Source organism: Macadamia integrifolia, chromosome 9 (assembly GCF_013358625.1).
Source record: "Macadamia integrifolia cultivar HAES 741 chromosome 9, SCU_Mint_v3, whole genome shotgun sequence".
Classification (NCBI taxonomy): Eukaryota; Viridiplantae; Streptophyta; class Magnoliopsida; order Proteales; family Proteaceae; genus Macadamia; species Macadamia integrifolia.
Window position 1 is genome coordinate 36543309 of NC_056565.1, and position 72089 is coordinate 36615397.

Consider the following 72089-nt stretch of genomic DNA (forward strand, 5'->3'; position numbering starts at 1 on the left):
GAGGGGTGGGGTCAAGCACATCCAAGCAAGACAATAGCAATAATAATTTATGATGCATGATTGTGAAAATTAAACACATAGTCTATGATGCTCGTGGTACAGTTCATTTATTTATTATCCACCTAACAATACAAACTAAGTCTGGTAAATGCTACTATGGCACATTAGGCTGTATCCTTCATCTCAGAACTAACATCGACTACGTAAGGATACAAACCTTAGCCGTGAATAGAAGTCTGTTGGTCCCCATATGCATTCATGGGTCACTTAGTAAACCCCTGATAATCCCCTCCTGGCAGTCATGACACTGGTACATCATCGGCCACACCGGACAGGTTCCTACCTCTGGCTACAATCACATCGTACCGCAGGTGTGGCATTTCGAAAAGGCACATCGAACATACTGCAATAGGTTATCTAACACCTCAACCCCTGTTGACAAGGGTTTGTAGCATAGGGAGTGATACCTAACCACATATATTCTACATGCCTTCATAGTGATACAGTTAATATGAATACTGACAAGACCTCGGCCACAAAGTGTAATCCATCTCTAAATACGGTCCCGGGTACACGATACCACAGAGACCTTGGTCACAAAGTGTAACCCGAGACCGTTTACCTAATCTTGCATGCATATCATAGTTAAGTATGGACTACGCGACACTGGTACCAAGCATCGGCCACGAAGCGCATCCATTTTCAAATGTAGTCTTGGGGTACACGATATCAGTGAGACCTTGGCCACAAAGTGTAACCCGCGACTACAACTAACTCTAATGCACATAATCAATGCACGAATGCAACGTAGATATGGCAATCACATAACCGGTATCACCTCAACCACGTCGGATTTTGTCTCACACACACACACAACCAAACACACGATGATCATGATACCGGTACCATCTCGGCCATACCGGATCCCATCATACATCTCCATACAATTCATATCATAATCGTAAATGAAAAATATAACATATCATCATCGCATTTAAGCAATTACAATTGGATATATAATTCTAAGCATGTGAGTAATTTAATAATAATAAATATTCTAAAAATAAACACAATCTATCCCTCACCTGATTTATGATCGGATGTGTTCGGGTTCAAGTACGGCCACCAATTGATCAATTCAATTCTGGCTTCAGGGCACGTGCGTGTCACTGTCCTAGACACAAGGGAATCATACATCAGTACATGTCAAAAATGCCAAGAGTGACCCACACAGGTCACGCACTGTTCCTAAGTGATAGTACTATCATTGGAAACACCCACCAGAAAAAAGGCATTTCTACCGAAAATATCAGTCATGTTTCTGGTGGAGGTGACAGAGAGCGCATAAGGCTCATATTTCCACCGGAAACAACTATAGTGTTTCTTGTGCCATATTTTTAGTGGTAGTATAGAAAGGTCCAACTGGAATTTGGGCTTTTCAGCTCGGGCCTGATCGCTGGGATTTATTCTATGGAGTTTGTAGGGGATGTTCCTAGCATCATTCTAAGCGAAGAAAATTCCAATTCCACCAAGCCATTTGGGAGATACATGGATCGAACGATTGAAACCCTAGTTAGTCTTTTGGCAATACATGTTACCGGAGCTCACTGGGCTTAGTTCGAGCTCGACAACAACACCGGGAGGTAAAACACGCATCCTACAAACTCAACATGGCTTTTATATCAAGATTCCATCCATACCTAACTTTTTCTAGTTCAAAATGAAGAGAGAGAGTGGTATAGGAGGTTGTACTTACCTCTGACAACGATTCCGGCAACAAAGCGACAGTCGGCACCAAGGTAGGCCTCCAACCTTCTTCTTCCTTGCTCTCCTCTTGCTCTCCTCTCCTACGTTGGGCATAATGGAAATGATGAAATGAATCCTCATTTCCCAACTTATAACTTAAGTGGGCCTTAGGGTCTGTTTGGTTTGGACCTGTAATACCCTACTTCTTAAACCCGGTCTGATTACGCGGTTGACCCGGTTAAACCATGCAGGAACCGAACCAGAGGGAGTTAGAGCGGGTTCCTTATGGGCTATGATGGCAAGGGTGACCTTAAACACCGGCTGGCCCGACAAGTCCGAGCCAGTGCCAGAAGAGACGGGAGTGCCCAAGCCGTGTACATGCACCTACCATAAGGCCATGTACGGATAAAGCAGGTATTGTAACCGTATATTAAGGTATATACGTATACTACATCGTATGCTAGGGTGGGGTTCATGCCAGGCCCGAACTCTGTCAAAATCCCAAGTTTTGACCCTCAGGTGGGCGGACAGGTGGGCGCACCCACCCACCTGAGTGATCCATCTATGTGCACTATTTAGTTATTTAGGAAGTATATATATAGCATTTATGATTTTCTTTTCTTTTCATTTATGACACCCGTACGTTGGTGAGAATAGTAAAGAGGAGAGAGAAAAGAAAGGGAAGAAGAAGGGAAGAGAAGGAAGAGGAAGAAGGGAAGGATTTCAGTGGCGGCGAAGCTTGATCTTCCCATTCCGGCACCGGGAGAGTGATCTTCAACTCTAGGTCTACATTTAGAGGTAAGCAAAGTTGGGTTCCTTGAACATTCACTATACCCAAGCTTAAACCCTTGATTCGAGTAGGGTTTCTTGAGATCTTGTAAATCCCCTTTGAAATGATGAATCTAAGGTTTAATAGATGATTTATGTGTTGATCTTGAAGGATTTGAAGAGGTATTGACAAGGTGGAAGAAGCATTGTGGGTTTGAAGTGATTTGGAGGGTTTGAAGTTGTTCTTGAGCAAAGAAGGTAAGATGGTTTCCCATCACTTGAATCTAACCTAGATCTAGGTTAGAGCCATCCTATAAGACTTGAAAGTGTGAAGAATGGGTTGGGAAAAGCCCCCATTTGAATCCCCAAAGAATGGAGGAAGTGGAAAGAAAAAGCAGGTTTCCCGCCAAGACCGGTGGGTGCAACCGGTGGGCCCCTACCAACCTGTGGGCACCCACCTAAGAGGGCAGGGGGGCTTCGGGCACAACCGGTGGGCCCAATCGACAGCCCACCCTACCCACCGGTCCTAGCAAGGGCCCCTGGCCCAATCGGCAGGTGGAACCGGCGGGCCCCTACCCACCGATCCAAACCGGTGGGTAGGACCGGTGGGCCAGACAGCCCACCTGTCGGACCCCACTTGTGTGGCTCCGAAGGTGATCCTTATGTCCGATTGAACCCAAATCGGACGTGTGACCTTCTTTTAACGTTCCAAACACGATTTTGTCATCGAATCTCGTTAATTTTGATTCTAAATGGTGAAGTACTAACCCCGCTAAATTATGTTAGGTTCACCAAATCCTACCCGATTTGCACCGGATCTCACCCGTACTGAACGGGAATCGTTGTAAGCTACAAGTAAGTGGGGAGAGGATGTTTGGCCCGTGGAATGGGACACGGTGGCACTGTGCAATCGTACTATTGTCATATAGGAGCATGCGGTATTAGGATTTTCACCATCCCATGCTACGACCCTTCCCAACAGGGGTTAAGGTGTTAGGTTATCATTTGGGGGGAAGCAGTGGTCGTGGTTGTCGGGTCACTGTGGCGGTTAGACATAACGCCCGGCGGGTCAATAGGACAGTCGACAACCCCGGTGGTACATTTAAGAAGGCCAATCGTACTGCTTTTAAATTGCTGGAGTCAGCACCTTTATTTTCAGTCATTTACATTTCTGTTGAGAGCCGGTGGACAGCATTGTCTTTACTTTTTTGAGTACTCACGGTGGGCCTTCTCCGACAGCCCTATGGGCGTATCGCGGGAGGGAGTTCGCGGCTCGTACCCGGAGTATACGCGCACTGTGGTTGTAGTAGCACTAAAACCAAAGACTTAGTGATGTTGCTTAGGTGGATGTGATTTAAAATGTATAGCATGGCATGTAGTGCATATGATTGTGGTTTGATGTGTGGACTGTTGTGTGGTCCATCTTACCACTTACTGAGCTAGTGAGCTCATCCCACGTGTACACCCCCTTTTTAGATGATTTTGCAGGTCATACATCTGAGGAGCATAGGGTGGGTCCCACAGTCGAGTTTCCTGAAGAGGACTGGTGGACCCCTGAGGAGTTAGAGCACGACGCTGATTGATCGTGTGAGAGTTGTGCTGCGGGACCGCAGTTCTGAGGCCGTTCTGAGCTCCACTTCAGAGGCCGAGCTGAGCTCTACTATGTGATGCCGAGCTAGGCTCAACCCTTGATGCCGAGCTGAGCTCTAGCCTTTGTTGCCGAGCCGAGCTGTGTACTTTGATTATTTTGATGATTTCCTTTATATACTTGATATATGAATTGTACTTTTATTGTGTAATTATCATACCTTCGGGCCCACATGTATATAATTATTGTATCACAATTCTGGTATCAAGTATTATGGGATTATTCACAGGTAAAACTTAGTCTTCCGCTGATCTGATGAGCTTATATTAGTTGTGTGTATGCTGTGGTGGAATACAGTATCTGATGATCCTGGTAGGTTTGGGTTAACCGGTGTTAACCCGGTCACTGGCCCGGTTCAGTGAGAACGGGGTGTGACAATATCTCTTTCTGGTATGATTGCTGGTTATCTGAGAAGTTGATTATAGAAGAGTTAAATATCTCTATAAAGTCTTGGTTAGAAGTGAAGGTGGCTGATTTCATTGCAAATGGGAGGTGGAATCTTCCTCTTGTGTCCTCTCCGAGGCTTCAAAACATCTGCTTTGCGATTCACCAATTTCCTATTGCTTCAGTGATAGTAAACGATAAGAGGGTTTGGTCTTCTACACAGTCGGGGAAGTTCAGTGTTTTCAGCATGGGAAGACTTATGTTCTAAAGTGGAGAAAGTTCCTTGGGGGAAGTTGATCTGGATGAAGGAATTTCCCCTAGAGCTTCCACTCTGGGTTGGCAAGTGATGCATGGCAGGTTACCTACAGATGATAATGTCGCAAAGTGCTCAATCACTTTGGCGTCATGGTGCTCTCTTTGTTATGCCGAGGCTGAACCCTTGGAGCGTATTTTTTTGCATTGTAGGTTTTCTGCTATGGTGTGATCTGAGATGATGAAATTTTTTGATCTACATTGGTTGGGTTTCCCCTTCATCTAGGAACTGTTCTCTTAGTGGAAGAGGAAGTCTAATGGGATTCATTTGAAGCAATTTTGGTGTGTATCTCTGATATATATTTTATATCAAATATGGACAGAAAGAAACCACAGGAGGTATGATAATAATAGTAGATTTGCTGAATTGGTTGTGAAAGCTGTTGTTAGGGATCTGCAGCGAGTAGCTTGTGTTGTTCCAGTGGTTATTAAATCTATGAAGGAGCTGCTTCTTTCAGCATCTTTGAAGATAGCAAGAGCTCATCCAACGGCAAGGGGTATTATTGAGGTACATTGGGAAGCTCCTCTAATCGGCTGCAGCAAAATAAATATTGATGGGTGCTCCCTTGGGAAATGCCGCAGCTGGGGAAATTGTTCGAAATGATGTAGGGGTGGTAGCAGTATGCTTTGCCTCTTTTTTTGGTATAGCTTCTAATTTTGATGCGGAGTTTGCAGCCTTTTTTATGCCCTGTGGGTTGCAAAGAATTTGAAGTTACAATGGATTCAGATTGAGTGTGATTCAATTGCTGTCGTTTCGTGTGTAAAAATTGATCGATTCCTTGGAAGTTTAAGCAGATATGGCTTAGCTTTCTAGAGTTTTTAAATTCGATTAGATGGAGTATTCATTATTGCTTTCGAGAAATTAAATAGTAGCAGATAGGCTGGCAAAGCATGCGACGGCGACTAGCTTATCATATAATTGGGAGACTCCTCCAAGGTTCTCTTTTGTTGACATGGAGAGGGATGTTATGGGTAAACCTAGGTTTAGGTTCTCTTGAAATCTGAGGTGGTTGTTTTCTCAATCTCATCTTTGCTGATGCCAATGCCAATGCCGAAGGTGGAGTGGGTTTTGAGAATTGGTGTTCTTTTCCTTTCGGGTATTTGTAATCTTTTTATCATGATATCGTTTTAATGTATTCTTTTGCTGACCTTAAGTAAGAGAAAAAAAGATAAATGATAAGACTGCTCACCCCCTATAGGGATGGATGAATCAGTTATTATCTAATGCGAGATGAGAAAGTCTTCTTAAATCTAAAGCTCTCTTTATGTCGACATTTGCCTCATCCCATTATAAATTGTCAACAACTCACCATCAAAAACTAAGCAAGGAAGCAACTTTTTTCTTTTGGGGAAAGAAATGAAAGCACCCAAAAATTCAATGGATTTCTTGGAAGCACCTGTGCCAACCAAAATTCAATGGGATCTGGAATTCAGAGACCTGAAGCTTCATAAATTTAGCATTATTTGGCCAAGGTTGAATGCATGTTATGGAGTGAGTCGAATACTTCCATAGGCATAATTCTTAAAATCGATTTACTTCCTTCATATGGATTTCCTCCAAGATAAATGCCAACAACAACCTTCATGGGCATTGCGTAGACTCATTGTTGGTCGGATTGCACTTTTCTAGGATCTTGTTTGAAGAGTGGAAACAAGGGAATGTATTAAAATTTTGGAAGATAGATGGGTGGCAGGCCTTTCTAGATTTTAGGTTCAATATCCAGATAGATGTCCCCTGACTCATGTCTCTGAATTAACTAAACTCTCACTAATGTATTGTTCATCGAGTTCCAATCTAAATCACGATGTAATTTTCTTGTTCCTGAATGGGCCTCTTCAAGTCTTTTTGGTTTATGCACTACTCTGGGTAAAAGGTCTGCCCGATGTCTATTTGCACATATAGGACAAATGATCCTAATACCACTTCATTTTGTCACGACTTCTGTTTTTCTTTTTTCAATTCATTTCATGCATCGGCATCATATCGGCCGCTTTAGATCGGTATCCTATATCATTTCAGGGATAAAATAGTAAAAAAAATTATATATTTTGAAAAAGCAAGGGCAAAAATGACCCATCATCTGCTCGGTGTGGTGCAACAATTAAGGGCCCGTTTGATTTTGTTTCCAGAAATGTGTTTTTCCCTTTTTTTGTTCTCAAAAACAGAAAAACACCCCAAAAGTCGTTTGACTATTCTATTTTGTTTCACTATTTTTTGAAATAGAAATAGAAATTTATGTCTATTTCTTTGTCTAGAAATAGGAATGGAGAAACAAGTCAGAGTTATTTTTCTGTTTCTAGAAACAAGTGGGAGGGACAAATTGTGAAAAACTTGATACTTCACTCGACCTACCCCAACCCAATCCATTATTGAAACTTCTTGCTATTCAGAAGCAGTAACTCTAACCTAGTTGTGCGAAGCTCATATTTTCGGACTGCCTTCATCCTTTTGAAGCTCATCTTCACGAAGCATACATGCAACTCCAACATCATTCATTCACTTGTGTCTTGAACCCGGCTACACTGTTGAAAATGTTTCGCGAAGCAAAAAAATCAAACACCTTTTTGCAATTCCAAAAGCAGTTTCTTAGGACAAAAATGGAAAAAAAGCGTTTTGGTTGTTTCTAGACACAGAAACAACAAAAACAAAATCAAACAGGCCGTAAGACCATCCAATTTATGTTCTGTGGCTTCCACACGTTCTCATCAATAAATATTCTTTTACGAAGAAAAACTTCTTAGCTTACATGATGGGCGATCCTTGTTAGACCTTTAAAACTTGTAACAGCCATGGATGAAAGTGTGAGACAACAGTGGCCACCATTCCTCCATACATACCACCACGATTCCGATTATCACTTGGAACCGGGTAGAATTGATTGAAAGCCTAGAAACTTGAATCAAGAAGAAGAAGCAAAGATTTTCTAAAAAGTCTATATTTTTATTGAAATTTATTGATTTTTTGATTGAAAAATGAAAATCTAACATGAAACCAGGCAATTCAAAAGATGATTGTAGAAATCGGTTGGAATTGTTTCAATTCAAATTGGGTGATTCACCTGATTGGATTCTGATTCCTCAAATTTTGATAGAATTAGATTTAGCCAATCCAATTGACAAAGACATGATATAAAAAAAAATTTAATAAATTCAACTCACAAAGACATGCAGTATAATTAATTTAGCTATACAATTGAAAACGACATCTTTAATCACATTTTTAGACTGTAATATAAGAAAATGGATCAGCTGCTTGTACGATCACCTGTTCGTACGAGTCAGCATCCAACACCTGTCCTTTTTGTTCTCAAATATACCCCTCTTTATCCTTGTAATGGCAGAAAGTGGGACAGGTGTTGGACGCTGACTCGTAGACCAGGTGGCCGTACGAGCAGCGGATCCTATCTTGTAATGAAAATGGATCAGCTGCTGGTACGATCACCTGGTTGTACTAGTTAGTGTCCAACACCTGTCATTTTTGTTCTTAAATATACCCCCTCTTTATTCTTGTAAAGGAAGAAAGTGAGTCACTGATGCTGATTAGTTTTATAAGATCATTATTGGGTAGGTTCTTGTCAACTCAAGGAATTAGTAACACAATTTTTTCACACTAAAACGTGAGTAACAGGCGGTCATTTGTTTTATAAGATCATTATTGGGTAGGTTCAAGGAATTATTAACACAATTTTTTCACACTAAAAGGTGAGTCACAGGGGGTCATTTGTTTTATAAGATCATTATTGGGTACGTTCTTGTCAACTCAAGGAATTTGTAACACAATTTTTTCACACTAAAACGTGAGTCACAGGCGTTCATTTGTTTTATACAGATCGCGTCGCCCGACGAACCAAATCGCAATAGCCATGGTTTGGAATCTAGGATTTCTCTTAATTGGCATCCGGTATAGAATCATGTACTTCTACTTTTATTCTCCAAGAGAAAAATAGTTTAACTGACTCCTTGCTAGGAGGATTAGTCCTTGCCGTGGACTGTTTGGTCCATTTCCAGTCCATGACTTCTTAAAACTCTTTGAATGGTCTTGGTCGCGTATTAATTGGTCTGCTCAACGCCTGAATCTATCCAATTAGGTGGACCATCATGAGGATATCGTGCCATCCCCTGTTGCCCTCAATGTACAATTAGTAGAAAAGCGAGTGGCCCAAGGAAAAATATTGCATTTCTCGGCCATTATCATTATATTAGATGTGAGAAAGAATTGCTACCCTACCCTACCCTACCCATTTGAATGCTACCCTACCACCTGTGTTCTAAGCAAGTAGCAGTCTTTCCACACGTCATATGTTAAACCTGGCTATAATAGGAAAGGTATATTCACGAGAAAAACATGGCATTCCCTTTTCCACTTTGAACTCCTATATATATGGATAAAAATCATCTGTTTTCCCCCATCCCTGTTTTTCTTGTTTTGCTACCTGCAGAAGACGACATGTGGCATTAATTTATCATCAACGGTCAAGATTACATCCAATTTACAAGTGAGTTTGATTTTTAATTCAATCTTGACAAACGATTTTTTTCCTATATATATGGCATCAGTCTCATCCCTCAGACAGAGCCTAGAAGTGAGTAAGAGGTGGGATTTCTTGAAATAGTGAGGAAATCAATTATGGATCACATTGAGAAAGAAAGTGCAGAGGAGTTGTTCCATGCTCAAGCTCATATATGGAACCATTTATTTGCCTTCATAAACTCTATGTCACTTAAATGTGCAGTTGAGCTAGGCATACCTGACATTGTCCACAACCATCACCAACCCATCACTCTTTCTGAACTAGTCATGAAGCTTGCCATCCCAAAGACCAAAACTGCTTTTCTGTTCCGCCTCATGCGCATATTGGTGCACTCTGGCTTCTTCTATCAGCAAGAAGAAGGATATGTGCTCACACCCTCTTCTAGGCTCCTCCTTAAGGATAATGCCAAGAGTGCATCACCCTTCTTGCAAGCAATGCTTGATCCGATCCTGGTGACACCTTGGCATTTCCTTAGTGCATGGTTCCAAGGGGATGGTCTCAATCCATTTGAGACCGCACATGGGAGGACCCTCTGGGACTATGCAGGAGAAGACAACGAGCTCAACAAGTTCTTCAACGAGGCAATGGCCAGCGATGCTCGATTGGTGATAAGTGCGGTTGTTACTGAGTGCAAGGTTGTGTTTGAAGGATTAAGGTCATTGATTGATGTAGGGGGTGGCACCGGAACTGTGGCTAAGACCATTGTTGAAAGCTTCCCAAGCTTGAAATGTACAGTGTTAGACCTACCTCACGTGGTTGCTAATTTGGAAGGGAATGAGAACCTAACTTATATTGCAGGTGACATGTTTGAGTCCATCCCTCCTGCAGATGCTGTTCTGCTCAAGGCAAGTGAATTCTCTTTGCTTTTATTTATTTAATTATTTATTTTTCTTTAAAATTCTAAACAATTCTAACTTTATATGAACTTAATATGACAGTGGATTTTGCATGACTGGACCGACGAGCAATGTATAAAGATATTGAAGGGATGCAAAGAGGCGATCTCCAGCGGGGACCGGGAAGGAAACCTGAGGAAGGTGATCATCATAGACATGGTGGTGGAAGATAGGAAGGAAGACCACAAGTCAACAGAAACACAGCTCTTCTTTGATATGTTAATGATGAATTTGGTCCTTGGAAAAGAAAAGACCAAGAAAGAATGGGGGAAGCTTTTCTTGGAGTCTGGATTTACTCACTATAAGATCACTCCTCTCTTGGGTTTGAGATCTCTCATTGAAGTTTACCCTTAATGGCTACATGAATTAAACCATTTTAGATATTGTCATGTAAGTGATATCTATAATAAGCTTTTACTGGGGCTCCACTTCAATAATGGACTAGCCGTACCAGCTTTTGTTTTTGGATTTTGTGGGAAATTTTGTTGGCTGGAGTATTTCCTATCTGGTGGCCTGGACCCGGTTTAGTGCTGTCACTTGTTTGTGCTTCTATTTAATTAGTGTGTGCTTTAATATAAACTATGCCCAAAGATAGCAATAGCATTCTTCTTTTGATACATTTTTTAAGTATTATATAAACTGAAAATATGGCCTACTGTTGTGAAATCCAAAAAAATCACCTCTTTATATCCATGTGTGTCCATTCATGGGTCCCCATGTTGACAAAAGGGCTGCACGGTAAGAGAGCGTTATTCTCTCAATTATATCATTATAATTGAGATAGATTATAGAAGTCCGTGCAAATGGACTACAAGAAACATGTTACACAATTGCGCCTAATCCTCCTAGCTTTTTATCATTGCTTTATGATGCATTAATGTTTGAGTTTTTTGAACGAAGGAGAAGGCATCCAAACATGTACTTCATGTGAAGAAGATTGGAGGAATTCCTGGTGAGCCCTTTGCACAGCTTTAATAATATTGATAGGAGTCCAGCTCTTGCCCTCCAAGATCAATTCATTTTGTGCTTTCCATAAATACCATGCAACAAAAACACACGTAAACCTGCAAAGATGGAAGAATCAATTATTATCCCATGTGGGATACGATGAGAAAATCTCCCCTTAAATCTAAAGCTCCCTTTATGTTAACGTTTGTCTCATCCCATTTTAACTTGCCAGCAACTAATCATTAGAATCTAAGGCTGCGTTTGATATTCATACGAAAAAATGTTTTAAGGGAATAAAAAAGAAAATCTTTCGTATGGTGTCTAAAGCGAACCGTAAAAATGTTAGAAACGAGAAACATTGAATAATGATAACCATGTTCCAACATTTGAGTTTCATTCCAAAATCAAATTTTAACACAAAAATAAAAAAAATCTATTTTTGACGAACATAATAACTACCAAATGTAGCCTAAGTAGCGAAGCAACTTATTTCTTTTGGGGAAGGAAAAGTCCAATAATTCGGTGGTTGTGCCAACCAAAATTCAATAGGGTCTGCTATTTAGAGACTCAAAATTTCATAATTTAGCATTATTAGCCATTTGAATGGATGTTATGGAGTAAGCCAAATGCTCTATGGGAGTTTTTCATAAAATCGATTTACTTCCTTCATACAAAATTCCTCCAAGCTAAATGTGGACAACTACCTTCATGGGCATGGTGTAGTATCATTGCTGATGGGACTACCTACCCTTCTCAAAGGGTCTCATATTAAGGGTGTTAATTGGTTCGGTTTCGATTTAAACGGTGCGGATCGGTTCGGTTCACATTTATTTGACTAAAACCATAACCGCACCATTTACTAAACGGTTCCACTTTCTGAAACCGTGACCTTTTAGTAAACGGTTTCGGTTTCCACGGTTTCTAAATGGTGTCGGTTTCACGGTTTTAAACGGTTTCGGTTTCGATTTACTCCATACGGTTTGTAAAACGGTTCACAATCGGTTTGATATAACTTGCAACCATCTCTAAACTGAAGATCATAAGCTTATCAAAAAATAATTGGTAACTACAAATAAGAGACTCTATATTAACGATGGTATGTCTTAATTTGATAATCTAGTATTATTTCTTTGCATGGTCATTCTCAAACATTTATAACTAATATCATACATCCAAATCCAGCCTTCTACAGCATAAAATATTAAAATGGCAGGTGGTTCAGCCAAAATACCCCATCTATGATAACATAATAACATAGTAACATATATGGATTACAAATTCATGATCTAAAGCCTAAACTTGAACTGAATTGCAATAAATCATAGCAAAGCAGGATGGATACTTAATTTAATTGTTAATTGTTATACGGATTACTGCCCCTTCTTTATTTAATTGTTATATGGATTAATCGGATCGGTTTAAACGGTTTAAACGATTTTAAACGGTTTCAATTCGGTTTGAAACCAACGGGTTCCGCGGTTAAAACCGACCTGACCCGTTTAGCTAATTGGCCTGAAACTTGAAACCATAACCGCACCATTTACTAAACAGTTTTGCAGTTTCGGTGTAAGCGGGGATCGGTTCAGTTTTGGTAAACGGTTTCGGTTACAAATTCACATCCTTATCTCATATGGATAGTGGAAACATGAGAATGCCTTCAAATTTGGAAAGATAGATGGTTGCTAGGCCTCCCCAGATTTAAGATCCAATATTCTAGATTAGATGGGTTGTCCCTTGAATCATGTCCCTGAATTGATTGATCACGCTGAGAGAGTTTGGGATTGAGATTTTTTAGTAGCCTATTTTCATCCGTCAGATCAGAAGGGAATTAGTGATGTCCCTATTTTATGTGATCATCAACAAAAATTTCAGGAAGGAAATTTTAAACATTATTAGGAATCATTATCTACTATGGTTTGGAAGCAAATTTGGAAGTTTCGATGATGTTAATGGGAGAGGCATGATTCAGGCAATTTAAGACAATTTAGATCACATATTGAATCAGATAACTACAAGGAAACAACAACAGCAATTATCGAATCTTGTCTCAACTAAATGGGGTCAGCTACATGAATATTATTTCACTGGTGATCCTACGTCTCCTCCAAGTTCAATAGTCTCTATTCTCCATGAAATTATCTACAAAGTATCATATTTGGAGTCATGTAGTTCCTCTATTATTTCAAAGGAAGGAAGCCATTTAGTTGATTCCCTTGTCAAGAAGGGCTGATCCTTGACGCGTATGACTGATTGGCTCATTTCCGTTCCATGGATTCTTGATGTTTGTAAATCATTTGGATTCTGATTCTTGCTTTTTGTAACTTGGCTTCTATATGTTCTCATCAATAAATTTCCTTTAACCAAGAAAAACGTTCCTAGCTTAGATGATGGGTGATCCATGTTAAACCTTTAAAACTAGTAACAGCGATGGATAAATGTGTGAGAGAGCAATGGCCACCATTCCTCCATACAGATTACCACAATTCCAATCAGATTGATAGCAGTTGGAAATAGTTGAAAGTCTAGAAACTTGAATTGAGAAGTATAAGTGCAATTTCATACAAAAATCTTTATTCTTTTTGAGTGTTTTCATTCAATGAGCTTGGCGATTGCTATAAAATAAGTGTATTGATTTTTTACTATAAAATAAAACATGCAATTCAAAGACGGTTGCAGAAATTGGCGGAATCGTCCCAATTTTAATTGGGTGATTCACAATATCAGACTCTGATTCCTCAAACCATGATGTACAATTACAAAGGTATAATTAGATTTAACAAATCCAATTGACAAAGACTTGCAGTACAAATAATTTAACTATCCAATTGAGAAAGATACATTTAATATTTAGTCATATTTTTAGGCAGTTATAATAGCTAATTGACAACCCTAAGGGGTAGCCGAGTTGACAGGGACTTTCGCCTCAGAAAGCATGTGGTCCTTAGTTTGGCACATTTTTCCTTCTTGGGACCACTCACACGGTGTGTTTAGTACTTTTCACTGTTTTTAGTGAAAATTAAATAGAAGTGCTCTGATGTTTGCTGCCCAAAGGATGAAGGTGGTCTTGGAATTAGAAGGCTGCGGGAGGTTAATTTGGCAATGCTTGCTAAATTGGCATGGTTTATTAACTCGGATAAGTCGTTGGCTGCTTCATTCCTGAGAGGTCGGTTCCTTATGCTGTCTGGAGAGCCCAAAAAATCCTATGTTCGGTCTTCCATTTGGCCAGGTATTAAAAAAGTCTAGGATTTTGTTGCTTCTCATGAAAGGTGGATTTTGGGCAATGGATTTGATATCTCCTTCTGGTTTGATCGATGGTTATTAGAAAATTCTATTAGCGACACTGTAGATCTGGGTAGAGACTATTCAATGGAGTCAAAGGTTGCTGATTTTATAAATAATGGGCAGTGGGACCTTCCGTAGGTAGCATCTCCTCTCCTGCAATCCATCCTTGATTAGATTCTGAAATTCCCTTTGCCTTCGGTTTCGCAGTGTGATAGGTGAGTCTGGGATTTGACCCAATCTGGGTTATTCTCGATTTACTCTGCATGGGAGGGTCTCCGGTCTAAATCGGTGAAGGTTCCTTTGTATAAAATTATATGGGCGAAAGGGATCACTCCTCGAGCCTCAATATTTGGGTGGAGGTTGGCTCATGGCAGAATCCCTACGGATGATAAGGTAAGAGCGCATGCTATCCTACTCGTCTCGAGATGTGAATTATGCCATGCAGAATCTGAATCTATTGACCACATTTTCTTGAATTGTTCACACTCGATTATGGTATGTAGGGAGATCTTGGATAAGTTTGAAGTTTGATGGCCTGGTTTCCCCTCTATTCAGGAGCTGTTCTCTAGGTGGAAAAGGAAGATGTTGGTGTCTCCTATCAAGAAAATCTGGGTTGCTTCTTTGGCATTTGGGTCACATCAGATTTGGCATGAGAGAAATCGCAGAAGGTTTGATGACTGTAGCAAACAATCAAGTTTGGTGGTAAAAATGGTGTTAAATGATGTACAAAAATTATCTACCATTTTTCCAATAGCGGTTAAATCTCTTATTGATTTGCATCTTTCATCATCTTTGAATTTGCTGAGAGTGAATCCCAGGCCAAAGGTGATTAAGGAGCTGTATTGGATTCCCCCTTCGGAAAGCTGCTACAAAATCAGGCTGCTACAAAATCAATATTGATGGTTACTCGTTAGGCAACCCTGGATATGCAGGTGTAGGGGGAATCATGAGAAACCATTTGGGAGGTAATGTGCGATGTTTCTCATCCTTTACTGGAATATCCACAAATTTCGCTGCTGAATTTACAGCCTTTTATAAAGTCATGCGAATTGCTAAACAAATGGAGTTTATCTGGATTGAAGTGGATGGTGTTCTTCTCTTCAATGGGATTTTCTTCAGATTTTATTTTTAATTCAAGGGGAGATTCAAACCTAAATATATGGGTTTTATGGAAAGAGGAGTTGGGAAGGACGAATTTGATTTTATCCTCTGCGCAACACGTTTCTCTTCTCTTTGAGGGGAATGGCTATAAATTTATTCTCTGTTGTCCACGCAAAATGCTTCAAAGTGGAAAGACGTCTATTATGGAGTGATCTTTGCTCAATAGCTGGCTCATCTACTCCATGGTTGGTGCTGGGCAATTTCAACGCCACCCTGTACTCTCATGAAAAACGTGGTCCAGGTAGTGAGCTCGACAAGTGAGTTCGCTGCTATGATGGATACAGCTTCTTTGATGTCCATTCCGTCGAATGACTGTAAGTTCACGTGGTCAAACAACCGCAATGTGGGTAATGTCCGTGTTGTTCTTGATCGCAGTATTTGTAATGAGGATTGGCTATCCATATTTCCAGGGTGCACTCAGCGAGTGGTGGCTTCTAGCTATTCGGATCACTGTCCATTGGTGGTTTCTTGTGATGGGATTCCGTGCCCTTCAAACATCCCATTCCGTATGCTAAGATTTTGGTCTGAGCATCATGATTTTGTTAGTGTGGTTCTGTCCTCATGGGTGGTACCTATTATTGAGACTCCTATGTATGTTGTTGCTGCGAAGTTGAAAAGGATTAAGATGGCGCTGAAGGTATGGGCCAAAATTACTTTCCCTAATGCTGATGCCAAAGTCAATAGAACCAAATCAGCCCTAGAGGAAGTTCAAGCCTTGATTGAGGTCGATGGAATCAACAATTCCCTATTGAGTCAGAAGTAGCTGCCAAGAAGGATTATGACTCAGCGCTTGTGTTACAAGAGAAGGTTTGGGCTCAAAAATCTCAGTTAAAATGGCTTCGCCATGGCGACCGCAACACTAAGTGTTTTCACTTGTCTACTAAGCTAAGACGAGGGAAGAATCATATTAAAGAGATTCAAGATGGGGTTGGTGGTGTTTTAGCATTTCCTGCAAGCATTGGTCAGTTCATCTGTGAACATTTCGAGAGCTTCCACAAAATGGATTTGATGGTTAATTCGAATGATATTTTGAGCTGCATCCCTGAGATCATCACTATGGATGATAATCTGACTTTAATGGCTGTCCCATCTATTGACGAAATCAAAGCGGCTGTCTTTGATTTAGATCCTTCTAGTGCCCTTGGTCCAGATGGTTTTCCTGGGATTTTCTACCGCTATTGCTGGAGCATTTTGGGTCCTGAGGTGTGCTTGGCTGTGCAGAATTTCTTCTCAGAGGGAGTTATCACAAGGGCGGTAAACTCTAACTTCTTAACATTGATTCCTAAAGTAGCTAATGCTTCTAATGTCAGTCATTTTCGCCCTATCTGTCTTGGTAATTTCCTTTTTAAGATTATTCCCAGGATCTTTGCCATGCGGATCTCTATCCATCTTCCTAGATTGATTTCTGAGGAGCAAGGCACTTTTCAAAGGGGCAAAATAATCTCTTCCAATATTTGCATGGCCTCTGAACTTGCAAATTTGATGCACTCTAAATCCTTTGGTAGAGGATTGGCTTTAAAGCTTGATATCAAGAAGGCATTTGATAATCTTGATTGGGTATTTTTGTTTGATGTGATGCACAAATTTGGGTTCTCCCAGCTCTTTACTGACCATCTGCACCAAATTTTTCTATCTTCAAAATTATCTGTTCTTATAAATGGTGGCCCTGTGGGATTCTTTGGGGTGGGACATGGCCTTCATCAAGGGGACCCACTTTCTCCCATCCTTTTTATCATTGCTGAAGAGGTCTTTTGTCGCGGTATCTCGCTTCTTAAGATGGAGAATAAATTCTACTCCCTTCCTGGTCCAAGAAATGTCTTTACCCCATCTCACTTGCTTTATGCCGATGACATTTTTGTCTTTATTATTGTAGAGCTGACATTTAATGAAGTTTTTGGACAAGTACCAAAGGTACTGCGTTCAGGTTATCAGTATGGAAAAAAGCAAAATTTTCTTTGAAAAAATCTCCACTCATAGGAAAAGGCGTCTCAAAGAGGTTATTAATATTCCAGAATGCAAGCTCCCCACTCGCTACTTGGGAGTGGAAATTTTCAGAAGCAGAGTGAAAAGAGATTTTCTCTTACCTTTAGTGGATAAATTCAAGTCAAGGCTGGTAGGGTGGAAAGGCAGAATGTTGTCAATGGCAGGCCATGTTGAATTAGTCAAGTCTGTAATGGGCAGTATTCCAATACACCACTTTGCCATATACTATTGGCCCTCTTCTGTCATTGTTTCCATGGAGCGATGGATCAAAAATTTTATCTGGAGTGGGGACTCAGATTCGCAGAGAGTTATAACCGTGAAATAGAATGATGTAGGCAAGCCGAAATCGGAAGGAGGATTGGGCGTTCGAAGGTTGAGAGATATTAATATGTCCATGCTTGCCAAATTGGCACGGTTTATTAAATCTGATATTCCTCTTGTAGCTAAATTTTTTAGAGGTCGCTTCCTAATGCTATATGGTACCCTAAAAAATTCATACATATGCTCTTCTATTTGGCCTAGTATAAAAAAGGTTTGGGATTATGTTTGTTCAAAAGAGCGATGGGTGGTTGGGAATGGCAACTCAATCATTTTTGGTCTGACCATTGGCTCTCAGATTCTTCTATCATCGATGCTCTGTCAATTCTTCTAATCAGACAATGGTAATGGTGGTTAAAGTGGCGGACTTTATTCATGATGGGGAGTGGGATCTTCCAATGAGTTCACTCTCCTTCTCTAAGTCATCTCATTTCTTATATCAGAGATTTCCCTTTGCCAACAATAGCTCAATCTGATCAGTGTGTTTGGTCCTTATCCCAATTGGGATCCTTCACTGTTAGATCGGCTTGGGAAGGCATTCGTTCTAAAGGCCCTTGCGTATCCTGGTTTAACCAGATCTGGGGAAAGGGTATCTCCCCTCGCGCCTCTACCTTTGGTTGGAGGATTGTCCATGGTAGGCTTCCCACTGATGAGCAAGTCATGGCTCAATCGGTGTCTATGGCGTCTTGCTGCTCTCTATGTCATGCTGACTCAAAATCTCTTTCCCATATTCTTCTTCACTGTCGATTTGCTCTTTTGGTATGGATGGAACTCCTTAGGGTCTTTGACTATTGCTGGCTTGGCTTCCCCTCCATTCAAGAGCTCTTCTCATGGTGGAAACGGAAAACTATTTCTTCTCCATTAAAATCGATCTGGAATGCATCGCTGATATATGTTTGTTACCAGGTATGGTTGGAAAGAAATCAAAGAAGATTTGATAATTCTAGTCAAGTGCCGAGTTTGGAAATTAAGGTGGTAATCAGTGACCTGCAAGATCTCTCCCGCATAAACCCAGTTTCGGTCAATTCTATGAAGGATCTCCTCCTCGCTCTAAAGGAATTGAAGAACTTTCTTGGTCTCGCCCTCCCATGGGGTGCTTCAAGATTAATAATGATGGTTGCTCCTTAGGGAATCCGAGTTTCTCTGGTGCAGGAGGCATAATTCGATCTCATTGTGGAACCCCCTTGATTTGCTTCTCTTCTTTCGAAGGAATTGCTACAAATTTTTGGGCTGAATTTGCTGGACTTTTTGAAGCTCTTAAATTATCACGAAAAATGAATCTATCAAGGATTGCAGTGGAATGTGATTCTCAAGCTGTAGTTTGATGCATTGTTAAAAGATCAATTCCATGGTGCTTTAGACAAAAATGGCTTTTCCATTTGAGGTATTTAAACAAAATTCAATGGTCCATTCATCATTGCTTCAGAGAAGCTAATATAGTTGCTGACGGCCTTGCTAAGCACGCTACATCTACAAGATCATCTAAAGTGTGGAATTCTCCCCCAAGGTTCTTTCTCTATGACATAGATTGGGATGCTACCAGAAAACCGAGATTTTGGTTCTCATAATTTTTTGGGTCCTTTTGGACTCTGTCTTGGCCCATTTTCTGCCAATGGCAATGCCGAAGGTGGAAAAGGGTGCTGAGTTTTTTTTCTTTTCTTTTCGCCGCTCTGTATGGCTTAGGCCTCTTATTCCATTCTTTTATTTTCTTAATATATTCATTTCTGACCTAAAGCTAAAAAAGAGAAGGGGCAGATCCCTTGAAATTTTAGATAGCTATGGCTTTTCTTTGAAAATTATTTTCAGATGATCAAATGGAGTATTCGTCATGTCTACTGGGAGGTCAACACTGTGGCAGATGGATTAGCGAAGCACGCAGCAATATCGAAATCTTCTATTGAGTGGATAGCGCCTACTCTTTTTGTAGTTTCTGATATTGAATGGGACGCTATAGGAAAACCAAGATTCCGATTTGAATAATTTCCCATTGTGTTGGTTTTCTTTCGGGTCTCAATTCCTCCCTGTCGATGGCCATGCCGAAGGTGGAGTAGGGATTGAGATTTTTATTTTTCCCAACTGGGTTGTTTGTATTCTTTCATTCATTTTCTATAAATATACTTTGCTGATCTTAAGCAAAAAAAAAAAGTGAAAATTGAATAGTTTTCATTCAACCTCAATATGGCATGATTCATATGGTTGTGGGGTTAGTATTGACCCGCAATACTAATCACACATTGTTAGACCCTCCCCCTCGCGCCCCCCCACCCCCCCACCCCAAAAAAAAAAAAAAAAAGATAATAGACAATGCACTGAGGAGCGAGGACCCTAAATAAATTGCTCCTTTCTGAGACGCCCTTCTTTTTATTTATAAATTATTTATCCTTCCCTCACCCTTATAGAATGCTAAACAATTTATAATGCCTCGTCGTGTCTCTCTGTTTTTCATACTAAAACGTGAGTCATGTGTACAGATAGGCGGTCATTAGTTATATAATAGATTAGTATCAGGTAGGTCCTTGTCGACTCAGGCAACTCATCACAGGATGAAAACATACTGCAGTAGGCAGTAGCCATGAATTGGAAGCCAGGAATATTACTTAGTTGTCATAATCATATACTTCTATTTATATTCTGAGGGATTGAAATAGTTTAGCTGACTCCTTTGTTAGGAGAGATTGGTCATTGATGTGTAGGACTGTTTGGCCTATTTGATGATCCATGTCTTTTGGAGGCTTGTAATTCAGATTCCAGATGTATAACACTTTTTTTTCACTAGTAGAGTTTTGTTTATCAAAAAAGAAAGAAAAGACAAAGAAAAAAATCAACCATGAGCATATGGCGCGTGCCATGCCACCTCATTTCCCTCTGTGTAAAATCAGTGGAACAAAAAGTGGTCAAGGAAAAAATCGCATTTCTCAGCCTTTGTCATGATATTATATGGGAAAGGTGTCTGTCTCTTTCTCCTCCTTCCCTTGAAAAAGTTCCCTATACCCCTCCCATCCCATTCCATCCCATCCCTGCTCTTCCATTAGTTTGAGTCGTTGGTTCTAGGAAAACTGATAGAATACTTAACCAAGATTTGAAATAAGCCTACCCTTTTCCACTTTTAACTCCTATATATTTATGACAACAGTTTCATCTCTCGAAAGAACCTAGAAGTGAGTTAGAGCTGGGAATTCTTGAAGTAGTGAGGAAATCAATGGATCTCATTGAGAAAGAGAGTGCAGAGGAGTTGTTCCATGCTCAAGCTCATATATGGAACCAAATGTTGGCCTTCATAAACTCTCTGTCACTTAAATGTGCAGTTGAGCTAGGCATACCGAACATTGTCCACAACCATCACCAACCCATCACCCTCCCTGAACTAGTCATGAAGCTTGCCATCCCAAAGACCAAGACTGCTTGTCTGTTGCGCCACATGCGCTTATTGGTGCACTTTGGCTTCTTCTATCAGCAAGAAGAAGGATATGTGCTCACACCCTCTTCTAGGCTCCGCCTTAAGGATACTGGAAAGAGTGTATCACCCTTCTTGCAAGCAATACTTGATCCGATCTTGATAACACCTTGGCATTTCCTTAGTGCATGGTTCCAGGGAAATGGTCTCAATCCATTCAAGACTGTGCATGGGAAGACCCTCTGGGGCTATGTAGGGGAAGACAGTGAGCTCAACAAATTCTTCAACAAAGCAATGGCAAGTGACGCTCGATTGGTGATAAGTGTGGTTGTTACAGAGTGCAAGGTTGTGTTTGAAGATTAAGGTAATTGATTGATGTAGAGGGTGGCATTGGAACTGTGGCTGAGACTATTGCAGAAACCTTCCCAAGCTTGAAATGTACAGTGTCAGACCTACCTCACGTGGTTGCTAATTTGGAAGGGAATGAGAACCTAACATATATTGCAGGTGACATGTTTGAGTCCATTCCTCCTTCAGATGCAGTTTTGCTCAAGGCAAGTGAATTACTTTTGCTTTTATTTATTTATTTATTTATTTTTGTTTTTCTTTTTAAAATTTTATGTTGGTAGAGTTTTTTTCCCATCACTATGCCAAGTATATGCTTCACTATTTGGAACAACACAGGTCGTTCTATTTCATAATTTTTATTTAATATTTAATATAATATATTCCTATTGAATTCAACAAAATAAATTAGAGCACACTAATTAATATATAATATATAGATAAGATACCTGATTACCACATGACAATATACGGGCTAGTCCATGTGATAAAGGACTAGGTAAGCATATTGTTGGTACTATATTTTCAGCTTAAAATTAGTAGAGGAATGAGCTAAAATAAAGATGCCATTTTATATTTTGTATTGATCTCCATTGGATGAAATTTTGGTAATCTTACTAAAACTTTGAATCAAAGTTTGAGCAACTTTTTTTGCTTAATTTAGCCATTGAGATGTATGTGGGGTCATCCATCACAGGGACTAACCCATGTACTATTAAGTGGCAAATAGGAAAGCACTGTACTTCATTAGGCATAGTGACACCTAGAAGGACCCAAAAACTAATCCTAACTTTATATGAGCTTGATATGACAGTGGATTCTACATGACTGCAATGATGAGCAATGTATAAAGATATTGAAGGGATGCAAAGAAACGATCTCTAGCGGGGATTGGGAAGGAAACTTGGGGAAGGTGATCATCATAGACATGGTGGTGGAGGATAGGAAGGAAGAGCACAAGTCAACAAAAACACAGCTCTTCTTTGATATGTTAATGATGACTTTGGTCATTGGAAAAGAAAGGACCGAAAAAGAACAGGAGAAGCTTTTCTTGGAGTCTGGATTTACTCACTATAAGATCACTCCTCTCTTAGGTTTGAGATCTCTCATTGAAGTTTACCCTTAGTGGCTACATGAATTGGTGGTTATAAGATTCATCAGTCAAACCTGATCTCTATGGTCAGTTTTTTTTGGCTTGCTATGTCGGTCATGTCTCTAGATCTTTGAATGTTGTTCCCTATTCTGTTTCGAAATGGACAGTTGGTCACCCTCATCGGGGTTTTTGGAAGTCCTTATTTCTAGAGGCTATTCTAAATCTTGTAATGCAGCTTTGTTTTATAAATTCCCCCTTTCTGGGTCTTTGCACCAAAAAAAAAAAAAAAAAAAAGGAAGAAGAAAATAAATAAATAATAAAAATAATAATAATAAAAAAAAAAAAACTTTGTGCTTGCATTCCCTTCAATAATGGAGTATTTCCCATCTATCTTAGGTGGGGAGCTTTGATGGCTGGAGTATTTCCTATTTGATGGCATGGACCTCATTTCGTTTTGTTAGTTGTTTGTTCTTCTATTTAAATTGCCAACAACTCATTTTAAATCAACTTTGCCTCATCCCATCTTAAATTGCCAACAACTTACCATCATAGACTAAGTAGGGAAGCAAATTATTTCTTTGAGGAAGGAAATCAAAGGATCCAAAAATTCAGTAGATTTCTTGAAAGTGGTTGTGCCAACCAAAATTTAATAGGGTCTGGGATTCAGATACCCAAAACCTCATAAATTAGCATTGTTGGCCAAGGTTGCATAGATATTAGTAAGTGAGCTGAATACTCGATCCATGGGCATTTTTCATAGAATCAATTTACTTCCTTCATATTGATTTCCTCCAAGCTAAATGTAGACAACAACCTTTATGGGCGGACTACACTTCTCAAGGGTCTCGTATGGAGAGTTGAAACATGGGAATGAATTCAAATTTGGGAAGATAGATGGGCGCTAGGCCTCTCCAGATTTAAGGTCAAATATCCTAGCTAGATTGGATGGTTGTCCCTTGACTCATGTCTCTGAATTGATTGATCATGCTAACAGAGTTTGGGATTGAGATTTGTTAGCAACCCATTTTCATCAAACATATTAAAATTCCGATATTTGTAGCTTCTAAGCTGCTATTTTTTCCGATGGTGTTAATGGGAGAAGTGTCAGCTATTCGGGCAATCCTGCTTCAGGCTATTTAAGATGTTAGATCAAATACCAAGAAATACGATAAAATAAACCAACAGATCACATAACACAAAGATTTAATGAGGTTCATACACCAGTGTGGTGTGCTACGTCCTCGGGCGAAAAAAAATATGTTTCACTATGAAGAAGAGAGATTACACCCAACACAGCAGTGAGAAAACTAGCCCTAAAACTCTAGCTCGAATAAGCCCCAAAATACAATGACTTGCTCAACAAGACAACAGTACATTATATACTCCAAGTCGCGGGTCAATCCATCGGGTCACGGTCGATCCGGTCGATCCGGTCGAACCATACCCAAGCCCAGAGCCCAGCACTCATCTCTCTCTCTCTCTCTCCTAGGACCTAGTTACATATCTCACATGGTGATCTTACATCTCCACTTTCAATAGCCTCTATTCTTTATGATATTATACACAAAGCATCATATTTGGAGTCATGTAGTTTCTCTATTGTTCCAAGGGAAGGAAATTGTTTAGTTGATTCCCTTGCCAAGAAGGGCTGGTCCTTGACGTCTAGGATTGGTTGGCCCATTTCTGTTACATGGATTCTTGATGTTTGTAATTTAGAAGCCATGCACATTCTCATCAATAAATTTCCTTTTACCAAGAAAGAACTTCCTAGCTTATATGGTGGATGATCCATGTTAAACCGTTAAAACTAGTAACCATTGATAAAGTGCAGAGATGTAAATGGTTCAAATTCGGCTCGGGTTGGACAATTCTGTTTCTGAACACAACAATTACAGCATCCAAAACCTTATCCCCACTTACTGGGGTCGGCTACATGGAGATTTCAAACAAGGATGAGCACGAGGATCCACGCAAAAATATTGACGAGTTATGGCTAATTATAAAAGTGTTGGCTGTCAACCTGATGCAAAGCAGCCACATGCTTATAATAATAGATTATAATAAGGTACCAATTGTCTACCTTGACGTACGATATAGATCGATCAATCCAAAGTGTCTTACATGCATTACTTCTGAGGATAATGTTGTTTCCACAAGCGTGAAAATTTCACTAAAGTTAGTGAGTTAATTTCGGTTATCCCTGAGCTGGTTACTTTTGAGGATAATGCTATGTTGACAAAGGTTCCTGACTCTGAGGAAATTAAAAAAGCAGTTTTTGACCTGGGTCCATCCAACGCTCCAGGCCCCGATGGTTTCCCAAGTACTCTATTTCAAACTTGCTAGGATATTATGGGAGGGGAGGTATGTCTTGCCATTAAGAATTTTTTTACTGAAGGAGTGATTACCAAAGGTGCAAACTATAATTTTTTGACATTAATCCCAAAAATGGATAATGCTCGAAAGGCTGGGCAGTTTCGCCCTATTTGTTTATGGAATTTTTTCTTTAAAATTATTCAAAAGATCCTTTCATCTCGTCTCTCTTTGGTTTTGCATAAGCTGATTTCAGAAGAACAGGGAGCATTTCAAAAAGGAAAAATATTTTTTTCTAATATTGGAGTGGCATTAGAGCTTACAAATATGATGTTTTCCAAGGCCTATGGAGACATCATGGGCCTCAAACTGGATGTTCAAAAGGCATTTGACATAGTGGAATGGGAATTCCTTTTCAATGTACTTCAAAAATTTGGGTTCTCACAGGTTTGGATTGGCTGGATTCATCAAATTCTTGCATCCTCGAAGCTTTCAGTTCTTGTAAATGGTGGTCCGATGGGTTTTTTTGGGGTGGAAAGGGGCTTGTGTCAGGGCGACCCTCTCTCACCAATGCTATTCATTCTTGCAGAGGAGGTTTTGTGCTGTGGTCTGCAAGATCTTCGTGACAAAGGAGTGGTGAAATGCATTCCTGGTCCAAGAAATGTCTATACTTCTTTCCATCTTCTTTATGCAGATGACTTGTTGATCTCTATGAATGCTGAGCTAAGAGGGATCAGGAAGCTTAAGGAGTTTCTGAATTCTTATCAGGCTTATTCTGGTCAACAAATAAATCTTAATAAAAGCAAGATCTTCCTAAGTGGGTTCAGCCAGGTAGGAAAAGAAGAATTAAGGATGTCCTTGGAATTCTTGAGTGTACTTTCCCCACTCGCTACTTAGGGGTGGATATATTTAAAGGCAGGGTCAAGAAAGAGTTTATCATGCCTCTAATGGATAAATTCAAATCAAGGCTAGCTAGTTGGAAGGGTCATCTCTTATCAATGGCAAGAAGGGTTGAGCTAGTAAAGACGGTTATGTGCAGTATTCATATACATAACTTTTCAGTATACCTTTGGCCTTGTTCTCTGATTTTATTCATGTAGAGGTGGATCAACAATTTTATATGGTGTGGGGATTCGAAAACTTCTAAAGCTATTAATGTGAATAGGAACTCTCTCTGTAAGCCAAAAAAAGAAGGAGGATTAGGTGTTCGTCATCTGAAGGACATTAACCATGCTTTACTATCAAAGCTCTGCTGGTTTATTAAATATGATCCTTCTATGTTTGCTTCCTTTTTGAGAGGTAGATTTGTAGCGAGCAATGGGGTGCTTAAAAAAGAAAATATCTCTTCTTCAATCTTGCTTGGGTTGAGAAAGGGATGGGATTTTGTGTGTGCTTCAGAAAGATGGATCATTGGCAATGGTATGTCTATCAGTTTTTGGTATGATCGCTGGTTGAAAGATAGATGTCCATTTGATATCACTCCTAATGGTGAATATTTCTCCATCAGTTTAATAGCGAGAGTCTCAGATTTTATAGATGAAGCGCAATGGTCTCTTCTGTTGGTCTTCTCTAATGAATTAAGGACAGTAGGAGATCTTGTAAAGGAAATTTTATCCCAACAGTGGCCGCTTGTGACAAAAGATTTTGGTCTGTATCTGAGTCGGGAAAGTTTTCTGTTCTCTCTGCTTGGGAAAGCATCAGAGAAAAATTTCCTAGCTGCACTTGGACCAAGCTGGTTTGGAAAAATGGACTGCATCCTAGACCATCTATTTTTGGTTGGCGGTTAGCACAAGAAAGCCTTCCTACAGATGACAAGGTCTCCAAGCGCAGTGTGCCATTGGCATCTTGATGTCACCTTTGCCTCAACAATGTGGAATCTATTCAACATTTATTTTTGGACTGTCAGTTTGCAGGTCTGATTTGGTCTAAATTTATGGATTTTTTTTTTTATCTAAGATGGTGTGGTTTCCCCTCTTTGGAAGAGCTATTCTCTTGGTGGAAGAGAAAGGCAACAGTGGTCTCCCTAGGGAAGGTTTGGCTTGCTGCAGTTATTTTGATTCCTCATTAGCTATGGATTGAAAGAAATAATTGAAGATATGATGATAAATCTTGTCCTGCTGATGTGGTGGTGAAAGCAATAATGCAAGATCTGCAAGATTTCTCAAAAATGGCAAAAATTCATATCCCCTCAATTACAGATTTATTGATTTCAAAGAAATTCATGTTATTCATTTCCAGAGCGCCTTCTAAGAGAATTGTTGAAGTTGTATGGGCGCCTCCTCCAAATAATTGGTTTAAATTAAACATTGACGGGTGTTCTTTTGGTAATCCGGGTTGCTCTGGGGCAGGTGGGGTAATCAGGGACAACGGCGAATCTCCAATACGGTGTTTTGCAGCTTATGAAGGAGAGGGAACAAACTTTATGGCTGAGTTCAATGCTTTCTTTATTGGGTTGCACACTGCATCCTTGGTGAATATTGAAAGATTGTGGGTTGAGAGTGACTCGCATGTAGTGGTGAACTGCATCAATAAGAAAACAATCCCATGACTTTTTCAGCAAAAATGGTGGTATTATAAAGGTTATTTAGATACCATCTCATGAAAGATCACACATTGCTATAGAGAGGGAAACGTGGTGGCTGATAGATTGGCAAAACATGTAGCATCTTCTCGATTGTCTACAAGCTGGATCCCAACACCTCCTTTTTATTTCTCATGATATCAGTTGGGACTCTCAATTGAACAAGATTTAGGTTTTGTTAATTGGTTTCTTTATCTTGATTAGGTTGCTACTCTGCTAATGGCAATGCCGAAGGTGGAGTGGTAGCCTAATGGTGTTTTTCTCATTCTTTAAGCATGTATTTCTATATTCATTTTTAATATATTCTTTTGATGACTTTAGAAAAAAAAATAAATACATGCATTACTTCCACCACCAAGGCAATCAATCACCCAACCTACTTTTATGAATCCATTTACAAATTTAATATCCCTATTATGATCGTTTATCTGTTCGGAGATGAAAATTACTTTCGATTCCAAATTTGATCATTAATCGGATAATTCGGTTATTATCCGATTCTAATGATCACTGAGAGAGAGAGAGAGAGAGAGAGAGAGGTGTTGTAGTGTCACGGGTCAGAAGCAGGGATTGGAAAAAAATGATTTAGTAGCGGTGGATTGAAGTTTTGATCTTTTTCCTCCATCCAATGGTTTATATAAATTGAGCGACTTCGATGGCTAAAATCCTGCCAGCATCTAAGATTCTAAAGGAACCTCCTAGCGTGCCTATCCCTCTCTTGATATATATTATGATAGAATTTTTTTTTTTAATATGTATTTAATTAGTATTATTAATGTTATGTTAATATTTTGTAATTTGTATAGCATCACGTGGATGGCATATAAGGATTTTTTTTTGTTTTTTTGTTGGAAGGCATATAAGGGTTCTTGTCTTACAAATTTACACAACGGGGATGGGATCATGGGACTATGACTAAGACACAAGTGACATCATATTTGATGCAAGAAGGATCAAAATCGGATCTGAATCCACCAATTAATGGGTTTAATACCAGAGATTGTCTAGACCACAATCAGCTTGATTCACTTAGTGATAGTAACCAAAATACGCAAAACAAAAAACCAAAAAAAAAAAAGAGAAATAAAATGGTCTTTTTCCTTGAAAACTAGGGCCGCCGGCCGTAGGAGCCTATGCTACAAGAACACCAAAGCCAGGTCTAGGGCATCCATGACTGAATTCCCCCTTTTCCTGAAGGGTTTGGCTATAAGGGTCAAAAGGGTTTTCAGGGTAGGGGCTACCTTGCTATGCCACAACACTAGTAGCACCCTTACAGAAGTATACAAGTAAGGAGAACATATACAACAAAAAAGAATGCTGCTTGGTCATATTCCCCTGCGCCACACACAAGGGGGACAAGTGACTCCCCACCCCTCTTGTTGGATGCCCTTAAATGTCACCTTATTATTGGCCTCTATGTTGTTGTAGGGGAAATGCGATCAGTCAAGAAACCCATATATATATATATATATAGTAAAAAAATACAAGTGCATTGAGAGCAAAAATGAATAATATTAAATCAAAGCTTCATGTGTTATGTAATGCTGAGAGAGAGAGATATTGTAACTACTTAAATTTATAGAGATAAAGAGAGAGAATGTAACCACTTAAAGGGTTTATGTTGGAAGGAAGTTGGTGGACTTAGGAGATGGGGAAATGCAGAATGACCGAGAAGTTGAAGATGGTGATGACGGTAGTGCTAGGGAGTCTGTGGACCGTGGAGGGAGCATGGGTTTGGAGAAGGAGGCTGTCACTGTTCCGGAATAGGTGATTCCTCAAAAGAAATCCTTTGCAAGAGTGGTGGGTGGAGGTGCTCGGTCTACAATCAATGCTCTTCCAGAGCCGATCCACGCAGGCAGTATCACCCGTGTGATCATCCCACAGCAAGACTATGAAAGTGTTCGGCTAAAATTCCATTTTGCATTGATTGGCCGTGTGAACTTTCGGCTGTGTTCACTCGATAGACTCAGGAGGAAGCGGCTATGTTCTGGAATTTGAATCAAAGAGTGATTATGCACCCGCTCGGGAAAGGTAATGTTATTTTCAAGTTCGCTATGGAGGGGGATATGGCTGAAGTTTGGAGGAGATGCCCAATCTGCTTTGCCGTTCAATTGATCAGGTTTCAATGCTGGAAACCTGATTTCAATATTCATGAGAAACAGGTCTTTATGGAGTTGGTTTGTGTGGTACGCTTCCTAGACCTTCCCTTGAATACTGGCATGAGAATGTGCTTCTATCCATGGCAAAGGCTGTGGGTAGGCCGGTCGCCCTAGATCATCGAACAAGGCAGGGCTTAATGGGCCATTTTGCTCGTGTGCTTGTGGAAATCGATGCTTCAGAGTCTTTTACCCGAGTTGAAGAAATTCAGGTCGCCGGAGTTGGTTTGGGTGGGTGTCACTACCTTAAGGGAAGCAGAGGTTGAGAGGGGGGAATCTCAAACGGTGCGTGCTCTGTGACCTCGTCGCAAAATCAATTACAAGCCCGCTGATCGCCGACATGGGAGAGGAGGAAAGAGCGACAGAGGCCAATCATGGGAGGGGGCTAAGCACATTGTGTCGGGATTTCTCCATCCCAACTGGTGGAAGGTCATGTTGTAGTTCATCATTAGGAAGTGGCTGAAATTGATAAGGTCATGCAACGTGTAGAGGAGTCGTATGCTAGAATTGGGAACAATAATACTGAGAAGGAGCAGACTGACAAATCTGCTCATTACTCTTCCTCCATGTGATTTTCTCATGAAGGTTTTCTTCTAGCATATCAGAGGAATGAAAAAGGCGGTAGGTAGGAACGCCTTGTGGCATTTTATTAAAGAAAGGGTGTCGGACGTCATCTGTATTGCAGAGCCCATGATAGAAGTAAGTGCTTTTTCAAATTTATTTTTTAATAAATTGGGATTCAGTAGTTTTTTCATTCACAATAGTAGAGCTAGGAAGGTCCCTAATCTGTGGATTATCTGAAAGAGAAACTTGAATTCTCCCACAGTTGTCTCTGAGTCAGAGCAGCATATCTCAATTTCCCTTATGTGGGAATCAAAATTTTTTAAGATTTATTTCATTCACGCTAGCAGTTTCAGAGCTGAAAGAAGGGAGCTATGGATGAGGCTTGTCGCTGATCTCCCCCAGCCTTTGATCCCTTGGGCCATCATAGTGGACTTTAATGCGACACTGCTTTCATATGAAAAAAGTGGGCCAGGAATTTTTAGTATGGGATCGGCTGCAAAATTTGGTGCCATGGGGGATGCGTGTGGAATGGCCCAAGTGCCGTCCTTAGGGAGGAAATTCACTTGGTCCAATAACCGTTGCAAAGGTAATGTTTCTGCGGTCCTGGAAAGATGTTTCTGTAATGAAGAGTGGATCAATTCTTTCTAGGACTGTGCCCAATGAGTCCTCCTTAGAATTGCTTCTGATCACTCCCCTTTAGTGTTTACTTCTGCCTTATCTCAATGCCCCCAACAATTGCCATTTTTGATTCCACAAGTTTTGGATGGATCATATGGATTTTGAGAAGATTGTTGCCTCATCGTGGGATGGCTAGATTTCAGGAAATCTAATCTTTGTTCTAATGCAGAAACTCAAAAGATTAAAATGAGTGCTTAGAGGGTCAGGGAGTGTCTCCTTCCCTAACTTCAACAAAGTGCTTGAGGAAGCTAAGGAGAGACTAGCGTAGGTGCAGCAGAGCATTGAAGCTAATGGTCTGGATGATCACTCGTTTGCTTTAGAAGCAGATACAAAAACCTCTCTGATAAAAGCCTTGGAAAATCATGAAAAACTTTGGGCTAAAAAGGCTAAAGTTAAATGGATGAAGCAAGGGGATCATGATTCTAGGTTCTTCCGTTTGTCTGCTAAAATGAGAAGACTTAGAAACTTCATTAGATGCCTAAAAAAACCAGATGGTACATTGGTGGAAGGGCAAGATCAATTGGGGAATTATGTTGTTAATTTTTATGAACAGTTTCATAAAGCGGTGCCTTTAGTGGAGCATTGGAGATTCTTGATTCCATTCCATCTGTTCTTCAACACGGTGATATTTTTCTTCTCGAAGCCTTACCAGGGGATGGTGAAATTAAAAGAGCAGAGTGGGACTTGGACCCTGATAGCTCTCCAGGGCTGGATGGTTTTTCTGGGGCCTTTTTTAGAAGATGCTGGCATATTGTGGAGAAAGAGGTTGTAATGCAGTCAAATACTTCTTTAGTACTAGTCATATGCCCAATGGAGTGAACAACAATTTCATGGTGCTTATCCCTAAGGAGGAGGGAGCCTCTTCCTTGAACAAATTTCAGCCATTGTGCATGGGAAACTTTTATTGTAAAATTTTATCCAAAGTGGTGATGAGGCTTGAGAATATTCTTTCCAGATTGATATCTGAAGAATAGGGTGCCTTTCAAAAAGGGAAACTAATTCATTCTAACATTAGTCTGGCATTGGAGCTTGTAAACATGATGTTTGCTTCGATGAAAGGGCGAGGTCTTGGCCTGAAAAATTGACATTAGAAAAGCTTATGACACTATTTCATGGCCTTTTCTGTTCTAGGTGTTGCGTTGCTTTGGATTTATAGAGAAGTGGATAGCATGGTTGAACCAAATCCTGATATCCACCAAGATATCTATGTTGATTTAATGGTGGTCTGCAAGGATATTTTGAAATGGAGCGAGGGTTGAGGCAAGGGGATTCTATATCTCCCATGCTCTTCATTATTGAGGAAGAAGTGCTTTCCAAAGGTCTGAGGCAATTGATTTAAGAAGATAAACTAAAATCGATCCAGGGCCCAAGAGGTGCCAATTCCCCAGGTCATATCCTTTTCATTGACGATATATTCATCTTCTCCAATGCTTCTATTAGGTATGTTAGGAACCTAAAGGATTTTCTTCTCAAGTATCAACAATTCTCTGGGCAGGTTATCAGCCTAGAAAAGAGCAAGCTCTTTTTGGGGACAATCCCTCCCTCCAAAAAATAGAGAATTTCTAATATCTTAGGAATTCCTATATGCACCTTCCCAACAAGTTACCTAGGTGTGGAAATCTTCAAGGGAAGAGTCAAAAAAGTAACCTTGCTATCGATTATGGACAAGGTTAAGGGGCGATTGGCAGGATGGAAAGGGAAGTTGCTGTCGATGGCTGGCAGGGTTGAAATGGTTAAAAACGTAATCTCAAGAATGCCAATCCATAGCTTCTCTGTTTACTAGTGGCCTACTTCTCTTGTGACGATGATGGAGAGATGGATGCATAATTTTATTTGGATAGGTGAGGTTGATACTGTCAAAGCTGTCACTGTGAAGTGGGACTCTTTGTGTAAGCCTAAGGACGAGGGGGGCTTGGGGCTCAGGAAACTAAGAGACTCTATTAAGGCAATGCTATGTAAGATGGTCTGGAGATTTAAAAATGAGAAGTCTGTGATGCTGCTTTCCTTAGAGCTCAATTTGTCAAAAAGGATGGCAGATCTCTTAAAAAATGTAATGCCTCTTCCATCATATCTGGTATCAGAAATTGTGGAACTTTGTGCAGGGGAAGGAGAGGTGGATCATTGGGAATGGCCAGTTGGGAAACTTCTGGAAGGACAAATGGTGGGGACCAAATTCCATTATGGACCATATCTGGCTGGACAGTGCACAAGACATCTCCACTTTGACCAAAGTGGGGAATTTTATTAGAGATGGGGAATGGCGACTTCCTGAGGTATCTTCTCCCCTTCTTAAAGATATTTTCAATCAAATTAAAAAGATCAAAATTGCCAGTATGTAGATGGAGGATATCAGGGTCTGGTCCCTAACGCCCTCAAGATCCTTTTATTCAAGCTCGGCTTGGGAGAATATTAGAATGAGGTCCTCTAAGGTGCACTGGTCGACCTTGATTTGGCAAAAGGATCTCCCTCCAAGGCATTCCTTATTTGGATGGAGATTGGTGCATGGTAGAGTCCCCACGGATAATTTGGTTGATAAAAAAGTGTTTGGTTGTCATCCAAGTGCAATCTTTGCGGCAAGGCTGAAGAGAGTATGTCTCATGTTTTCCTACAATGTTCTTTCTCCTTCTCTATTTGGAAAAAAATTTTAGATTGCTTTGAGGTGGTGTGGATAGATCACCTGACCATTTAGGCGCTCTTCAAGTGGTAGAAGCGCAGAGCTCGAGTTTTTTTTCCCTAAAAGGTCATGTATATTAAAAAGGGACAAAAAAAAAAACTGTACAAGGGAACCGATCACAAGGAAAAATAAAATTACAGAAGCAAAAAACACCATAAAAAAAAAAAAAGACCAAGGACTTTACCCCACCTTTGGGATTGCCATCAGCAGGGAAGAGCACTAGGCATCCAAAACAAACATCATGCTAATAGAATCTATAGCACAACCTGCCCATCGCATCGTCTGATAAAAACTGTAGCACCTCCGGAGGCCACACCAAAATTGTTTAAGTTACTTCCTTCTTAGTGGCCGTATATGCTAGAAAATCCGCTATGGGATTTGCTTCCCGATAGCAATGGGTAATTTTCCAGCAAATGCCCTTGAGATAAGAGAGGAGATAAGACCACTTCTGCCAAACAAACCACGGGACCAAACCCCTTTGCACCATCATTACCACTGATACCGAATCGCATTCGATCCACAGAGACTCACACTTCATCTCTCTCGCTCTTTCAATAACTTTGATCAACGCATAAAATTCAGCTTGGAAGCTAGAGGCATTCCTAAGAAGGAACTGAAGTACAAGATCATCTGCACATTACTATCCCTTATAATTCCACCGGCCCTAGCATTCATTGGATTACCCAGAGACGAACCATCACAGTTTAATTTCCACCATCCTACCCTCAGCGGCAGCTAGGAGACTTCCCGCACCCCCTTTACTCTTCTTCTTGGGACCATTATATTTAGTCTGGAGCACCTCTGCTGGTCCAAGTGAGATTTTATTCTATCACGCTTTCCTAGACCATGCCTTTTAACCTCATCCATGATGCATTTGAAGATCTGACTAAAGGAACGGCATACCCCCCTGAATCTCCTTGAGTTCTTCTCCATCCATATGAAGTATGGGACTAGGATCAAACCCGCCATCCACATCTAAGACAGCCCAATAGCGCTAGATTTTTGAGACCACCACTTCACAAGCTCTGATAGATTTTCCCACTGATTTGGCCAGCTAAGACCAAAGGCCTCAACAAAGGAACTCCATACAAAGACGGCGCCATCACACTCCAAAAATAGATGAGGTAGGGACTCCTCCGCCCTATTGCAAAGCTCGCATCTAGAAGGTAGGGATACCAATTTTCTTTTCACTTTTTCATCACAGGGTAGCTTACCATACAAAAGCTTCCATCCAAACACCGATTGACGAGGCAACAAATCAGACCCCCACACTACCTTTGCCCAACTCACCTTTGGGTTTCTTTTCCTTAACGCCTCCCAAGCAAATTTGGTGATGAAGTTACCTAAAGGTGATCGAGACCAGCAGCATTTGTCTTTCTGATCCAATGGTAAGGAGATGTTGTTAATATCCTTGAGTATAGCATTCAAGAAATCCGAAGAGGCTCGTGGAAGACACCACTGACCATCCAAAACAAAATCCGCTACTTTGCATGTGTTTTGATGGAAATGAGAGGGAGGTAGGGGCGAGCGCTCCGCAATAGAAGAAGGACCCAACCATCAATCATGCCAAAAAAGAATATCCTTACCATTCCCCACCATCCAACGCTCTATTGTAGAGACAAACTTCCACATCTTAGAAATGCCTTTTAGCACCGAAGATGATTTATACCCCTTCTTAAGACCTCCTCCTTCATCGACGAACCTCGCTCTCAAGAAATTGCTAAAGGCTATCTCTTCGTGTTTCATCTGCCATATGAGTTTACTAAGCCCCCACAGTTTACTAAGCTCGGCAATAGAAGAAGGACCCAGCCATCTATCATGCCAAAAAAGAATATCCTTACCATTCCCCACCATCGAACGCTCTATTGCAGAGACAAACTTCCACATCATAGAAATGCCTTTTAGCACCGAAGACGACTTACACCCCTTCTTGAGACCTCCTCCTTCATCGACGAACCTCGCTCTCAAGAAATTGCTAAAGGCTATCTCTTCATGTTTCATCTTCCATACGAGTTTACTAAGCCCCCACAGTTCACATCCCTCAATCTTCTGATTCCTAAACCCCCTTGAGCCTTAGGTCTACACACATCCTCCCATTTCACCGATATTTTCTTCACTGTGTCAATCTCCCCTGACCACAAGAAATTCCTTATCCATCGCTCCAATATTTTAATCACCGATTCAGGCCACCAATAAATTGAAAAGTTATGGATTGGCATACCTGAAATCACAGACCAAATCAATTCAGCACGACCAACCATGGACAGCAGTTTACCCTTCCATCCCTGCAAACGAGCCTTGATCTTGTCTATCAAGGGAAGTAACCTACCTTTTTGACAGCGCCTTTAAAGATCTCAATCCCAAGATACTTTGTAGGCAGAGCGCGAATTGGGATGCCAATCAAGTCAGCAATAAACCTCTTCCTATGGGGCGCAACTTTACCGAAAAAAAACTCTCTTTTCCAAGATGAATTTTTGACCTGAAAATTGCTGGTATTTGTGGAGGAAATCACGCAGACATTTGACATGTTTGGCAGAGGCGTTCATGAAAATAAAGATGTCATCTACAAAGAGCAGGTGACTAGGAACAATTGCCCCTCTCGGTCCAGGGAGAGCCTTTATCTTCCCCTCCTTTAATAAACCATTCAATCCCCTACAAAACACTTCCTCTGCAAGGATGAACAGCATAGGGGAGATTGGATCTCCTTGCCTCAAACCCCGCTCCACACCGAAGAAGCCTACCTGGCCACCATTCAACAAAATTGAAATTCTGGAAGAAACCAAAATCTCATAAATCCAGCCCAACCACACATCCGAGAAACCAAACCTCTTCAACACTGCAAAAAGGAAGTCCCATGATAGCGTGTCATAGGCCTTTTGCACATCCACCTTTATCCCTATACCACCGCCCCTAACGGATGTGTGCAGCTCTCTTGGCAATCCAGGCAATGCGGGCGCAAGAGGAGTTCTGAGGAACAATGAGGACCAGGTCATATATTCTTTTAGCATTTTTTGGGAGTCAAAGAGATATATAAAGCTGAGTTTGAGGCGTTTTGGAGGGTATCTTACTGGCAAGAGATCACTACGCCAAGGGTGTTTGGATCGAGTCAGATTTAGCTTTCGTGGTTTCAACAGTCCACAGAAGGCAGATTCCATGGTTCGCCGTGTAGAAATGGAGGTCTTCCTTTTCCTTTCTGAGTCTATGCAATGGAAGATCTCCGTGAAGCCAATGTGGTTGCAGACTATCTGGCAAAGAAGGTGTCTAAGTCTGGCATCACAGAATTCTCAGTGGTTTTCCCAAACCACGTCGCGACTGAGCTTGTTTCTGATGCTTTGGATAGGCACCGTTTTCGATTCTGCTGAGCCTCTTGCTTGCTCTCTCTGCTGATGGCTATGCCGAAGGTGGAGTTTGCAAGTTGGCCTAGTGGTTTCGGCCTGCTCCTTTTGCTTCCCTGTTTTGTGTTTCCTTCTTTATTCTAATAAAATTGTCCTTTTAGCAAAAAAAAAAAAAAAAAAAAAAGGAAGAGGTACAACTCCTCTTCAGTTTGGCCGGGAATTAAGAGGATGTGGAATTTCACATCTAGTAAAGAAAGGTGGATTGTGGGCAATGGTAGATCTATAAACTGCTAGAGAGACAGGTGGGTTAGAGCATCTTCCATTGAAGATATGTTTTCTCTAGAGGAAGGTAGCTGACTTCATCCACAACTATAAGTGGAATTTCCCAGAGGCGAGCTCTTTTTTTCTAAGGAATATTTTTATTACTGCTTTTAATATTAATATTCCTAGAGAAGTTATAGAAGATAAGTGTATTTGGACTCTAACGACTTCAGAGGAGTTCTGTACCAAGTCTACATGGAATGAAATACGGTGACAAAATCCTAAAGTGGCATGGTGTGATATTATTTGGGGGAATCACCTAACTCCACGGCAATCAACCTTTGGGTGGAGGTTATTGCATGAGAAATTACCCACTGATGATATCATTAGCAGGAAGGGCGCTCCTCTTGGTTTCTAAGTGTGTCCTCTGTGGGGCAGCATGTGAATCCATCTCTCACATTTTTCTGCAATGTAAAGTGTCTTTGTAGGTCTGGAAGATGTTGTTAGACTGCTTCAATCTTCACTGTTAGGGCCATTCTTCTTTGACAGAGCTGCTAAAATTGGTGGAAAAGAAAGAGAAGGATATTTTCAACCAAGGATCAATGGGTGGCAGGCTTTGTCCTAGTTGCAGATAACATTTGGAAAGAAAGGAACCTAAGAAGATTTGGCAATAAGAGCAGGGGCGCTAACTTGATCTTTTGCTTGGTGTTACGTGGCCTAAAGGATGCAAGTCTCAAGCTGAAAGGGATCATCTGTTCTACTTCAGACCACTTATGCTATAGAAATATAGGTCTTCAGGAAATACTAGATTCAGTTAGCAAGATTTTAGAGGTTTATTGTTGTAAGCCACAGGAAAATTGGATTAAGTTAAATGTGATGGCAGCTCTATGGGGAATCTAGGCAGAGTGGGAGCAGGAGGAGTGCTTCGTGATCATTGTGGTAATGTGATATTTTCTTTCAAAACTTATCTTGGGATCCAAACGAACTACTATGCAAAATTTAGAGGACTGCTTGAAGGAATTCATCATGCAATGAGACATGAAGTGGGATTCTTGTGGATTGAATATGACTCAGTTGCAGTTGTGACAACAGTTCAGTCTAAATCAATACCTTGGTTTGGGCTATAGGATTGGATTGCTTTGCTGAAGTTCCTTAACTCTATCACCTAGAAGATCTCTCACTGCTACAGGGAAGGCAATCCAATAGCGGATTACCTTGCAACAAATGCTACAAAAACAGGAGTCTTTGGAACAGTGGAGGAATTTCCTCGCCATATCTTTGATGAAATTCTAAATGATATCTTATCTACACATCGATTTAGATTTTGCAGATAGTGATGGAGGACCTCTGTTGATGGCAATGCCAAAAGTGAGGCTCCTTGTCTACTAAGTGTCTTCTTGTAAGTTTATTTTTTTAGTTTTATTTTTATTTTTATTTTGGGCAAGTAGTAGCAGTACGTACGTATTGTAATCTTATTTTCACTTTCTTTTAATATTAACCGTTCATTTAATATTAGATTAATCTAAACCATCTATTAGTTTTTTATATTGTAACTGATTCCTAATTTTAGGGTGGAGAGATGACGGACGTGGTTGCTTAACTTGTCTAATATTTTATTTTACATAAATAAATAAATAAAAAATAAAAATCCAATATAAGCGGACTCCTCCTTCGATTTTCTCTCTCTCTCTCTCTCTCTTGCTTTGCTTACAAAATAGGATGAGGTAAGAAAAAAATCAACATAACTATTTTCAGGCACTGAGCATATGAGAGACTTGGCTACACATATCCAAATACCATGTTTACATATTAATCATCAGGGAAGGGATTTGAACAGTAAAGCTTGCATGTATGGTAGAGGATAAATTTGAATTTATAAAGTAAACAAAGCTCTAGAATATATAGGATTTTATTATTACTTCCTGGGTATATATTATTAACCTATGAGAATTTACCATGGATGCAAATCTTCAGTGACATTGGTAAACAAAACTTCAACTAGATTGGAGAGCGCTGAAAAAGGAAGAAGAAAGAAGGAACGGCCTTGAAGAAGAAGTAATGAGAGAGAGAGAAAGGATCGAGATTTCTAGGCGGAATCAAAAGATGAGTCCACTTATATTGGGATTTTTATTATTTATTTATTTAAATATTAATAATATTAAACAGAGTTGAGTTGTAACTGTCTACAACTCTGTTAGCAGGATTAACATATTTAACACATGTCAATCATATCACTTATGTGAATATTCACCGAGCCCCAAATATTTCGCATTCCTATTTTTCTGCACGTACTACGATCATTTTACCTTTTATTTTTATTTTCCTTTCTTTAATACAAATCTGAATCCTAGCGAACAAATAGAGAGAGCAAGCAGTAAAGAAGAAGTAGATGAAGAAATGGAAAAGACATGATGGAACAAGTTAATAGTTTAAAACTTCTTTTTTGACTTTAATGGATTTGTGTCGGTAGATATATAACAAGCTGTAATTAAAAATTAATATGTCATGTGTCAGTGGTTATATAACAAGCTGTAATTAAAAGTCAATATGTCATATTCACCATTCACGTGTCCCATTTGTCATTTAATATATTATATTGTCATGCTAAATGTGTTATGTCTCCAAATAGTTAAATGTTTAAATCACACCACAGTTTCATTAAAATCCAATATGATCATTTAATCGGTTAGACGGATATGGATATTTCATTACCATCAGATAGTTAACAAATCGGATAATAATCAGTTGGAAATTGGGATTATCATATTCATGTCCGATTAGTTATCAGATGAATTCGGATAGTTTCTGGATAGTGATTTTTCGAATATGAATTCTTTTAAACAAATAAAAACATGGATTGAATACAAATTTTTAACTATTGGTTTGCATCCCTAATAAAGTGTGAGACAGCAATGGCCACCATTATTCCATACATACCACATTGAAAGCCTAGAAACTTGAATCAAGAAGTAGATGTAATGATTTCTTGGACAAAAATCTATATATATATATATATATATTTTTTATTTTTTTTTAAATTTTTGATTCAATAAACTTGTGGATCGCTACCGAACATAAGTTTATTGATTTTTTGAGTAATAAAATGAAACCAAGCAATTCAAAGAGGGTTGCAGAAATTGGCTGGAATCGTTCCAATTCTAATTGGTTGATTCACCCGATCAGATTCTGATGCCTCAAACCATGATGTATAGTTACTAAGATATAATTAGATTTTGCAAATCCAATTGACAAAGACATGCATTATAATTAAATTTAGCAAATCAAATTGACAAAGACGGCTTTAATCATATTTTTAGGCTGTTATAATAGCTAGTCGATAATGCATGATCACTGACGACCCTCTTTTTATTTTATAAATTATGATGCCTATCCCTCATCCTTATAGAATGTTATACAATTTGTAATGCGTCTTCAAGTCACTCAATTTTTCATACTAAAACGTGACTCAAAGATTGATATTAGGTTGGTTATTGTCGGCTCACGGAACTCATCACGGGATGAAACATATCGGAACTCCCATGAATTGGAATCCAGGATATCACTTAATTGGCATCTAGTTTAGAATCATGTACTTTTACTTTTATTCAATTAGGTATAGGACTGTTTGGCTGACTCCCTTGCTAGGACGGATTAGCCCTCAACTTGAAGGGTTGTTTGGCCATATTTCAATCCATGTCTTTTTAAAGCTTGTAATATGGAATCCATGTGTATTGCACGTTCTTACCAATAAAGTTTTATTTACAAAAAAAAAAAAAATCCAAAACCGCCCACGCCAATATTTTCCGTTGGTCACCAATGGCCTTGGTAGCCCATTGATCTTTTTTTTTTTTTTGCTAGAAAATCATGTATATTAATTATAAAAAAGAAAAAGGAACATAATAATGTACATCAACTGAGGAAGAGCAAAATAGCTCAAACCTCACATTTGGAAGAGAAGGAGATGCAAAGGTACCACCTTCAGCATTGCCATCAGCAGAACAAGACAACTACCCAGCCCAACCAAACAAACAGTAAGTAATGAAATCACCCTAGCCAAGTCTAGATCTTGGCCACCCAGAGCTAGACTTGGCCACCCAGAGGCATCCATATCTAAATCCATCTGAACCAGAGCCGATCAAATTGAAACCGACATTGAGACTTCAAATTGAGCAGCTGATTTCGATAAAAATCTGCTACAGAATTCATTTCATGATAACAATGGGTTATCTTCCATTCCACCTCTTCCAATAAAGACAAACATTGAAATTAGCTGAAGTTGATGAAGTCAAGAATGGATTAATTCAAGTGTTGCACTTGTTATGGAAACTACCCAGGACCGCTCTCGGGGTTGACACAACTCCTCCTCCAGTAGAGCCAGAACTAACTAGGCCTACAGATCATCAAGGGACTTCCTTTGGGGATTTCCTTTTGATTGTAATTAATGTTGAAGAAGAGGAATTTGTGTTACAAATTCAAAAGGAGCCTCCAGAGATAGAGAGGGAAAGGAAAATGAGGGAACAATTGGAGAAGCTTGAGGATATGATCCAAGCAAGGAAAAGTTAGGAGAGTCATAGAGTAGATTTTGGTAAGATGAGCTTCTTTTTGGGGTAAGAATCCCTGAAAAGTTCAAGTGTCAAACCGACAGATTTGATGGGTCAAGGGATCCTAAAGCTCGTTTGGAGATATTCCTCAGTATCATGAAGATATGGCAAATTACTGACAATCAGATGAGGTAGGTATTCATGTCAACATTATCAGAATCAGAACTAAGGTGGCTCACACAGTTGGAACCCATACGAACACAAGATTGGGCGGTAGCAGTAAAAGTCTTCACTAAATAGTATCCCCACAACACTGAAGTAGATAAGGAACATTGAGAGCTTAAAACCTTGTGACAATAACCTAGGGAAGGGTTTACCACTTTCTTAATAAGGTTCAGAAACAAGGCCGCCAAGATGGCAGATCGACCTTCTAAAGCAGAGCAAATGGAAATGTTGATTGAGAACTTGTCAAAGCCTTATTATGATGTTCTCTACTATCAATATCTGTAGCCTTTTGATGCCCTAGTAGTCACTGGTACACGTGTGGAGAACAAAATTCTGAGAGAAGCCCAGTATCAAGGATCTTCCCAAGATACAGGGAAGGACACCTGAATCAGACGTGGAAAGAATCCTAAAACCAATATGATGGGTGCAATCCAACAGTCAATATCATCTGCGACCACTTCACCTTCACAGCTGTTTGTAATATGATTAAATGTTCCCTCCTAGAGGGCCCCGCATCCAAGAAGGCAGTTTTCTGATTTGGGAATGCCCGTAACGGCAGCATATGAGAAGTTAAAGAAACAGGGATTGCTAGGTCAGTGGCCCCAAGAGTAATCAGTAACCCTCCCTCGCCTTGGTACAAAGATTGTGAGTATTATGCTTACCATACTCGGAAAGGACATACTACTGAAAGATGCCTAGCTTTACATCATGCAATTTAAGATTTGATAGACAATGGGACTATTGAAGTTGAGGCCAAACATTCTCCCAATGGTATTACCAACCCACTCCTTGATCATGCAACATTAAGTGTATTGGAGCAAGAATCAACAAAAAGTGACCCCACTCAACTCATGAAGCCGTGGGCTCGAAGAAATCACTTAAATTTCATGGGAGGTAGGACCAAGGTCAAGAAAACCAATAGGAAAGAAGAGCCATTAGGAGAAGAGTCAGAAGATGAGGATCAGATGCCCGCCTTCCCTCCCTCATCACCGACCCCATAAGAGGAATTCACCATCTCATACCATCCACCTTTGCCATTATCTTCCCTCTCACCATACCATCAGAGAGTAGGAACCCCTTCATCATCTTATCATCCACTATCTTCATCAGAATATCCTACCTCTCACATTATATCACCTTTATACCACCTTACCTCATATCCCTCATCACCCTCATACCAATCCCATTCTCAAGGTTCAGTGTACAACCCAAAAGAAGGATGGATGGATGGGTACAATGGGAAGGATATACTTGTACTACCAAATTCCCTAAAGATGACCTCATCAACAGGATCAGTGAATGCCTTAAGGGAAGACTAAGATAATGATCGTACTTCTATGATTCGGCCTACCATACCTCAGGAGGACAACCTAGAGAACATTGAAGAAGTCCCAACTGATCTCCTCAGAGCAGTAATGGCATTGGCAGTGGGAGAACAAATCAAGGAGCACACCTCCTTAATCCATATAAGGAGTGATACAGAAGATGATACTGGAATAACAGAAGTGGCATTGGTTGAAGATGGGTTCTCCTCTAACAACCCTACAACAATGATCCAGTCAGAGGAGGCCCCAAGCCCTCGAGTACTTCTAAAGAGAGAATGGGAAAATAAGATAAGATTCATCTGGAGTTTGTGAATTCCCATCGATCTGAAGAACCACATCTGTTCTTTTCTACAAAAATCAAGAGCTCAGGAGCTACATAAGCTCAAGCCTCGTCCTTTCAGAGGAAGATGTGTATATGCAAAGCAAAGAAGAGCACAAAGAATAATAATCTGCATGCACTGTGCCCAAATCGACTATAATGGAAAGACCCATGATGGTGGTCAAAGATGTGACTGAGGCACCAGGATGGCCTCAATCAGTAGGCTTGAAAAGTTGGACTTTATAGAAAGAAGATTAAGCAGCCTTCACCAATCCTCACCCTTTAAAAAGTTCAGCTTTAGGGAATATGAGTTGGATCAACTCGTCTTTGTGAAGAAACAAGTATCTGATATTAGCACCATTGAAGAAATAGCAATAATTGTCTCAGAAGGAGAAAAAGGCCCTTTACCACATCCCCTCATCCATCGAGCCACCAAACCCCTCTTGAATTGGACTAGCATTGGAGAAGACTTCAAGTTTACTCATGCTACTGAGTCAACCAACCTAGATACTACTGACAAATGCATCAAGTTAGTTGTCAAGTCTATAGTTAAGTCTGTTGTTTATGATTTCATGTAGGCCTCCCCTCTCGAGGTAAGTCCAGAGTCCATGAATGTCGAGTCTGTTACTCCTTCTTTCATGAATGAAATTTCTGATCCTGTATGACTTGCCTCCTTTTTCTGATGATGATCTTAATAAATATCAAGAGTTAATAAAACAATGCAAATCAAAGAAAGCCCAACCCATCCCTGAGGATACCCGGGTTATTAACCTAGGAACCGACCAATGCCTTCAAGAGGTAGAAATTGGCACTACCCTAGATGACGGAGAAGCAGAATAGATGATTAGTCACTTGGAGGAATTTACCGAAGTCTTTGCTTGGTCTTATGAGGATATGCCTGGTATAAACCCCGATATCATGCAACACCGATTGTCGACCTATCCTGGGGCAATGTGGCTAGAATGGAGTGATAAGATCAGAGAAGAAGTGAAGCAGTGGAATGCAGGATTTCTACAAGTGATGAAGTACCCCTAGTGGCTGGCTAACATAGTACCAATGCCAAAGAAAGATGGCAAGGTACGAATGTGCGTACGCTTCCAAGGATACAATCAAATGAACACACACCCAAAAGGTCATAAGAAGACAGTATTCATCAATCGGTAGGGAGCTTATTGCTGCCAAGTGATGCCTTTTTGATTGAAAAATGCCGAGGCAACTTGTCAGCTACATGAACCAATCTTTGATCAAGGATCCCATTTCTGGGGCAAAGCATCGAGAGGCACCGGTCCATCACCTGCAAGCCACTAACTAAGTGAGGCAGTGGAAGCAGTCAACAAGAATGTCAAAGACACCCTTCAAAAAAGATAAAAAAAAGAGAAGAAAGAAATTGGCTGAGACTCATTAGGATTAGGCAGACAAGTTGCCACTTGCTTTGTGGGCAGATCAGACTTCTATACGATCCTCGACTGGGGGCAACTCCTTTTTCATTGGTATATGGGGTTGAGGCAATACTACTAAAAGAGATTCTAGTACCACCTTTCAAGGTACTTTTGGGTAACTGGTTACCTGAAGGAGAATGGGTGAAGGCCAGATGCGATGAACTCAACGACCTCGATAAAAGGCGTATGGAGGCCATGGATAATTTGAAGAAATATCAATTGAGAATGGCATGGGCCTTCAACAAGAATGTGAGCCCCATCACATAGAGGAGGGTGAACTTGTTCTTTGAGAGCAAAGAGCCCCCAATTCATGATCCAAGAGGAAAATTCAGGACCAATTGGAGTGGCCCATTCACTTTCAAAGAAATTCTACCAGGCAAAGCTATGAAACTCAGACCACAACGCCGAAGAAATACCTAGACTGGTCAACATGGATCAACTCAAGAAATATTATGTCTAATAGGGTGAAGAGCCTGAACTACGCTAGACCTGATTCCTTTCGAGGGATATGTAGGTAACTTGACATGTGCAAGTGCAGTCTCGACCATCTCAAGGCAATGAATTGGTTCCTAAATTAATAATCAAGGTATCTTAAAAGATCATCATTGTTTTTGTCCCCTAAGAATCTCCATTTGGCATGCAAGGCTATTAGGTATCTGTCATTCACCTACTGGTCCATCAAGTCTTATCCAGAATTCTATTCCTCAAGAATTGTCATTTGGCATGCAAGGCCATTAGATATCTGTCATTCACCTATGGTCCGTTAAATCCTTATTTAGGATTCTATCCCCCAAAAGTCGCCACCCGGCACTAGTTTATCAAGGCTAGTTTGTTCCCCATCATCACACCTTCTCTTTACTCGTGACAACTATAGGATAAGTCGTGGGCTCCTTGGATGAGACATTGGGGAAATGGACCTTGGGCATGAGCATAGTGACACCGGGACTACTAGAATCTATGAATACGTCAATGCTTAGCTGAATTGGGTGTATTGAGCTACATCACCATCTGCTTCGGTAGGTGCATCAGTATTGGGATGTCGATCTTCATATATTTCGGTTTGGGTTGATGGAGATTTGTCCAACTCTCGAGGAATTTCGAGTTTACATGTTATCTCCACCTAACTGCAAGTTGATTCAACCATCTTTGAAGAAAGATTGCTTAGGAGAGATTCAAGACTTTTTTGGATGGAAAAAGGAGGAGATGAAGCAATTCGTTAGACATGGAAAGATTGGCATTCTTAAGGTGGTTAGCAGCTTCATTCAATACCTACCACTGGAAGGAATCCATCAGCAAAGGTCACAAGATGCTTATCTATTGTGAATGATAGCTGGCTATGCTCTCCAAACTCCAGGACGTGGTGCACCAATTGTCTTCATAAGAAGTGATAAAGCAATTAAAGAAAGGAAGAGATATCATTCCCACAGTCCTTGTGGAGACATTCAAAGGACTTGATGACATGAGTTGTAGCCATAGGTTTGGGCTTGATCATTATCATGAAAATTCTTCCATTTTCCAACTCTGGCTACTTGACAAGCTGAAGCTAAATAAGCCGTTAGATGGAAGTCAACTCAGGGCTCTTAGTTACCAAGAAAGGAGGGAAGCCTCGGAATTCAAACTCATTGATGATTGGAGGGAATACCTACAAGGAAGAATTGCAGAGGACATTGCATGGAAGTACCAAGAAAAGCCACAAGAAGAATTTCTGATAAAGAGCCCTGGCTACAACTACGTCAGGTTAATGGGATTGACTCACATGTCTTTTTATTTGCCTATGTACATCAGCCGACAATATGGGCTCAAGGCGATAGACCTAGAGGAGTTAGTGAACTTCCACCTACCCCAAGAGTTATCTCCCCACTTTGTTACTTACCTATCTTGTCTATAGTAGGAAAGTTGTTTCCCTCCCATGCAATTCACTTGGTAATAGAATGAGGTGATGTTTGGATTTTAGCGTCATTCCTGTTATTCTAATGAAGACTTGAGTTGTGGAATTAATCGTGCCTTAAAATTCAAACTCCTAAACTCACACAAAAAAAAAGAATACCTTTCATTCTAAAATAAAGAGTTGAGTCTAGCCATATAAAAGGTAAAAAAAAAAAAAAAAAAAAAAGAACATGGGGAGTGAAAAAGAAAAAGAAAAAAACAACATTTGTGTTTTGCAGGAACAATAGGAACAGATCTCTAGGGATCACCATCCTCATCTGTGCCATATTCGAACCTACTTACAGAAGTCATCAAGTTACTAGACGTAACAGTATCATGTGCTGACCGCGAACTCGCCAGCTGTGTTATGAAGTCCTCAATTTAGGCGGCCTGGTTAGCATTCTGTTCCCTCAGAGAAGCAACCCACCCATCCTGGGAGGCACAAAAATGGCCAAAGCAAGGAGTAATAATAAAAAGAAAATCAAAGATAAATATATATATATATATATGTGTGAAAATCCCCACCCTCAATACAAAATAAAAAAAAATCAAATCAAAAAAATAAAAAATAAAAAAATCAAAACAAAATTTTTTAATCAAGAATCAAAATCCAAAATTCAAATCAGGATGCAAAAATCAAAATCCAAAATCAAACTTCAAAGTTCAAAATCAAAATCCAAAATTCAATAAAAAAAATATATATATATATATATAAATTCAAAAATCAAATTTCAAAGGTCAAGAATCAAAGATTAAAAATAAAAAAAAAATAATTAAATATTAGAATTCTAGGTCCAAGGTGTAATTTAAAAGTTTTTACCACCAAAAAGGGAAATTAAAAAATAAATCCTCACGGTAGGTAAAATTGTGATCACATTGCAAGTAAAATCTACTTGGTAGATAAAAACACATGAAAGTGAAATTGTTAAATGAAAAGTCAAAATTGGTGAGGTAGATGGAAATTACCACACCGATTTCAAGTCAAAAAATCCAAAAATCAAGATTCCAAATCAAACATCAAAATTCAAGTCAAAAAATCCAAAAATAAAGATTCCAAATTAAGAACCAAAAGTTCAAGCCCAAAATGATTAAAAACTAGGGGCTTAAACCCAATGGTCCAAATTCATTAATCCGGTCCTAGATAGCCCAGCCCGGTTCGAAAGAACCCACCTGGAAGACCAGATAGCCAGTTCGGTTCGAAAGAACCTGTCTGGAAGACCAAATAGCCCAGCTCGGTTCGAAAGAACCCACCAGGAAGACCAAATAGCCCAGTCTGGTTTCAAAAGAACCCACCTGGAACACCAAATAGCCTAGCCCAGTTTTGAATGAACCCGTCTAAAAGACTAGATAGCCCAGCCCGGTTCGAAAGAACCCACTTGGAAGACCAAATAGCCCATCCCGATTCAAAAGAACCCACTTGGAAGACCAGATAGCCCTGCTTGGTTTCGAAAGAACCTGCCTAGAAGACCAGATAGCCCAGCCTAGTTTTGAAAGTACCCGCCTGGAAGGCCAGATAGCCCAACCCAGTTTGAAAGAACCCGCCTGGAAGACCAGATAGCCCAGCTCGATTTGAAAGAACCAGCTTAAAAGACCAGATAGCCTAGCCTAGTTCGAAAGGACCTGCCTGGAAGACTTGATAGCCCAGCCCAGTTCGAAAGAACCCACCTAAAAGACCAGATGGCACAGCTTGATTCGAATAAATCCACCTAGAAGACCAAAATTCCCTGAACTGGCACATGTGAAGCCCAGCTAAGAAAAATCAAAGATCAAAGTACTAACATTTTTTTTTCAGGATTGGAAGAGCAATGAATTCCTTTCCACAATTGGCAGCCCCAGGTAAGTCATCAACTTCAAAGTAGTTAGGAAATATTATCTGTTGCAGTTTTCAATTGTGTCATAATTGAGCAAGATGAAGGCAATACATGCTCCGGGTGATAAAATGTGGTCATTCGTTTCTTTGCCCTTCAGCCATTGGCATAGGCCTTGGCCAAAGAGGGGCATTCTATAGACACCCAATTTTGTCACCCTCCCTTGGTTATGATGAAATATGGATCTTGGACTCGACTTCTGGCTTCTGACCAACAGAGATGCTGATGGAAACACTCCCGAGCTTGAAACCCTCGAAACCCTCACGCGGGAGGGAAGGGGTCCAATTTTACTTTTTATATACGAAGGAATCCAGTCAAGATGACTGTACAGATGGATAGTGCTCGAAAATATGATTCTGACGATATATAGTATGTCAAAATCAGAGCGTCAGATTGCTCGCAATCTTCCCAAGAAAATCATTTTTTTTCGTGGGCATGTCACGCACACCAACCAACTAGCCAGCCTGGTCTGCATGCCCCTGCCGCATGCTACGCGCCCCAGCCGCACAGCATGTGCACCCTCGTCGTATACTGCATGCCCCTTCTGCATAGTATGCCTGCCCCCGACGCACGGCATGAGTATGCCCATTGCACAGCATACGTGCCCGCCGCACATCATAGATGCCCCTACTGCATGTTGTGCTCCCCCACCACACAGCATGTGTGCCCTTGCTGCATGGCCGTGCACACCCTGCCTGCACTGTGCGCATGTTGCCCGCACACCCATGCCAGCCTGACCGGCACGTTGTGCACATTGCCTGCACATCCATGCCAGCCTGACCTGCACACTGTGCACATTGCCCTCACACCCATGCATTCACACACCTGTGACATCACCTGCACTACCTGCCTAAACTTTCTCTCGCCTCTTGCTTTTTAAAAACTGCCTTTTTCCTCTAAACTTTCTCTCCCCTCCCGCTTTTTCAACAACTGCCTTTTTTGGCTAAACTTTCTCTCTTCTGTTGCTTTTCTCAAAACTACCTTTTTTGGCTAAAATTTCTCTCTCCTCTCGCCTTTTTTGATTCTCTTTTTCAAAAATAGCCGTTTTTGGCTAAACTTTCTCTCTCCTCTCGCTTTCTGAAAACTTTCTTTTTCAGCTAAACTTTCTTTTTCCTCCTGCTTTTTTAAAAAATACCTTTTTCGGATAAAATTTCTCTCTCCTCCCATTTTTAAAAATCCCCTTTTACCCACTGGACAAAAGTCCTCCCCACCTATTTTTTGCCTTCAACTCCCCCCTTTACCCATTGGACAAAAATTCTATCCCCTAAATTTAGGTAAGGGCGCCCCTTTCGTCCATTGGATTAAGGGACTCCCCCTCTCCTTTTAGTCCAGAAAAAACTATAAATCCCCCTCCCTTAGAAAAAAGAGACCAAGACCAGAATCCCCTTTCTCATTTTCATAGTGAACCCTCCCCCTCTTGATTTTCTTCTGATCTTCGGAGTGATCTTCATCAAGATTTGAAAACTCATTCGGATCTTCGAAGTGTTCTTCGGGATCGTGAAGATCTTCAATCCAAATTCTTAGTTAGATCCAGTTTTTAGCCAAAAACTGTATGTTCCTGAGCCACCTCCCTTGAGTGTTCTTGAGTGTTCTTGAGCGTTCCTGAGATAGAAAACCCCCATTTTTTAGGTTCTTCGGGTCTACGAAGAGATCTTTGTTAAGATCTAAAATTCTATTCAGATCTTCAAAGTGTTCTTCGGGACTTTAGAGTTCTTCAATCCATTTTTAGGTCAGCCTATTTTTTTTTAGAAATAGCCGTTCCTAGCCTAACCCCTGTCCGAGTGCCCCTGGAATCTTTCTAGAAACAGCCATTCTCAGTGGAAGCTCTACCAAAGTGCCACCTATGCCTAGCCTTCCCTTAGCCTATCCCCAGCGGAAGCTCTGTCGGAGTGCCACCTCATCCTAAATCCAAAAATAGCCTTCCCTGGTCAAAGCTCTGTCAAAGTGCCACCTCATCCCAAGCCCGAAAATCGCCTTCCCTAGCCAAAGCTTTGTCTGAATCCAAATCCAGAAATAGCCTTCCCTAGTAGAAGCTCTATCTAAATCCCAATCTAAAAGTAACCGTTCCTAATCGGAACGCTGTCCGAATACCATCACAATCAGCATCTCTCAAGAAAGGAAGTTGGAGATCAAGACTATCTTCCCCTGAGCCAAGAGAATCCGAAAGATAGTCTGAGTTGCTACTAATCAGGGGCCCACCCCTCTTGACCCAAAACATGGGTTAAGTTCAGGTATAATTTCTCAACCAACTTGTCATAATGTAGACTTTATACAGACCTTATTTTAGTGTGTATAGTTGTTTGAATTCAATTAATGTATATATGTGTGTGATAACTTAGCCATACATGTGGAATAGTAATAATTGTGGAAAATGTTCGATCACAAGAATCTAGCAAGAAGACCGGTTAAACCAGGCAGATTGGGTGCTTAACACCTTCCCAACTCTGTAACCTGACACTTACCCTAAATCTCTGGACCAGACCAAATTTTGGGCCCTTTTCTTAAGAATCGGGCTCACCTCTGGGTCCTAGGCCCATAACCCTAGGTGGCGACTCCAAACCCCATTTATATGATCCCGATCCCCGAATTGGACCATCATCAAATCCCCGTCTCAAATGATGAATTTTACACTCATGTGCAATAGGCCTCCACATATCTCCAAGAGGCGATACGGCGGTGCGGGGCCTGCAAGCAAAGCACACACGACATGAACCCCTCCCCTCACATGAAAGAGAGAGAGAGGAGAGAGGTCGGAATACAAGTCCTTTTCCCCTAAGGGAAGAGAGACATCTCTCATCAATTTCTGACCGTTAACCTCACAGGAATGACTTTGGGATGTTTTACAACCCTTTCAGTGTGGAATGAAATTCAAAATCATAATCCCAAGGTGCCATTGTTCTCAATAGTTTGGGCCAAGAGTTTGCAGCCGAGGCAGTCTACTTTTGAGTGGAGACTTATACACAGGAGATTGCCAACAGATGAGGCAATTAGAAGGAAAGGTATTCCTATTGTTTCTATATGTGAGCTTTATAAATCATGTAGTGAGTCAATTAATCATATTTTTATGGAATGTGACTACTCAAAGGATATTTGGCAGCGAACTCTTGACATATTTAGTGTTTCCTGGCCTGTGGTGAATGATTTGGACCAAGTTTGGCAATGGTGGATATGCAAGAAGAGAAATATAGGGATGAAAAAGTATAGGTAGTGGCTTTTCTTATTACAGCTGATAACATATGGCGAGTACGGAATGGAAGGCATCATGAAGGGGTGGTTCTGTCCAAGGGTCATCTTCTTGAATGAATTAAAGCTGAGATAAGGAAATCTAGTAGTAATTATGAGGTTCATGTTAAAAGCTAGGCAGACTTTTTAATCAGTCATAGATTGCGACTGAAAACTTCAGCATCATGTGTTGGAAGAATCCTAGAAGTGCACTTGTGTAAGCCTTGCAAGGGATGGATGAAGTTAAACATTGATGGTTGTTCAATGGGGAATCCAGAGTGTGCAAGGGTAGGAGGTATTTTACGAGACAGCACAGGAAGATCTGAGATCACTTTCAGTATTTTTCTTGGGATCCACACCAATTACTATGCTGAGTTCCAAGCGCTTATTGAAGGCATTAACATGGCGTGTAATCTAACCCAAGACTCTCTATGGATTGAAACAAATTCACTAGCTACAAAACTAGATGACTACCCATCCACCCCTTTAAACCCTTGTCCCTTGGTGTTTATCCTATAAGAACTCCAATTTTTCACAGAAACTATCACCATCCATGTGTAATTCATAAGCCTAGAAATAAATTAGTCTCATAGCTACAATTATTTTCTATTCCATGCACATGTTTGAAGTTATGAAATCCAAGCCTTGAACCCCTATTTCTTGAATTTCCCTTTCAAGACTCAATCTATGACTTGTGTTTCCAATTAAAGCCCCCCGCTAACTTTCCTCGATTCCTAAATTTTTATGGGGATGGTCCTCGCAAGTATTTGGGGCTGTCAACTAACTTTGGAGTTTCTAGGTTCAACTTTGTCGATTGATACGAGTTGATTTTCTGTTTCGAAAAAATTGACAAAACAATAGCTGACCCAATGGCTGCTTCAGCGGCTGCAATAGCCAAAAATTCAGCCACAGGGTTGGTTTCTCTGTAATACTGGGAAATCTTCCACTCAATAGAGTTTACGTAACTAAGAGAATGGTTCCACTCTTAAAGAGCAAACCACGAAATAGATCTGTGATGAAAAGGGAAACAGCTGCAAAGCAATTAGATTCAATCCACAACCGTTGGATACCCTTATCTTTAGCGAGATTAATTCCCTTCAAAATACTCCAAATCTCTGCAGTGAAGCTATTAGAAATTCCAAAGAAAATCTGATAGCTGATCAACACTTTTCCATCATGATCTCTAAGGACTCCTCCACCTCCCACATGACCCGGATTCCCAAGCGCACAACTATCAGAGTTGAGTTTCACCCAAGAGCATCTAGGCTTGCATCGGTGGATCTCCAGAATAGAGGAAAGGTTCTGGCTAGACATTTCGAGGTGAAGCCTCCTACATATAATGAGATCATCAACTGCATTTGGAAAAAATTTCAGCTTGCTACATAAAAAACCAATCTCCCTTTTAATGCCACTAAGAAGTATGGTAGAGCTTCTCTTGATCCCCTCAAATCTTCGTTGATTTCTTTCATTCCATATAGCCGCTAAGGTAGTAAATAGACCGGTAATCCATGCCTCTTTCAAACACCAACCTTTCCCCCTATTCTTCCACCATGACACCATCTCAGACACTGATGCTTTCCATGGCCAAATGATATTAAAAAACTCGGCAGTTTTGCTCCATAAGTCATATGAGAACTCACATTCAATAAATAAATGGAAGAAAGACTTCGAGCTTGCCCCACAAAGGTCGCACCTTAAAGGGAATTGAATCCCTTTGGCATGAATGAGATCATCAGAAGGAAGCTTTCCATGGAGCCATCGCCATCCCAACAAGGAAAGCCTTGGGGGTAAATATTTCCGCCAAACAATCGAAGACCAAGAAACCACAGGTGAAGACACTCTCAAACCGTCCCAGGTAGACTTAGTAGAGAATAGACCCATCGGATCTAAACTCCACATGCACCCATCCTCCAAGGGCAAGGAAGGGAGGTTAATCTGATTTATCCTTAGAAAAGTCTCACGAAGGAAAGTCGAGTGTAGAGGGGCAACACCCATTTGCCATTGTCAATAAATAGTCCACAGGGTGGAAGAGATTGACAGGTCATCATCGTCCAGATTTGACAGGTTCCACAAGGAATTCGGCCCTAGCCAATTATCATTCCAGAATCAATGTTATTGCCGTTGCCAATGATCTATATCTTATGATCAGAGACAAAGTTCCACATTTTTTTGACCCCAAGCCAAATAGAGGAGGATATGTAAGATCTTCTGAAACAACCAGAGCCTGAAAAAAATCTAGCCCAAATGAGTCTGCTCGAGTCCCATTTAATAGTGGTTGCTAATAGTCTATCTTCCCATACCAGATAAAGTTCTGCATCCATTTTTCAAGGCATTTGATAAGAGTCACAAGCCATCAGTAAACTGAGAAATTGTACAAAGGCATTCCTGATATGACAGACTTCACCAGCTCGACTCTTCCCGCCATGGAAAGGAGCTTTATTTTCCAACCAGCCAGCTTGGCTTTAATTTTATCCATCATAGGGAGGAAGGGATCCTTTTTAACTCACCCTTGAAAGTTTCAACTCCAAGATACTTCATTGGAAAAGTGTAGCAAGGAATAGCTAGCTCGTTAGCAATCCACTGCTTCCTCGCAGGAGGAATTTTTCCACAAATTGCTTTTTTCCAAATTGAAAAACTGCCCAGAGCATCTCTGGTAAAGGGAAAGGAATGAGTTTAAATTCCTAACATACCTCTTAGAAGCGTTCATACCAATAACACTTATCATCTACCTTATATTGTGGAATGGGAATCCTCCTTACCATCTCAAACCCTCTTCTTAAATCAGCAGATTGAACATTTGGAATCAACCATTCCCTATCTCTAATCAAGTGAGCCACCTTTAATTCAGTCCTAGAAATAGTTTCACCATGAATATTACAAAGGTCAGCAAAGGATGATTCACCAACCCACTCGTCCTTCCATAACTTAATGGACTTCCCATCACCAACAGTCCATCTTTCCATGCTATTAGAAAAATTCCACACTTTCTTCACTCTAGGCCAAACATAAGAAGCTTTGAAAGTCTTCCTGAGATTCCCATTTTTTGTGTACTTAGCTCTAAACAACAAACTCATGCTAGAGTTCCCATGCATAATAGACAAGCCTGCTTACATAAAAGTGATATGTTGATGTCCCATAGCCTACAAATTCCATGTCCCCCTTCCTCCTTAGGCCTACACACACAGTATCCCATTTAACAATTATTGCCTTTATTGATTCCACATCCCCTGTCCATACAAAATTTCTCATCTAACTCTCTACTTACATATAATAGTGCTAGGCCACCAATAGGTTGAGAAACTATTAACATGCATCCTAACAATAACAGACCTGACCAATTGGACTCTTCCCGCCATAGAAAGCAACTTTCTTTTCCATCCATTCATCCTTTCCTTAATCCTATCCAACATTGCCAACAATGACTACTTTTTCACCCTAGCTTTAAATATCTCAACCCTAAGGTACTTTGTTGGAAAATTACATATTGATATATGTCCAGAACCTCTATAATTCTTTGCTTTCTCTCCCCAGGGATCCCCCCTTGAATAAACAGCTAACTCTTCTCAAGACTTATAAATTGTCCTGAGTACTCCTGATATTGAGATAGGAAATCATTGAGGTCCTTCACATAATTCATCAGCAAATATCAAGTGTGATGGCATGCTCACCCCCCTGGGGCCCTTTAGTGCCTTGATCTTCCCAATTCTCACCATCTTACTCATTCCCTTACAAAAAACCTCCTCTACAAGTATAAACAAAAAAGGGGATAGAGGATCCCCTTACCGAAGACCCCTCTCAACACCAAAAAATCCGACTGGACCTCCATTCAACAGTATTGAAAATTTTGAGGAACTCAGTAATTGATGAATCCAACAAACCCAAGTATCTGAGAACCTAAACTTTTTCAGAACCTGAAAAGTAAAACTCCAAGACAAGGTATCAAAGGCCTTTTGGATATCAATCTTAACCCCAAGTCCTCCCCCTCTTATAGATTCATGCATGATATTAGCCATCTCTGATGCCAGACTAATATTAGTGTGAATTCCTTCCCTTCTCCAAAAAGCCCCTTGTTCCTCAGATATTAATCTAGGTAATAAATGGGACAACCTAGTCAAAAGAATCTTAGATAAAATTTTACAAAAAAAATTGCCCATGCATAAAGGCTCAAACTTATCCAGAGACTCTATACTAGTAACTTTTGGTATTAAAACTAAGAAGTTATTATTCATACCTCTGGGCATTCTTCCTGAGTTGAAAAACTCTCTGACAACACCGACGAAATCAATAGCCACCACTTCTCAACAGTGTCTAAAGAAAGCTTCCGAAAACCCAACTGGACCAGGAGAGCTATCAGGATCTAAATCCCACACAGCTTTTTTAATTTCTGCTGGTCTTGGGATCACGTCTAAGGACAACAAGTCCACCTCATCGATTACCTAGGGGATACAGTCCATCAACTCCCTATGCTCCACCACTGGCATACTTTTATGGAAGTCCTCAAAGTATGAAGACATATACTCAGCCATTCCTTCCCTAACTAACTAAAACATTTTCCTCGTTGGAAATGAAGGTAAGGAAAATGAAATTAAAAGAAAAATATCGTGGAACTTTTCTCTCCTTCGTATACGTCAGGAGTCCATTGATGAGAAAGGGTTGGGGAAAGCTTGAACCCAATTCCTACATTCATGAATATACGCACAATTGAAATTCTTGGGGAGTTATACATTTGTGTATTGATAAGACCATTCACTATTTCTTGAAGCTCAATCTCTCCTCTGAATGGACCATATAGCCAAGAGAAACTATGAACCATAATAGAAGAGCTTGCCCCACCCATGAGTAAATATTTATGACTCCCAACGATGATTTGTAACTAAAGGGAAGGAAAATGGAATTAGGAAAAGAAAAAAAAAAAAAAAAAAAAAAACTTCTTTAATCATTGCTAACAAATTCTTTGGATTTGAATTGGAAAAAGAATCCACTTGGAAACTTTGATAATTAAATTCTTTTAATGGAGTTATTTTAGCTGGATTACCGGCACTATGGATTTTGGTTTGAGTTGTGAAATTAGAATTAATTAATTTCAAGTCATAATGTTGGAAGGAGTTGGTTCAGATCTATGTAAATGGTTGTAGCTTAATGTTTTATAGTACAGAATGAATAGAACTTTGAGCCCAAATTTCTGTTGCTGTTGCTGTGACTGTGAATATGGATTTCTAGGTTCTTTCTTAAATTTTAATTTCCCTTTTTATTTCCACATGTTGCTAAAAGCCTGGACGTCCAGTCATTCCAGGAAGCTGAACCCCACTCCAATCAATCACCCTGAATACATGCACACGCATTTGTTGTTACTTTCAAAACTAGATGACTGCCCATCCACCCCTTTAAACCCTTGTCCCTTGGTGTTTATCCTATAAGAACTCCAATTTTTCACAGAAACTATCACCATCCATGTGTAATTCATAAGCCTAGAAAGAAATTAGTCTCATAGCTACAATTATTTTCTATTCCATGCACATGTTTGAAGTTATGAAATCCAAGCCTTGAACCCCTATTTCTTGAATTTCCCTTTCAAGACTCAATCTATGACTTGTGTTTCCAATTAAAGCCCCCCGCTAACTTTCCTTGATTCCTAAATTTTTATGGGGATGGTCCTCGCAAGTATTTGGGGCTGTCAACTAACTTCGGAGTTTCTAGGTTCAACTTTGTCGATTGATACGAGTTGATTTTCTGTTTCGAAAAAATTGACAAAACAATAGCTGACCCAATGGCTGCTTCAGCGGCTGCAATAGCTATAACAAAAATTGAGAAAATGTCTCCTTTTAATAGCGACTATCAAAAAATCATAGAATGTTATGAAATCTATATTGATTGCATTAAGTATAAGTTCAAATATACATAAGGGCTCTAACCATATTTCGGCTCATGATCATCCCATAGATACCAATAGAAAATAATAACACTCAAAACAAGTACATGTTCGAGCATTATTGACCAACCCCTCATGAATCTAGATTCATTTCAATAGGAACAAAATTCAACTGATTCGATTGACTAGTAAGAGATAAAAAGATAAGAAGAATATGGAGGTTTTGGCTGATCCTGCAGATATTGGTGAATTCGTGGCTGCCCACTTTGAAGGTTTTCATTAGAAGAATATGGAGGTGGTCGCATCTGATATTTTGGCCTGTATTCCTTTGCTCATCACTGACGAAGAAAACTGTTCGCTTCTTGAGGTGCCCTCTATGGAGGGGGTCAAGGCAGCGGTATATGATCTTGACCCTGCCAACGCTCCTGGCCCTGACGGTTACCCTGGGGCATTCTTCCGTGCATGCTGGAGTGTTGTGGGTGATGAGGTATGTATGGCAATTAGGAAATTTTTCTTTGAGGGTATTGTTACTAAAGGGATCAATTCTAACTTTTTGACTCTAATCCCAAAAGTCACGGGTACGATGAATGTGAGTCAGTTCCACCCTATTTTCCTTGGAATTTCTTGTAGAAGATTATCCCTAAGATATTGGCTATGCACATGACTGTGCTGCTCCCGAAATTAATCTCTAAGGAACAAGGTGCATTCTAGAGAGGGAAGGTTATTTCATCAAATATATGCTTAGCGTTAGAAATGGCCAATCTGATGCATTCTAAGGTATTTGGAGGTGGTCTTGCTCTCAAGCTTGACATTCAAAAAGCGTATGATACGCTAGATTGGGTTTTCCTCTTTGATGTTCTGAGAAAGTTTGGCTTCTCTCAGGATTTGATTGATCGGTTATTTGAGATATTGCATTCCACCAGATTATCTGTTCCTGTGAATGGAGGTCCGGAAGGTTTTTTTGGTATTGAAAGAGGGCTTCGACAAGGGGACCCCTTATCGCCTATCGGTTTATCCTGGCTGAGGAAGTTTTGTGTCATGGTTTGCATGCTTTATTGGTGGAGAAGAAGATCCATTTCGTACCTGGTCTTAGGAATGTTTCTTCTCCGACTCACTTACTTTATACTGATGATATTTCTCTATTCATTAATGCTGATTTGAGAGGCGTGAAGCAGCTTAAGAGGTTCTTGGATAAATATCAACCCTATTCAGGACAAACAATTAGAATGAAAAAAGTAAACTTTTCTTGGGCAAGATCTCGTCTCAGAGAAAGAATCACATCAAAGCGATCATTAATGTTCTGGAATGTAAATTCCCTACCAAGTATTTGAGTGCAGAGATTTTTAAAGGGAGATTGAAGAAAGAGCTAATTCTGCCATTGGTGGATAAATTTAAAGCTCGATTGGCGGGGTGGAAAGGTCGGATGCTTTCTTTGGCGGGTCGAGTGGAGTTAGTTACAACTGTAATGAGCAGTATTTCTGATTCATAATTTTGCAGTCTATCTGTGGCCTTCTAGTTCTATCTCCTTAATGGAGAGATGGGTCTGCAATTTTATATGGAGTGGAAAAGCTGAGACTTCTAGAGCCATATCTGTGAACTGGGGAAAGGTTTGTCGAACTAAAGCTGAAGGTGGCCTAGGGATACGAAGTCTAAAAGATGTTAATACGGCTATGTCGGAAAAGTTGGCTTGGAAAATCAAGAATGATAGATCTAATTCAGCAGCTTTTCTAAGGGGTCGTTTCCTTTCAACAACAGGTGTTCCCAAAAAGACTTATGTGTGTTCATCTATTTGGCCAGAGATAAGGAAGATTTGGGATTTTGTGGAGTCCAAAGAGCGTTGGATTGTAGGTAATGGGGAGGATATCTCTTTCTGGTATGATTGCTGGTTATCTGAGAAGTTGATTATAGAAGAGTTAAATATCTCTATAGAGTCTTGGTTAGAAGTGAAGGTGGCTGATTTCATTGCATATGGGAGGTGGAATCTTCCTCTTGTGTCCTCCGAGGCTTCAAAACATCTGCTTTGCGATTCACCAATTTCCTATTGCTTCAGTGATAGTAAACGATAAGAGGGTTTGGTCTTCTATGCAGTCGGGGAAGTTCAGTGTTTTCAGCATGGGAAGAGTTATGTTCTGAAGTGCAGAAAGTTCCTTGGGGGAAGTTGATCTGGATGAAGGAATTTCCCCTAGAGCTTCCACTCTGGGTTGGCGAGTGATGCATGGAAGGTTACCTACAGATTATAATGTTGCAAAGTACTCAGTCACTTTATCGTCATGGTGCTCTCTTTGTTATGCCGAGGCTGAACCCTTGGAGCGTATTTTTTTACATTGTAGGTTTTCTGCTATGGTGTGATCTGAGATGATGAAATTTTTTGATCTACAGTGGTTGGGTTTCCCTTTCATCTAGGAACTGTTCTCTTAGTGGAAGAGGAAGTCTAAAGGGATTCATCCGAAGCAAGTTTGGCGTGTATCTCTGATATATATTTTATATCAAATATGGACAGAAAGAAACCACAGGAGGTATGATAATAATAGTAGATTTGCTGAATTGGTTGTGAAAGCTGTTGTTAGGGATCTGCAGCGAGTAGCTTATGTTGTTCCAGTGGTTATTAAATCTATGAAGGAGCTGCTTCTTTCAACATCTCTGAAGATAGCAAGAGCTCATCCAACAGCAAGGAGGTACAAGTTAGACTTATTTTTCTGTTTCTAGAAACAAGTGGGAGGGACAAATTGTGAAAAACTTGATACTTCACTCGACCTACCCCAACCCAACCCATTCTTGAAACTTCTCCCCATTCAGAAGCAGTAACTCTAACCTAGTTGTGAGAAGCTCACATTTTCGGACTGCCTTCATCATTTAGAAGCTCATCTCCGCGAAACATACATGCAACTCCAACATCATTCATTCACTTGTGTCTTGAACCCGGCTACACTGTTGAAAATGTTTCGCAAAGAAAAAAAATCAAACACCTTTTTCCAATTCCAAAAGCAGTTTCTTAGGACAAAAATGGAAAAAAAGCATTTCGGTTGTTTCTAGACACAGAAACAACAAAAACAAAATCAAACGGGCCGTAAGACCATCCAATTTATGTTCTGTGGCTTCCACACATTCTCATCAATAAATATTCTTTTACGAAGAAAAACCTTCTTAGCTTACATGATGGGTGATCCTTGTTAGACCTTTAAAACTTGTAACAACCATGGATGAAAGTGTGAGACAACAGTGGCCACCATTCCTCCATACATACCACCACGATTCCGATTGTCACTTGGAACAGGCTAGAATTGATTGAAAGCCTAGAAACTTGAATCAAGAAGAAGAAGCAAAGATTTCCTAAAAAGTCTATATTTTTATTGAAATTTATTGATTTTTTGACTGAAAAATGAAAATCTAACATGAAACCAGGCAATTCAAAAGATGACTGCAGAAATCGGTTGGAATTGTTTCAATTCGAATTGGGTGATTCACCTGATTGGATTCTGATTCCTCAAATTTTGGTAGAATTAGATTTAGCCAATCCAATTGACAAAGACATGATATAAGAAAAAATATAATAAATTCAACTCACAAAGACCTGTAGTATAATTAATTTAGCAATACAATTGAAAACAACATCTTTAATCACATTTTTAGACTGTAATATAAGAAAATGGATCAGCTACTCGTACGATCACCTGTTCGTACGAGTCAACGTCCAACACCTGAATTGATCGATCACGCTGACAGAGTCTGAGATTGAGATTTATTAGTAGCCTATTTTCATCCGTCAGATCAAAAGGGAATTAGTGATATCCCCTTTTTTATGTGATCATCAACAAAAATTTCAGGAAGGAAATTTTAAACATTATTAGGAATCATCATCTACTATGGATTGGAAGCAAATTTGGAAGTTTCGATGATGTTAATGGGAGAGGCATGATTCAGGAAATTTAAGACAATTTAGATCACATATTGAATCCGATAATTAGAAGGAAACAACAATAGCAATAATCAAATCTTGTCTCAACTAAATGGAGTCAGCTACATGAATATTATTTCACTGGTGATCCTACGTCTCCTCCAAGTTCAATAGTCTCTATTCTCCATGAAATTATCTACAAAGCATCATATTTGGAGTCATGTAGTTCCTCTATTATTTCAAGGGAAGGAAGCCATTGAGTAGATTCTCTTGTCAAGAAAGGCCGATCCTTGACACATATGACTGATTGGCCCATTTCCGTTCCATGAATTCTTGATGTTTGTAAATCATTTGCGTTCTGATTCTTGCTTTTTGTAACTTGGCTTCTACATGTTCTCATCAATAAATTTCCTTTAACCAAGAAAAACGTTCCTAGCTTAGATGATGGGTGATCCATGTTAAACCTTTAAAACTAGTAACAACGATGGATAAATGTGTGAGAGAGCAATGGCCACCATTCCTCCATACAGATTACCACAATTCCAATCAGATTGATAGCAGTTGGAAACAGTTGAAAGCCTAGAAACTTGAATTGAGAAGTAAAAGTGCAATTTCATACAAAAATCTATATTCTTTTTGAGTTTTTTTATTTAATGAACTTGGCGATTGCTACCGAACATAAGCGTATTCATTTTTTACTAAAAAATAAAACATGCAATTCAAAGACGGATGCAGAAATTGTCGGAATCACCCCAATTTTAATTGGGTGGTTCACAATATTAGATTCTGATTCCTCGAACCATGATGTACAATTACAAAGGTATAATTAGATTGAACAAATCCAATTGACAAAGACTTGCAGTACAAATAATTTAACAATCCAATAGAGAAAGATATATTTAATATTTAGTCATATTTTTAGGCAGTTATAATAGCTAATTGACAACCCCAAGGGGTAGCCGAGTTGACAGGGACTTTCGCCTCAGAAAGCATGAGGTTCTTAGTTTGGCACCTTTTACCTTCTTGGGACCACTCACACGGTGTGTTTAGTACTTTTCACTGTTTTTAGTGAAAATTAAATAGAAGTGGTCTGATGTTTGCTGCCCAAAGGATGAAAGTGGTCTTGGAATTAGAAGGCTGCAGGAGGTTAATTTGGCAATGCTTGCTAAATTGGCATAGTTTATTAAGTCTGATAAGTCATTGGATGCTTCATTCCTGAGAGGTCGGTTCCTTATGCTGTTTGGAGTGCCCAAAAAATCCTATGTTCGGTCCTCTATTTGGCTAGGTATTAAAAAAGTTTGGGATTTTGTTGCTTCTCATGAAAGGTGGATTTTGGGCAATGGATTTGATATTTCCTTCTGGTCTGATCGATGGTTATCTAAAAATTCTATTAGTGACACTGTAGAGCTGGGTACAGGCTATTCAATGGAGTCAAAGGTTGCTGATTTTATAAATAATGGGCAGTGGGACCTTCCGCAGGTAGCATCTCCTCTCCTGCAATCCATCCTTGATCAGATTCTGAAATTCCCTTTGACAGGTTCCACCTAAAAACAAGTCAGACTTATTTTTCTGTTTCTAGAAACAAGTGGGAGGGACAAATTGTGAAAAACTTGATACTTCACTCGACCTACCCCAACCCAACCCATTATTGAAACTTCTTGCTATTCAGAAGAAGTAACTCTAACCTAGTTGTGTGAACCTCACATTTTCGGACTGCCTTCATCCTTTTGAAGCTCATCTCCATGAAGCATACATGCAACTCCAACATCATTCATTCACTTGTGTCTTGAACCCAGCTACACTGTTTTTTTTTTTTTTTTTGCTAAAAGATTATTTCATTAAAAATCAGAGAAAAGAAAATAAAAGTCATACAAAAGAATAGATTCAACCAAAAGAGCCTAGGTAACTCTACCCTCCCACCTTCGGCATGGCCATTAGCAGGAGGAAAAAGAAGCACTAATTAAACCGAAAATGAGGCCTCCCATCTGAATCCCTTTGCAAGAGATCAAGAATATGGGATGGAAGGACCACATTATCACCTGAAATCCCTGTCTTCGCCGCATCTCTGGCCAAGTAATCAGCTATGGAGTTCCCTTCCCTGAAGTTATGAGATATCTTCCAGCTGATACTGTCAAGGAACGGCTTAAGATGCATCCATCGTTGGAGAGCATACCATGGAATTTTCCTTTGCTGAATCGCTAGCACAACCGAGCTAGAATTTGACTCCACCCATGAACAATTGATGTTCATGGCCTTTGCTCGCAGTAACCCCTCCATCAGACCCTCCACCTCTGCTTCAAATACTCCAGTAATACCCATATATTTTTTATAAGAGCCTATGACCCTGCCCTGATGGTCCCGAAAAATACCTCCCGCTCCAGCCCGCCCTGGATTTCCCATAGAGCTACCATCAAAGTTTAATTTTATCCAAAAAGTTGGAGGTTTACACCAGAAAACCTCCAAAATTTCTCTGTTCCCCACTCCCTGAATCTGAATGCCTAGACGCCTGCTGCACTGCAAATCTGCGATGGACTTAATCTCGCCTCTAGCTCTTGGCTTGTTTCGTCTTATGTCCTCAAGAACCATCATTAGTACATACCTGCTTGACCGATATTTATTTTCAAAAATCCTTGCATTTCTCTCCCTCCATAAATGATCCAACACAATGGCGAAGCTCATATTCCACGCCTCCTTGCAGCAAACCAGTTTCAATTTTCTCTTCCACCATTGAGCAAGCTCGAGCAGAGAGCCCTGGCTGCCCCAACGCACATTAAAAACATCACAAAGAAGCCTCCAAATCTCTGCAGAGAAAGGGCATCTTATAAATAGATGCTCTAAAACTTCCTCATTTGAATTACAAAGGACACATCTAGACGCCAGGGGGATCGCTTTCTTTTTTACCACATCATCAGTAGGGATCTTTCCATTAATCACCCTCCATGCTAGAATGGATACCCGAGGCTGCTGCTTTTTACTCCATATGATAGAAGCCCAGGAAACTATTGATTTTTTTACCCTTATATCCTCCCAAGTTGATTTGAAGCAAAATTCCCCATCATGATAAAGGGACCAAATCCTCCTATCTTCACATTTATAATTAGAAATATTAATTTTCTTCACCTCGTTTATTATGTTCCTCATAAAATTAGAGTTCATCTGAGGAAAATTCCAGTTGAAATTCACAATGAATCTACTAACATTCCCATCCAACACAGATATATCAATACCTTCCAGCATATCACTCTCTTTAATGGCGCCTTGCCCTACCCAGATATGCTTCCAAAAATTTATTTTTTTTTCCATCTCCCACCACCCATCTCTCTTTAGAAGATATGTAATCCCATATTTTCCTCAGACCTGGCCAAATAGAGGATTTTCTGAATCCTTTCTTAGGGATACCCTCCCTATCAAGGAATCTAGCCCTCAGAAAAGAGCTCGCCGTTGACTCTTCATTCTTAATTCTCCAGGCAGATTTGCATAACATTGTCTTGTTTATGTCCCTCAATCTCCTCAATCCCAGACCCCCTTCCTCCTTAGGCTTACAGCATTGGTCCCAATTAACCACAATTTTTTTTGCATTGTCAACTTCCCCTGTCCAGACAAAATTCCTCATCCATCTTTCAAGAGTATTAATGAGAGAATTTGGCCACCAGTAGACCGCAAAACTGTGAATTGGAATGCTAAGAATCACAGAACGCACTAATTCCACTCTTCCTGCCATCGATAAAAGTCTTCCCTTCCAGCCCTCTAATCGATCCTTTGCCCTATCTAGAATAGGCAAAATCGATTCTTTTTTGACCCTGCCCTTAAAAATTGATACACCCAGGTATCTGGTAGGAAAAGAACATAGGGGAATACCCATTTCCTCAACAATAGCCTGCTTGCGCTGGGGAGAAATATGACCTAGAAAAATCTTACTTTTTTCTAGGTTGATGCACTGGCCAGCAAACTCCTGATATTTCACAAGAAAATTTTTTAAATGGCGAACATACCTGAGAGAGGCATTTCCAAATATGAAAATGTCATCTGCGAAGAGACTGTGAGCTGGAGTCGTCACCCCTCGAGGGCCATTAAGCGCCTTGAACTTTTTCTCTACTACAAGCTGTTTGAGACCTCTGCATAGCACCTCTTCAGCTAGAATAAATAGCATGGGGGACAGGGGATCCCCTTGTCTCAAACCCCTCTCCACCCCAAAATACCCTATCGGACCACCATTAAGAAGAACTGAAATTTTGGTAGAACCCAGCATCTGATGCACCCACAATACCCACCTCTCTGAGAATCCAAATTTCCTTAGAACTTGAAAAATAAATCTCCAAGACATCGTGTCATAAGCCTTTTGGATATCTATTTTCAAACCCATTCCACCTCCTCTAGCCGTCGAAAACAATAAATTTGTTAGCTCAGACACCACTGAGATATTTGAATGGATTATTTTCCCCTTCTGGAAAGCACCCTACTCTTCTGAAATTAGCCGATGCGAAACCCCTGATAATCTAGACGCCATTATCTTAGAGATAATTTTACAAAAGAAATTCCCCAAACATAATGGTCTAAATTTATCCAAGCTCATTGCCCCTTCCACTTTTGGAATTAATACTAGGAAGATAGTATTAATACCATTAGGCATTCTACCTTTACTGAAGAAACTTCGAACTGCATTGCGAACATCTAAATTAATAATTTCCCAGAAAGATCTATAGAATTTACCTGGGAAGCCATCTGGGCCTGGAGCACTCTCAGGATCAAGTGCCCAAACCGCCTCTTTAATTTCTGCATTGCTCGGTAAGACATCCAGCCTCCATCTATCATGGTCATCGAGCACCTTTGGGATGCAATCTAACAAGTCCAGGTGCTCAGAAGTTTCTGAACCCTTAAGAAAATTCTCATAAAACCCACTAACATAATCTTCCAATTGGCTCTTGTCGGAAATAATTTGCCCGTCTTCCTTTTTCAAAGTGTGAATAGAGTTTTTCAACCTTCTAATTTTTGCACTAACATGGAAAAATTTTGAGCATCTATCTCCTTGGGTTCTCCATCTCATTCTAGCCGTTTCAGCCCAGAGCTTTTCATGGTTCTCCATTGCTTTCAGCAACCTGGTTTTTGCATCAGCTTCTCTGGCAAAAATCTGGTCATTCATCCCATTTATTTCAATCTCACCATACACTTCCTCCATCCCTTTATGCGCAGCCTCCAATTCCAAGTTAATGTTTAGAAAATTTTCTTTAGCCCATGGCCTAATCGCACCTTTTAGCCTCTTAATTTTCTGACTGAAAACATAAATAGCTGAACCACTAATCTATTCATCCCATTATTCCTTAACCACTTTCATGAAGCTCTCATTTTCCATCCAGAATCATTGGAATCGAAAGGGGCGGTTATTTGGCCTTACCAAAGACTCCGAAGTTACAAGGAGAGGGGAATGATCAGAGGCCCCCATATACATCACTTTCTGGTGACAATCATGAAGGGCAGAGAACCAAGAGTCATTACCATGGTTTTAAGTATCGGTGCGTATCGTGCCGTATCGGCCGATACGTATCCGTATCGGTAGGCATCGGCACGATACATACCGATATGCTACAGGGAATTTTGGGCCCCCATTTACGTATCGCTGTATCGTGCGTATCGTACCGTACCGTACCGATACGGTACCGATACGTACGATACGAACTTTTGAAAATCTGGAAATTCCCGAGAGTATCGGTACATATCGGTACCGTATCGGTATGTATCGACCGTATCGGTATGTATCGAGTCGTATCGTACTGTATCGGTACCGTATCGGTACGTATCGACTGAAAATATGAAAATTCCCGTGAATGTGCCTTTTATTGTTTGAACAAACACTTCAAACTCTCACCAATAGTTTTCTATATTTCTCTTCTTTCTTCCCCTTTGATTCACACACCTTTTTGGAGACTCAAATGGTAGATTGAAAGAAACATTGTCGAAGTGAATGGTTCAAAGAAGGAGAAAAACATAGTCCAAGAAGAAGCTTGAACTTGAAAGTTGAAAAATTTGAATAGTAAGTTCTTGAATCTTTACTCACTTTTTTCAACTTTAACCTTAGATTTTCAAGTTTTTTTACAAATCTAAGGTTCATCATAGGGGTGTCAACCGGTCGGGTCGGTTCGGTTTCGATCGGGCTTAATCGGGCTTAAAAACTTTCAAAGGCTACACCGTGTCCGCCCATTTAACTAATCGGACTTAGTTATTGAGGGCATGGTACACTTTATATTCGGTCGGTCGGCCTCGGGCTATAATCGGGCCACCTTAATCGGGCTTTAGTCGGGCCTTAATTGGGCTACGAACATATTTAATGTTAAACGGGCTTTAACCGATTTTTAAACGGACCCTCTTTAAAATGTGCTCTTATATTCCGGCCCACTCATGCAAACCCAAAAAAATGACAATAAATTAATAAATGATACCAAATATAACCATTATTTAAAATATGAACATGTTTTACTTTTTAGTTTTTACTTTCTAATTTGGGGGGTAAAATAGGTATTCTACAATCATTAAAGGGTCGGGCTAGGCCAGTGCACAATAGGCCGGTCTCGATCGGGTGTTAAACGGTCAGTCTCGGTCGGGCGCCCGACGGTCCAAGTAGCAAAACCAAGACCGACCGTTTATAAACGGGCTGGGCTCAAGCCCGACACGTTTAATAAACGGTCCGGGCTGGACCGGTCCATAAACGGTCGATCCCGATCGGTTTAGTCGGTTCGGGCCACGAATTGACACCCCTAGTTCATCATACTTAGAATCACATTTTGTGCATCATTATTACATGAAATCATTGGATTTATAAGGATTTACAAACTTTTTTCAAGAGAAAATGAGGGTTTCAATTTATTTCAACTTTCTTAGATCTACTCATGCTCAATGATTAAAAATGTTTAGATTTTTTATATGTTATGTAAAAACAAGTGTTCTACAACTTCCATGGAAAATTTTGATTTTTCTCAAAAAAATATATTTGTCTATCAATACCATACCCTCATCATTTTGAACATTTTCAACTCAATATATTTGTCTATCAATACGATACCCTCCACTTAAGTATTTATGCATTCTACATGTTATATATAACTTCTTTTAACTGTTTTTTTATGCAAAAGTGTATAAAAATGTGTTCCCTATCCATTTATGTGCGTATCTTTAGCGTATCTTAGCGTATCTCCGATACGATACGATACCCTCCGATACGTATCTTAATTTTGATCGACCGATACAGCGACCGATACCGATACTTTAATCCTTGGTCATTACAAAAGGTCCTATCCAGAACAACAACTACATTTCCTCTTCTCCTATTGTTTGTCCAGGTGAATTTACGGCCCTTGGAAGGAACCTGAATTAAAGAACATCCATCCACCATTGCTGTGAAATCAGCCGCTGATCCCATATTAAAAGCTCCTGGACCTCTTTTCTCATGCGACTGGAGGGTGGCATTAAAGTCTCCAATTACCATCCATGGAATACCTGGACCCGAGCATGAAGCATCTCCAAACAACTGCCTTATCACCCTCGCAATGAAACTAAAAGATCACATAACCTTTCCCCAGAGGGTGCATCACAACCCCTTGACTCAGTTTCCATTTATATTTTGCCTTCTTATGCAAATCATCCAAAGATAAGAGACGGAAATTAATCGACCTATAAGAGCAAACCTGAAAATCTGTCTCTTAGCTACATAATCCTTCTGAGGAATAACGATCCTTGTGATATTTCCTGCCAGAATCGGCTCAGGGAGTGAGTCGATTGCAGGCCAAAAAGCAAGACCCACAGCCCTAGTATAGGATCGTTTTGGAGCATTTACCACCTTCTCCTGAGGAGGTGTTCCTCTATCCAAAGCTTCTCGATCTCCATTATCTGCATCACCTTCATCAGATCTCCTCTCTATAGTTGATTGCCTACATGAAAACTCTACAATCAAACATTCCCGAGGCTGTAAGCTTTCCTTAGCTAGTTGCTTTATTCTTTGACAGTATTATCTATGGAAGGAACTGAGTTTGTCAATGTATATATTCATCATTGGCAAGCTGTTTTTCTTTCTTCCTTATGAGCCCATAGCATTGAAACAATGACTTTTTTGTAACTTTGACTCTTTTAGGAAATTCATCCCCCAAAAACTGACACATATAAATCCGAAGGGTGTAATTAAGACAAGCATAAAAAATAAAAGATGCATAGACACATGATTTATGTGGTTTGACACCGTGGTCTAAATCCAGGGGCAATCTCACAGAGCTCACTTCACTATTATAGGGAAAATTAAAATTCACACCCTCACCCACAACACTGTTTGTGGGATCCACTTAACAAGAAAATGTTGAATTAATGGGCTTAATTAATTATTCGGGTTGATTAGATAGGTGAGAATGAAGTTGCATGAACCTGTTAGGTCCACTATAAATTTTAGGGATATGCTAGCCCAACACATTGTGGTTTAGGGTTTTGGGTGCAAGACAATCTTATAAATATGGATTTTGGTTCCCTACAGCCGTTATTCATTCTTCCACACTTTACCACTAAAGTGAGAGAACCAACCAAGGAGGTCTAAGGGGTTGTAGAAGATCTGTAGCTAAAAGAGGAAAACTGAGAGTGACTGGTGTCTATCGTCTTCAGCATACTAGGTGAAAGGTACAAATCAATCATCTATGTTTTGATCCAATCATTTATTTTTTAATTTCATATCGTGTTCTAGTTGCCTGTATGGGAACTAATTATGGTATGTTGTGAAACCCTAAACATCCTGACAGAAAACTCCCTTACATTACAACTCTTAAGAATCTTCAAAAGATAACTAATACATGGAGTAAATATACCCTGAAAATTGCTACTAGTGAAACCCAAAGCCAAACACAAGGACACTTATACAAGCTTGTTCTTCCTTTTTAGATGGCTACATTATAGAAGGGGGGAGGGGGAATATAATAGGCAGGAGACTTGAACTCGAGAATTTCTGGTGAGTGTTGGCTTAGAATTGATGAAGGCTGTGACAGCATTGACCATTGGCAAAATTTTTTCACAAGAAATCCACCTAATCCACATAGGTGCGGACACAGATGAGGTTGATAATGAGATAAACAACATGGATATGAATTCAACAATGATCCCACCATCATCATTCACTCTGTAGTTCCTAACTGATTCGATCGCATATAGTGATGATGAGGTTGGCAATGATGACGAGAAAGAATAGTGATGACGATGAGGAGGATGAAGATGAGAAAGAAGATGAAGATACTAAGGGGCCGGGTTGAAGATGAGAGAAAGCATTTAAGAGAGCATGAATGAAGAAGAAGAAGAACCAAGAGGAGTAGAGGAATTTGTGAGTTTGATAATGAGCCACTCCTTGTATTTTACCATGACTTTGTAGATTGGAATAAAGACAAAGCCTAGAAAATGGGAAGAATGGAAACAAGCTTGAGCATGACAGAAAAGAATTTGGGTGATGTTGCCATCAGCCAAAGGGAGTGCCTTGGATGAAAAGAGTGCCTCGTGGAGGTTGATGAGGATGATCGTCTCCAAATGATGATACATTAGCTCTACAATTTAGTTGAGACCGTTCAAGGCTTAGACCTTTGATATTTGTGTGGTCCCTCCTCCATCTATGAAGTATGGGCAAGAGGAATTAGAAGAAGAAGATCCGATGGTGGGCATCATTACCATAACGGATAGTGATGATGAGGATCAGTATGTTACAGAGATTTTCATCAAAAGGGCTCCAAGTATAATAGAAAATCGAGCACGAAGAACTTTAAGAATAAGTCACTAGTGGTTGAGCAACCAGAAGTCGAGAGGCAAGACAATGTAGTACTCAAACGGAACAAGAGAATCAAGTTCTGAATCAGCTAAAGAAAGTGCATGCAAACATCTCCATTTGCGGGTTGTTAATGGCATTGCTATTGCATCTTGAGGCACTCCTCAAGTGGCTCACCAATGTACAAGTTCCTATTGAGATAGACCCTATACAACTATTGCAGATTGTCGGGGCAACTTATGCATTGCAATCCTTAATGTTCTCTGACACTGAGTTACCCTATGAAGGGACAAAGCATAACAAAGACTTATATATCCCA

The 72089-nt window shown here is 40.1% G+C and overlaps 2 protein-coding genes and 1 pseudogene across 2 annotated transcripts; all 3 read left to right on the forward strand.

The window, feature by feature from the left end:
* Positions 1-9441: 9441 nt before the first annotated feature.
* On the forward strand, positions 9442-10841 carry LOC122089958 (trans-resveratrol di-O-methyltransferase-like). The gene is made up of 2 exons (XM_042659738.1): positions 9442-10235; positions 10329-10841. The coding sequence occupies exons 1-2, from the start codon at positions 9486-9488 to the stop codon at positions 10638-10640; spliced, it is 1062 nt and encodes a 353-aa protein (XP_042515672.1). The 5' UTR covers positions 9442-9485; the 3' UTR covers positions 10641-10841.
* A 5107-nt stretch (positions 10842-15948) lies between these two features.
* LOC122089763 lies at positions 15949-19958 on the forward strand. Its single transcript, XM_042659454.1, has 3 exons — positions 15949-16314; positions 16431-17588; positions 19785-19958. The coding sequence occupies exons 1-3, from the start codon at positions 15949-15951 to the stop codon at positions 19956-19958; spliced, it is 1698 nt and encodes a 565-aa protein (XP_042515388.1).
* Positions 19959-20389: 431 nt separating this feature from the next.
* LOC122090117 lies at positions 20390-23041 on the forward strand (annotated as a pseudogene).
* Positions 23042-72089: the final 49048 nt, after the last annotated feature.

Excerpts from the sequence above, each read along its gene's own strand:
- LOC122089958 (XM_042659738.1), top strand. The coding sequence starts at position 9,486 with ATGGATCACATTGAGAAAGAAAGTGCAGAGGAGTTGTTCCATGCTCAA. Across the intron at positions 10,236-10,328 it reads CAGATGCTGTTCTGCTCAAG|TGGATTTTGCATGACTGGAC; the intron begins GCAAGTGAATTC and ends TTAATATGACAG.
- LOC122089763 (XM_042659454.1), top strand. The coding sequence starts at position 15,949 with ATGATGGATACAGCTTCTTTGATGTCCATTCCGTCGAATGACTGTAAG. Across the intron at positions 16,315-16,430 it reads GGATTAAGATGGCGCTGAAG|TCAGAAGTAGCTGCCAAGAA; the intron begins GTATGGGCCAAA and ends TTCCCTATTGAG. Across the intron at positions 17,589-19,784 it reads TTTTTGGACAAGTACCAAAG|ATGATCAAATGGAGTATTCG; the intron begins GTACTGCGTTCA and ends AATTATTTTCAG.